This window comes from Coccinella septempunctata, chromosome 3 (genome assembly GCF_907165205.1).
Source record: "Coccinella septempunctata chromosome 3, icCocSept1.1, whole genome shotgun sequence".
Classification (NCBI taxonomy): domain Eukaryota; kingdom Metazoa; phylum Arthropoda; class Insecta; order Coleoptera; family Coccinellidae; genus Coccinella; species Coccinella septempunctata.
In genome coordinates this window covers 34535846-34596051 of record NC_058191.1, presented here as the reverse complement: position 1 = coordinate 34596051, position 60206 = coordinate 34535846, and the positions used below count along the sequence as shown (strand labels likewise).

At 34.4% G+C, this 60206-nt stretch overlaps 1 protein-coding gene across 5 annotated transcripts; it reads right to left on the bottom strand.

The window, feature by feature from the left end:
• Window positions 1–6857: 6857 nt before the first annotated feature.
• On the bottom strand, window positions 6858–46239 carry LOC123309768. 5 transcript variants are annotated; one of them, XM_044893020.1, is made up of 5 exons: window positions 45914–46238; window positions 24245–24295; window positions 15096–15493; window positions 9704–10067; window positions 6858–7680 (listed from the first exon to the last, which is right to left on the bottom strand). In XM_044893020.1, the coding sequence occupies exons 3-5, from the start codon at window positions 15483–15485 to the stop codon at window positions 7481–7483; spliced, it is 954 nt and encodes a 317-aa protein (XP_044748955.1). In that variant the 5' UTR covers window positions 15486–15493; window positions 24245–24295; window positions 45914–46238; the 3' UTR covers window positions 6858–7480. The 5 variants fall into 5 exon arrangements, with proteins under 5 accessions (XP_044748955.1, XP_044748958.1, XP_044748956.1 ...); XM_044893023.1 differs by having other exon boundaries at window positions 15096–15487; XM_044893021.1 differs by lacking the exon at window positions 45914–46238 and adding an exon at window positions 26203–26288.
• Window positions 46240–60206: the final 13967 nt, after the last annotated feature.

The window sequence follows — 60206 nt, the reverse complement described above, 5'->3', positions numbered from 1 at the left end:
CTCCAATTTTTCGATTTTCACAATTTCGGTGGACATCCTCTTTCTTTTAATTGATTGCGTTTACTTTTTTGACCTCAAACTTCACACTGACACTTCTCATGAGTTATTGTTCGTTGCTATGGTAACACAATATTTCTTTTATGCATGAAAATGGTCTAGGCTAACTATATATCAATACATCCTCGTATAATAGGTCTATAAATAGATCAATGTTTATTCACAATACCAATCTGAATTCCGCAACACAACATCTTAAGTAATGGGCTGTTACCAACTTAAATTTGATTTTCTATAGCCACCCGAGATGTCACATATTCCATTTGTCTTTTCCACACTGTATGATTCAGTGACGATGACACTAATGCTGTATTCAGCCAATTCATAACGCTGTTGAAGCCACTTCAAAGACTAGCAATGAGCTTTTCGATAATAGCATCACTGATTCTATTCACATCAGTAACTTTTCATAATCCTCGAAAATATTAATTTCGAAATTTTTCGTTTTCGAAACATCTTCGTCTTACTTTGGAAATGATGAGGGTTCGTCTGTATTCGTAACTATTTTGAATTAATCTATGATTTGTCAGATGAAGTTGACAATTGAAGGATTAGTGAAAATCTTTATATTCAAATTCTGCAGACTAGAGGTCCTCTTCGAGCCAAAGAATACCGACTCAGTCGAGAAGAATGTCCTACTGGTTTTCAACAGAATGACATTTGAGGAAACATTCTCAAATGATAGGTTTTCTTGTAATTAAAAGCAATATTGTTTAATGATGGCTGAGTGTGTGTCAGTGTGTCAAAGTAGTAGTAATGCCGAGCACGCTTCTACATCTAATTTATAATCTAGTTCTATGGTAGGTAAAAAATATAACTAATGATTTCCTCTCTCCTCCACAGGAAGTTACACACTTGGCAGTCTGCGTTTTTATGTTGATCGAATGGTTATCGAATGGTATATGGTCGAGACAACAATGCATCCGAAGTATTTAAGCATTTCCTTAATGGTGATTTCACCGACATATCTATGTCTATTCATGACAGTCTTACCAGGAACGCATTCTATGCTAAAACTCCTTAAGCGAATTTCCCTCAGACCATATCGTACTGACCTCATCTTCTTCTGGGGCATGAGCTTGGATTCGAGTATTTCGATACCAGATGAATCCATTCATTAATTTTCAATTCGTGCATTTAAGTCCGCATGAAAATGAGAGTGGAGTTAGCCGTACCGAATAGGAGTTATGTATGATGCAATGAGAATTCTTATGAGCATACCAATATTATCCCATTCCCTAATAATTCTGCTATTGTAGGTACCTATATAAGTATACAGGGTGTTTTCAAAGGTGAGGCCTTTTTTGACAGAAGGTAGAACTCATCAAAATAAGTCGTTCAACCAAAAATTGTCTTTATAAAATATTCAAGATGGCTGAGATACAACCCCTAGAAATTCGACAAAATTTCATTGAATTTTAAGTACGAGACTTTACGAAGATTGTTGCAAAGTTCGAACAAGAAGATTGTGATGCCCACTGTGAAAACATTCGTGAATAATTTAGACGGATTTTATTGGTGAGATTTTGAAGTAGTATTCTATTTTTTACACTTGTGTCCTAAGTCTCTTCTGTTAGTTGGTATCGAAATGAGCCATTTCATAAAATCGTGTACCTAAGTTCCTAAAAAATAATGAGAACAATTCGGCAATCTTAAGTTTCCATTTTCATTACCATGTAAATATCGAACGAGCCAATATCCTAAAAGATTCAGGAGATAAGTTTTTCCCACTGCTTTGCGATAATTCATATAACAAACGGTCTAGGATCGTATTAGGATGTATTTCAGTAATCATTTTCAATTTTTTTTCTCAACTTTGTCATTTTGAAAGTTTTGTATAGGTGATTTTTGGTGAAACGCTTCATTTTGACCAGTTCTACCTTCTGTTGGAAAAAAGCCTCACCTTCAAAAACACCCTGTATATTCTCAGTTTTTCTGGTCGTTAAATTGGATAAGTTTTTGGATTTCATTAATTCAAGCTGATGTGTTTTGACTCCTAATTCACAGCACTTCATTAAATGCTCCAACTCTATTTTTTGCTGCTGCTCACCCTTCCTTTTGCTCATATGTATTGTTGAAGTCCCAGCAGGGTGTATGAAGTGTCCGATTCTTTTTGCGATCATCAGACCACTCAAATCGGTACGATCAACGCCAAACTGCCTTTCCAACCGGGGACAAGGTACAATTAACTTTTTTTGAGATCAGCGAATATCTGCTTGTTTCAATAATTGAATTGGTGAATGCGGCAGCGGAAACAACCGTCAAAAAGTCCTATAAATTATATTCCGAAAAAACCTAGCGCATTCAATATTACTCTGCGGTCTGCAGATGTCCCAAGTTCGAATCGATGTGGATCGCTAAGTGGACTCTCCGCAAAAAATTTGGATAAAATACTTGGGATGCATCATGAACCACTGAAGAGAGGATGCATTTCGGAGATCCTTCCATTTTGAATTTGAAAATTCCCTACCGAATACGTTCGTGAAATTTCTGTATTTTGTCTGAAACTTGTCTTAAACTAACGTTGAAGAAATAACAGTGAAAACTACAGGGTGAGTGTTTGACTGGTACAAATATTTCAACAGTAAATTCTTGACGTCTAAAGAAACACTTTTTTACCTTACCAATTTTTCCGAATCGACTCAGTTTAAAAGAAACAGGCTGTTGAAAAACAATAAGAAAATCTCATTTTCAGTTTTGTCTCACAAGCGTTTTTATCAAATGGAATGAATTTCTGAATACAGTTTTTAATTTTTTTGATGAATCTGATCCGAAAACTAGATATCACCCATATTATCCAGCTTTCTCATTATGACCATTACGTACCATAAAAATACCAAAAATTCAAACAACCCAACTATTGAAATTAAGTTGGACGCTATCTAATGAATATTTGAACATTTTGTCAAATAAAAGTATTCTTCATATTTTCTCGTATAATGTTCAAAAATAAAAAATATCTTTAATATTCGGAAAATTGGGTACTTTTCCTGAATGCAACTCTGATTAAAAGATCCACAGATGTGTAGTGTCATAGATTTAGCTAGTTATTCTGAAGGAAATTTTGTTTCTCGTTATGAAAACTTAAAATTGCTATGTCTTTTTATCAGGGCCGAATCGGATGAAACGGTATAAGAAAAAAGTGTTTCTTTTGACCTCAAGAATCTACTGTTGAAATATTTGTACTAATCAAAGACTACCCTGTATAATTCAGAGAAGATTTTAGTGTGTTTCAGAAGATAGATTTGTATACTATGTAAGTGAACTGTGTCTGCAGGGTAAAAATTTTCTGCGTCAACCCACAAATTATCCACTTCCTCAAATCGTCACATAAACAACCGAGTGTTATTAAAATCAGTCTGTGATCTTTCGATGGAATCGCAATTGGTCTTGCTAGGACCCCCCTGTGTACGGGGAAGATAATTGACGCAATAAACAATAGTGGACAGAAAACAGTTAAAAGCATGTTATTGAGCTGGTCCTTAATCAGGTTTTGGACCACAGGTGTCGCACCGCACACACAAAACTTGCTCCATGGATTTGCCACCATGATCGAAGTGGTTTTTTTTTTTATTCCAGGGAAAAATTTCTCTTCATTAGTAGCTCAATTTTGAGAGCAGTTCGTATTAAAGTTGATGGAAGGTTGCCGATCCAATGTGTACGTGAGATTCTGCCATCGGTAAAGAAGCAAGATCTTTTTATCAGCAGAACCGTGGGCTGAAAGATAGCCTGAAGTTGATGTAGGTAGAAAAAATTCTGAAACTGATCTCGATATTCGGATATTAAGTAAATAACTTATTTCCAATTCATTCACTTCGAAAATTCATTTTCCTGATTAAATAGGTTTTGCTCTTTCATTTCAGAAAAAACGGATTGCATTCATCAGTAGAGTATAGTTCGATTTGTGCAATGTATTCAAAAATTTCCTTTTAGTTTAAGGATATTGAAGATCACCCTCACGTTTTCGTATCTTGAAAAATGCTTCAATGAAAAAATCAATTTTACCACTATAAGCACTATTTTTCCATTCTCAAAGTCAAACTAAGTCGATCAATCAGTTTGAAAATTATCTAATGCGGGAAATTGTAAAAAGTTATGGCATACCTACAGGCTGGGATAAAATATGTAAACAAGTGAATATATTTGAAACAACGACAGCGGGTTTCATCAAACTTTGATTCTTCGATCAACGATTTGACAGTCACTCGATTTCTAAAACGAAATCACTGAAACCTTTTCATTTCTGAATATATTGAAGAAGTAGCAATTGAGAATAAATGAATGGTCATATGAACATCATAATTTGATGCGAGAATGATATTCTGAATGATCATTACTGAATTATCGATCGAAAACAAATTGACGTCTATTCGTCAATCAAGCGTTGATTCCCCGATCAAGCTTTATGAAACCCGGGGCGAGAGTGTTATTTATGACACTTTGTAGTCAGGTACCAAAAATGACTCATAACTCATCTGAGGCTGCATATTTCTAGACATTTCATTAGGCCTTACTTTATCGAATTCTGGCAAACTAAGTGTACTGAAAATGATGTGTATAAACGAGAAATAGCTTTGCAGTTCTCTAATACAGGTACCTACCTCACCTTTTATAGCATGCTTTAGTACTAAATTTGTAGCAGAAGCTCGAGATTATTCTTCTGAATGAGTGCAATGATTTTTTATAGTAATTTTATTCTTGGGGTTCGAGTTCTTCCAGTTTTTGGCTAATTTTTGACCATGACAGTTGCATTTGAACGTTACCTTAGAAAGTGTTATGAGACTTCTTCCAGGACGTAAATAATCGAAGTCGTTTTCATTTGAATCACTCCTAATCCTACAATTTATTTCTGTCAATTCCTCGTTTATTTCTTACTAAATTACCTATATTGATACAATGAATTATCTGAAAAGGCCAAAAGGCCTTCACTTTTCTTTATCTGTGAAGTAATTTATCTGTCTTTTCCCATTGAATTTAGTGTGCTCGAATTTTAAATAACAAGTTCTATGAAAATCTTCGAAAATATACAGGGTGTTCCACTCATTACCTGCGGTTCCGCATGTGTTGTTCGGAAAAAACTTTGAAATTTGAAAGCTATTCCAATATATTTCCTGAATTAAAGGAATCTTCTTATTTCTGATTCCATTACTGTAGCCTAACGTTCTTGATCTCCAGAGATGGCATGCCGATCGAATGTAAAGCATTGAATGCCGCCTTCTTCAGTTGTTTTTATCTCCATCCAATTTCCTTCGATATCATGAAAGCCAAAAATTGATATTAATCTTCTTCCTATTTAAATTATGATTCTTTTTCTGGTTCCAGTCATATTTGGCACGCTTGGAGCTTTCAGTTTCTCCAGTATTGCTAGTACATGCCTACGTATTTTTTTGCCAAACAACACCGAAATCTACTATTAGGTAAAAATTTTTCATCCCAGTTTAAATTGATGTCGTTCTTTAGGATTCGACCATCACCTATATCGGGATATATTTCAAGAAATAAAAAGAATATACGTTGAAAGTCTACCTTCCTTGAATATTTTATACTGAATGTAATATCTGGATCACGAGAAGCCTCTGAAACATAACATAAGGTCCTATAAGCTCTGAGGCAATGGAAGGTTGTTGCCTACTTCTGAAGAGCAGATACTAAAAAATCTGATTATAATATGGTAAAGTACTCAATTATCAATTATGGATAAAAAAGTAATATTAATTCGGTTCCTTTTTATATTTCCTATTCATATATATCCTATTAAAAAAAATTGGGAGTCTTTTATATTAGGATGTCTGGCTATAGACTACAATTCCATTTTCAACTCCCACCATTACATCGCCATCTTGAAAATATTAAGTATGTAAAGTAAAAAATTCATCCTTCAAAGATGGCGGGCATAGCCACTTATACTTATCTATATAAGAGTTCCACAAAATTCGATAGAGAATAGGGATTTAAGACCTTAATGAAATTTTGAATTAAACTTTTTCATGCCTTTTTAGCAAGTGAATAATGATTTATTACAGTACATTTGATTAGACATTCGGTAAACGTGTTGTTCAGTATTTTTATACGAATACAATGCAATTCCATAAACCATAAAAGGTTCTTGCTATCAAGAAGACGTGCAAATAACCAAGATTTTTCATTATCTCACTCAACTGTTACAGTCAATGTTTTGTTAATGAGCAAATCACTCAAAATAAAAATGAGTCTCATTGAAGAAATTTAATTCAAAGTAAACTGAATCCTCTCCTTAAGCAATCGGCTTGAATAAGAAAAAAATGAAATTATTGAAGATTCTATGAAATGGAATAGGGAATTCAACAACAAAAATCTTACCTTCGCCTACCTGATAGCGAAAACAAGTGTAGTGTTAAAAACTTAGTTCAATTGGATGGATTTGAATCAAGTATAGGCCACATATAGTTTCAACATAAAAATCAAATCAAAATAAACACGTTCAAATCTTTACCAACTGAGTAATTTTTTTTAGGGAGTTTCTGTTAAATTTAAATAGATTCGACGATATTTTCTGCATCAATTTTGTTCGGCATCGATGTTTTAGCATCGATTCTTAATCCCAGGGTTTAAATAAATTGGTTTTCAGTGAACTTTTCACTTTATATTCGAATAGGCCATAGGATTTTTTCTGGAAAACCATACAAAATCAGAATTACCTACATTCGACTATGTTTTCTTTACTAGAGACGTTATTATTTTCCTGAGTGAATAATAACTGAATTTATTTGACTTATAAATTCATAAAAAATTTATTATGGGTAGTGAATAAAACTATGGTATGGAACACTACATATATTTCCATGATGATAAAAGTAATATTTCTATTTACATTAGAATCAGAACATGAAAGTTTAACTTATAATGCTTCGATAATTGATATTGAATTATATCACAGATTAATTTATAATTACATCTTTGCACATGAATAATTGGGAAAGATTTGGGTTTTCAAACTGTTGTGAAAATCTCATCAACCAAAATGCTAAACCAATTAAGAGTCGGAACAACCAGAAATTTGAGAGATTTTCAGTTCTGATCAAGCATTCTGTATGAATAATATAAATATTTCGTTTTAGTTTTCATACAAATTATTCTCACAAGAAAACTGGATGGTCAAATCAATATTCATAAAAAAGCGTAACATATATCTACACTAAAAGTATCTTAAGAGGAAATGATAATACCTTAAGTTATTTCAGTCAATACACTCTCACTTGAAGGTAAAAGAAATTCCATAAAAAATTATGGCATAAAAATAACAGAACAAAACATTTCTACGAATGTGAAATTAATACAAAAATAAAATAGAAATGAGTCCTCTATGTCTGAAATATTATACAGATGAAGAGAGAACTTCAAATTGAATACTTTCGATAATTTCTTCCAGAGAAATGGTCGAAATTCAAATTTCTTCCACTTCATGAATTCTGGAATTGAGTTCTGTAGCATTGGGTAGGTATTCCTTCAGGGAGTAGTATCTTCTTGCATCAACAACGTCCACAGAGGTTATGTGGTTGAAAAAACATGGAGTCGATATGTGTGTTTTTGGCGGTAACGGCTCTGGCTTGTGCTTCTTCTTTTTATCCTTCTTTTTCTTCTTCCCTGGAATATGAATGGAAAATTAACCACATGAACGGATTAATCGAAAGATTAACTATAATTTTCGCTGCTCGAATGGTCTGATATTCTTATAAGTTTATATTATTTAATTTTCGCCCAATCAGTGGCTTATTTCGATAATAAATTAAACAAGAAATTTTATGAATTCGAATGGTATACTTTTTGCTTGTTATTGAAAGCGCATTAAAGTAAATATTGTGGTACTTGGTATAAGCGACCTAAATATCAAATCAATTCCTCAATATTCGATTACTTGTCTGTATTTTTCGCAATATTTCCTCTGCAACGAATGCATAATGGAAAAGCGATGACTCAAGGAAAACAAACTGATAACCTTGAATTTCCTGCACCGATAATATTTCGACGTAGTTGATCGTTCTAGGTAAAATTGTTAGGTTCAGAAATAGAATCTTCTTGTGATATTCGATCATGCAGCTTACATCGGAAGAATGGCAATAAGCTGCATGAATTTGATGGTTCGAAAACGAATATGAATAGCATTAGATATTAGATCAATACGTACATAGGCGTAGCCAGGGTTGAGTTTCGGGGGGGGTTTGAAATGAAATTTTTCTGATTTTGACATATAAAGTGAGACTCTTTGAAACTAATATTATGTACCTATATTATTTCGGGGGGGGGTTTGAACCCCCAAACCCCCCCCCCCTGGCTACACCCGTGAATACGTACAAAGAAAACTATGAGGTCTGAAAATTCGTATTAAGAAGTTCGCCAAATACTTATTCAATCAAAAATACACTGGTTAAAAATTGAAGTAGATAATTTGCGTACATGTAATAATATACATAGAGGGTGAGACTTTGACTCGTACAAATATTTCAACAGTAGATTCTTAAGGTCAAAAGAAACACTTTTTTCCTTTACCATTTTTTTCGAATCATCTCGGTTTGAAAGATACAGGCTGTTGAAAAACCATAAAAAAATGTTATTTTTAGTTCCCACAAACAGTGACGAATAAAATGAATTTCGGAATATAGTTCTTCATTTATTTGATTAATCTTTTTCGAACACAAAGATATCGCCGACGTCACCAGTTTTCTCATTATATACCATAAAATTATCAAAAAATCAAAAACCCAACTCTTGAAACTAAGTCGGAAACTAATTTAAATTAAATATTTGAACGTTTTTTAAAATGAAAGTATTATCCATATTTTCTCGTATAATGCGCCGTTTTCGAGTTATTTGATATTCCAAAATAAAAAATATCTCTGATGTTTGGAAAACTGCATACTTTGGCTGAATGCAACTCTGTTCAAAAGATCCACATTAGTGTAGTGTGACCGATTTAGCTAGTTGTTCTGAAGTTAATTTTGTTTTTCTAAGGAAGGGACAGCTCAACATAAATACTTAAAATACTATAGGAAAAAAGCGTTCCTTCTGACCTCAAGGATCTACTGTAAAAATATTTGTGGAATGTGCCAAATCGCCAAATATACATCAAAGCATTGACGAGATGCCGTATTGTCTGCGGTGGCTCAGGTAAGCGGTGTAATTGCAATGACAGAGCAGACTACACACGTTGAATACAATTTTGATCTGGAGAGGGGCCAATTCATTCGGTTAAAAGGTAGCATACATTTTTATGGTGTCTTTGGGAATTCTGGCCTAATGTAAGCGAGCATTATTGCCGATTGAATCCCAAACCTAGTAAATCGAAGAAAAGTTTTGAAAAACCATGATTTTACTTGTTTTACAATAATTTTGAGGATTCTGTCCCGCTACATATTTCCAAGCTACTCTGTTGAATTGATTAAGTTATAATTCAAAAATAATTGGCTGATGTAGTGACCAATAAACCATACGTCCATTGAGAAGGAAAATGAAAAAAGAAGAAAATGAAAAAAAATGCAAAAATTTAAAAGATTTAAAAAATAGAAAATTATCTTCATTTCTCGTGTTTCAGATGTCTGCAGAGAAAACCCGTAGAAAGTTTCGAGAAACTTCTTTCAGTTAAAACTCTGACATATACACTTCGTCTTACCCGGCATGGACAGGGATATATTTTCCGGACACGCAGTCAGATTCTCGATATGCGTCCATAGGTCGTGGGCGGCAGGGGCCGTATCAAAACTGAATCCAACTTGCATGGAATGATCCTGGGAATAGCACATGGTGTGGAACGACTTGGCCGATACTTTGTAATCGGACAAGTTGTCGATTGTGTCGCTCCAGAGCATGAAACTGGTCCCCCGTTCCGCCAGAGCTATCTGGATTTTCCGCTTGTCCCTGGCTCGCGATTCTCCAATGTCCAAGATCACGACGGGGATGCCCGTGTATTTTAATTGCCAGTCGGCGTCCAGGGGTTTCTTCGTGTACAGGTTGGCGAGAGATTCACTGACGTACACCTAGAAAGAGAAATTATCAGTAATCTCACAATGAAAAAACAACCAACATCATTTTTTTTTTTCGACATTTTTCAACCCAATTAAGCCCAAAAAAAAAGTAACATATTCTAGCGTGTCAGATTTTCATACAGATGGTTAATCCTGGTGTTGTAGACGTCTTGACCCATTAATCTGACACTAATCTGAGGGTTTTTTTAATCAGATAGTTTGAAGATGATAACAATGCATTTTTTCAAATATCCCCCTTTCTGTACATCTAATCGTTTCTGTATTCATTATGAAAGTTGTAGATAATAAAATTCTATACAACTTTTGTCTGAACCTATTTTAGATACTTTTAACCGTTTTCGAGCTAGAGGGTGATGAGTGCGAGAAGCTTATGATACATTCGAAAGGTCAAGGTCAATCTAGAATCCCAATCTAATGTACCTATATTCATCGCCATGTATTTGAAAAACGTTTGGACGTAGAAGAAATTGCTTCGGACGAAATTTGTAGATGATTTTAGGTACTACAACTTCCATAATGAATGCGAAAATGATTTGATGCTCAAGAGAAGAGATAATTCAACAAAAACTCATTTTTGTTCTCCCCTTATTAATCTGACACGATCGAGTAAATCTAGAATTCCCCTTTTGGGCTCCCCAACTAGGTATCATCAACTCAAAAATAGTGTTACGGGTGTAGTTTGCAAAAAGGTTTTAATCTCGAGCGCCAGCTATTCTTTCAATAGGGAGGAATAGCAAACCCACCCAGGTACCTACTAGTCGGAGACAGCGTTCGGGGTTATCTAAGGTGGTAGCGATTACAAGTACTTTAAAACCGAATTTATTACAATAATCTAAATTACAGTGAACCATAAAATGATTTCCAAGTCAAGAAATATATACAGCTGATGACCCAATTCAAAATGAGGAAAACAGAAATGCAATAATAAATATGTCACGGTGATCAGAAATTCAAACTCAACACAGTGAAATTAATGCATTAAACAATATTCAAATTAATTATACTCAGTCAAAATATCAGGTATCAATGAAAGATAACGGGGTAGTTTATCGTGGTCTCTCCGTGGCAACCTTGGGTGTACACGCCAAGCATTACCAGCAGAAAGACTTCGAGACCTCTGCCGATTGGTTTCCGTCACCAGATAGCCAGGCGACAGAAGTCTGCGGTAAACGGGAAATCTAAACGGATCACAACAGGGGTAGGTCGGGATAGTTTACTGTGGTCTTTCCATGGCAACCTTGGATTTACACGCCAAGCATTACCAGCGGAATGACTTCGAGACTTCCGTCGATTGGTCTTGGTTCACCAGAGAACCTGTGTTAAACAGGGGGATTAATAATAAGGATTAACACAGTTAAACAAATAAAAGAATGCAACTTTGAATCACGAAGTATGCGGTATCAAGAAAAGACTAACAGTTGGTTCCGGTACGGTCACACCACCACTTAGAGAAAAGAAAAAGAAACAGATCGTAGGATCTTCGAATTTAGAAAAATTAAAAGTGAAATCAAATGCCGAATAAAGGATGGATGAAATGATGAATAACTGTCGCACAATCGATCATGAATTAAGAATAATGAATCTGAATCGAGAATAAAGAATGAATGACTGTCGAACAGTGAATAAGGAATCAAGAATCACGAATAAAGAAAGAATCACGATCGTCTGGTGGTGCGGCTCTATTTATCACTTTTCCCACATGTGGACGGTCATGTGATCAAAATTGCATCCAAAAATTCTCGAATATTCTCCCCAGAGGAAATATTCTCGGTGGCGGTTATCTCTTTATCGGTAAGGAAACTGTGGTTATCTGCAATCCACGTTGTTTTTGTGGACGGAAAAACAACGCCGAATGCAGAAAGACACTTTTTTTTTGTTTCAGATTCTTACTGAAATCTCCATCAGACGGTGTTGCATTGCTACAACTGGAAAATTCAGGGAAACGGACATTTAAAACGAGGCTTGATTTTTATATAAAACAATCAAGTATCGTTACAATAGTTTATTCTTCCGAGGGAAAACTTTAAACATAGATTGTTTCTTCTTGATACCCAAATGAGCATGCCATGATGTATGTTAAGCAATATCTGAACTAGCGACTGAACTCTGACATCCCTGTGAGAACAATATGAGGAACTAACACGCGGAAAACATCGAAACGTAAAACTGTGAAGGATGTGAATGAGCGATTATCAGCTATCACGGATTCCTCATTTATTTATACATGAAAAGTCATGGGATATTCCAACCATTACTGCCACGTCACAAAGAGCTCTTGCTCTTCGGGAGTTTGTGGAGCGTGCGAATTAGTAAACCGAAATATTTGTGTCGATCTCATTTACCTCTATCTGATTTCTTGGTCAAGTTTCATTATTAACTTAGGCGTGTGATTAATGCGAGCTTCTTTGTTCACTAATGATTAATATTCAAGTAGTTTTCTTTCTTCCACATCGTCATCTAAACAGTGTTCTCTTTCATTTATGTCTGGCATACAAGGGATCTCCTCTGAGTCTTAGCACAGAGTATGAAGAAATAAGTCATTAGGTTCTAGATCTTGACTCTGGAGCGAATGACCCTTTATTCCTTTGTTTCGGGTATTCACACTCAAATAATCAACTCGTTGGAAATGATAGGTGGATTGCTTTAAGTGGTCTAGTTTTTGAACTAATTTTAATCAACAGGATGTTCAAATCACCTTTTGTACATTTCTAAACGTTAAAAGTATCTCTGTTCAACATCAGGTGGTTTTTCACTACATGCTTACACTTAAAAACACATTTGGCATTTGATTTGAAATTTGTTGGATTTTTATTTGGGCCACACTGCATATTTGGACAATTCCTTGATAAAAATCGTATTCGTGTAACATCCATGGTCTTTCCTGTTCACCTCACTCACGATATCCAACAGGGTCATTGCAATCAAATCATGGTTACTCAGTTTGTTTGTCAATATAATCGCTTTATCATTTTTGCGACATATACGATGTGGGTGGCACTCAATATAGCAGCGATAACAATATCCGATATTAGTCACGACAATGATCGAATGCACAATAGGACAAGAAGCAGATTAATGGCCTTATGCACTGTTTCGCAAAGATTAAATTCTTACCATCTTTATTTCATAGGAATTCTCAGCTTAAACGTGTATTAAGAATTTAATCTTCGTTTAATAAAAGGGTACATAAGGCCGTAAACTGCACTGAAATTGTGATATAAAGCTATCCAATGATGTAAAGTGAATACTCAAACACAAAAATTCCACACAGGAGTTAAATTTATCGGAATCTCGGATTTAGTTCCATTTCTGAATTGAATAAATCGATCATGTACAGGCTCACGCCTCCGTGATTACTGTTTATACCTGTATTTCACAGAATAAACTATATTATTATTATTATTATTATTTTTCAGAGGTGTATCTAAAAGCCCTACAACTTTCCTTTTGATTCAATAAGAATTTTCGAAAAAAAATCAAAAATACATACATCTATTGGAAAGTATGATACTCCAGAAAAACGAAGGTTCAGAAGTTTTGTGACCGTTTCAAAAGTTGTCGATTCATGTCCACCAAATGTTTATTTATCAGAAATTCAATGTTTACTTTCTTACATCTAAATGTTTTTTTTTTGCTCCCCGTTTGAATACGTTCTTGTCATTTTCGTTTTCAAGAATTTTGGATCAGTTATGGTCCAATGATATCGAGAAACTTGAAACCTGACCAAAAGACCGAGAAGTGGACGACCAAGATCTACCACTCCTGCACAAGATCGGTTTCTGAGTGTGTCTACCGGTGAGAGGCTTTGAGTACTTGTCGAATCATGCAACAACTAGATTCTCGACAGTTTTTGAGATGGATTCTACTTACTAAAAATCATATGAGACAGTCTCAAAATTTCTGGAGTTCTATTTTGTGGAGGAGTATAATCTCTTGTTAATCCTCATTCAAGAACTGAATCTCTCAATATAAAAACTATGCGTCTATTGAAGATTGGATTCGAGTCGATCCAACAGTTTTTAAGAATTTGATCATGTACTTTGTCCAGTGAAATCTCCACCTGTAATGGATTCTGGAGGTATCGAATTGTAATTTTTCCCCTAAATATTCTTTGTTAGTTATATCGAAAAAAAATTATTCGTTCTTCATATTGATTTGAGTAAAGCTCATTCATACTCAGGGTAAAATATAGTCATTCGAACATTCTCCCTATCGAACGCTATCCTATCGAATAAACTATTTCTATTTATCTAATTCAACAAATATAGCACATAAAACGTTCACAGGTAACAACCAAACGTTGGGAGCAGTGTTAGCTTCACAAACAATATTTATATTGGTTTTCGATATCTTGTATTATTGAACTGGGAGAACCCACATCACACCCTTCGTTATTATGTCTGATAGCGAGTTCGAAGCATGATAAATTACGTGCTATTGAGAACCGTTTTAGAGGCTATATTTAGTTTGTTATCTCATATTCTTCCGACAAGGAAAGGATGAGGATATTGGACAGAGTCCCGATGTGGCTTTCAACCATAAATCGATTATAAATTGGGGTTAATAACGTAGCAAAATTTTCCCAATCAAGATGTAGATGGAGTTCTATAATAACCTGCCAAATACATATAAGTATTCACTGAATATATTACAAAACAACTGAAACTCTTACAGTTTTTGTGTATGAATGAAGAGAATATATTTTCAACAAATTCGTTTCATTAATAAAAAAATCAGCAGGAATTGTGATGATCCCGAATATTATCTGAATCCTGAATTGAGGAAAAATAATTATTTCCTTTTTTTTTTCGCCACCATAAACGTCTTCATTCGGAAACGTGCGTTTGATAAATAGTTGACAACTCGTGAACTTCCGCAAAACGTGCAAGTCATAAAAAAAATAATATAAAAAAATAAAATAATATAAAAAAAATAATATAAAAAAAATAAAATAATATAAAAAAAATAAAATAATATAAAAAAAATGAAATAATATAAAAAATAAATGGAATCTCTCACCTCTGTTTTCAAGCCTTTGAAAAATGCTTCAACCTTCTGTCTTTCCACAAGGGTTATATGGCCTTCCAGAGGCTTCCTTTCTTCTTCCCTCTCGTCAGTTTCTTCACTTTCAGTTCTCCCCTCACTCCCGTCTTCTTTTTCACCGTAACTGCTGCTGCCAGACGTGGTTGTACTAGAATCTCCACTGCCTTCGCCAGTAGAGGATAGTCTTCGCCTTTCTTGGCTATTTTTGTAGATGAATTCTCTGTAAGGGTCATGTGAATACCTGTGGTTTGTGGCGTAGTGTTGACTGTCTATTTCTTTGGAAGATAGGGAGAGGGATGATATCCGTTGGCTGAGGGGGGATATGTTGGTGTAAGTTCCGTATTCCATCTGCATTTTGGTTGGCATGGCTGGAACTAAAAATTACACGTTGAATTTTTGTAAACTCATCTGATATTATGCGTATTGTCTTTGAGTATACAACTCAATGGTATAATAAATCAAAGTAAAGAAGATTCTCAACAACAACAGCTATGAGAAGCTTTGTTTAGGATTCCTATTAGATATAGACTGCGAAATCAATTAGAGATTGATGATGTCCAGGAAACTATGACGTCATTTCATCTCATTTGAAAAGATATTTATTCAACAAACATTTTTATAACGATCTTATTGAGATGGGATAGTTTGAAAAACTATATTTTATTAGAAAGCAATAACAATGAGTTATATCTGATGTTTATAATATTTTTCTTTCAGAATCCATTTCCTCTTCTCCGTATATTTCCTTGTGAATGCTCATTATAATTGCTACTATTCAACTCAACAACCATGCAATTTTTTCTGGAGAAGAGTTGTATATGTTTGAAACACTCTATCTGGACAATGCTGTACCATCTCAACTGCTATTTGATATTTGCGCAAAATCAAGTGACGATTTATTTATTTATTTATTCATACGGCCTTGCCATTTTACAAAATAAATTATACAATATCTGATTTAAAAAAAAAAAAAAAAGAACCAAATACCAGAAAGGTTTACATGAGTTTTTACTCAAATCTTATTATATGCACATTAATAAACTTGATTCCTTTCCAAGTATCTTTTCATCGAAAAAATAGACAGTGAAAACAAATCAACATCTCTAGCATTCGCCTCTCTTAATGCTCTATCTATCGGATTATTAAAACTATAATTGGTTGGACAAAATCGTATTTTGAACAGTTCTCGGTTCCTGAAATTTATAGTGCAACAATTCAATCTTATCCTCTCTAAGAGATATTTACAATCTGTGTAATTATTCAAAATTTTATATATAAACATTAAATCAAAATTTCTCCTTCTGTTTTCTAATGAGTTTAATCCTAGCTCCTGCTGTAAACTTGAATAATTTAAACTACAAAGAGGAATATTTTTCTTGAAAGCTATCCAGCGTATGAATTTTCTTTGTACCATTTCGATGTTTTTGACGTGATCACTAGTTTTTCGTATTTATAAAACGCATTCTCCAGAACGGAAGAGCTTAGAATATCGAGATTACACTATAGGCTACCAATTCAACAAGGAGTGTTAGAGGTGAAGAAGACCTATCTTGAAGGTTTTATTCTTTTAATTATTTCGAATTTCCAGGCCATGAAATCGAACGTTTCCATTCTCCCTCTTTCTCCCTGCTTGATTACTACAATATGCGGTTCCTGCAATTCGAGAATTTGAGCAAATGCATACTTGGTACCATCTTCGCTCAGAGAGTTTGGAGAGTGGATTGAGTTGGAACTCCTTTCCTGCCAGATGGCGCTAGGATGTTTTCCTTCACCATAACGACCACCGATATAAATTCGTTTTCTTGGAGATGGGAGTCTTTCTCTGAATAGGTTGAATGAGACCAAAACTATGGTCGGCACTCGGGTCAGCATCTATTATTTCTCGACAAAATGGAATTTTTGTTGATACTTTGAGCTTTGAGTGATAGTGTTCTTATACGGCCTTCATCTACTTCATGTATCTTCAAGGATCAGTAATCAGGACAGTGTTAACTGGCTCTACTGCCAAAATAAATGTTTGAAATACTCTTTAACTCTACGTTATTTATCGAATAATGAAAATAGCGTGGACAAACAGTCCCAAACAAAAATGATACATCTCAGAAACTGTTCTTCGTCATTGATGACATTCTTCGAACGGAATTTCATGATCACGATACATTTTGCCAGGTTTATCACAAGAATGTGTGAATCAATTTGAGAAAAATTATATGGAAATTATAGTGTGTATTGTAATTGATTTTTTCGCGTATTGTTGATCATTATTCAATAATCGAATGAAAATATTACGTTGTATGGATCACTGCCTATTGCAATTAATTTTGCCTTACCTTGAAAATTCCTTTTATAGTATGCGGTCATCAGTTTTCATTGCCAGGATAATACTCTTACATGGTTATGTGTATCGTTACCACCCAACAATTTTCATTCTAATTATAGAAGTTATAAATGAATGATTCATACCGGCAACATCCGACTGGATTAAAATATATTGAAGTCAATTCAAAACCTCATACTTGATTGTCTGATGAAACCTGAAGAACTTTCTATCTCGGGGTACCATTACACTACAACGAATTTCTGAGGAGAAAGATGAATATGATATCGTATATCATCGTCACGAATTTGAATGTTCTATCGACAAATTCAAAGAGAAATCAAAAGTACCTACTACTCTCCACCCATCAAAATTTCAGGTTTAAGATAGCGGCAAATTTAATTCAAGAGTGAAAGTTACCAGAGATTGTACGGTATTAACTTAATTAAACGAATTTGGGATCGTCATTCAGAAGCGCTTTTTCTGACAGGAACGCGAAGCTGAAATTGAAAATTTTCAATATCGTCCAATTAGGGATTTGGCGAAAATAAATGTATTCTGTATTACCTAATCCCTTCCGTTTAAACTCCGCTTATTTGTTTAATTTTAGTGGAATTCATTTCTAGGCTGACCAGATAAGAGAGTCCTAGATTTGAGAGACAGTTGGGTATTTGTAGAAAACATGAGTTTATGATATTGCAAATATTATGTAATTCAAACTTCGTTTATGGAATAAGAATGCAAGTAGGTGCAATATAGATTGACAAATGTCTAGCCTAATTGCATTAAGCTGCAATTCAAATAGGATTTCACATGTAAGATGGCGTAATTTGAAATATTCATCATTTTGTAACTGAAATTCTACGCGAATTGAAAATATGCGGTCAAGAATTATACATCTCGAAACTATCAATGTTTGAGCTTTCAATCCCATGATATTATGGTAGTAATAAACTACCAAAGCTGGATTGAAAAATTTGTTTTGGGCTAATCATGACAAATATGTGGGTTAGAAAAATTAGGATCCTATGACATGCAATTTGGGGATTGGAAAGCAAACCTTTTCAGAATGAAGCTATCAATGAAATTTGATATTTCCTCCTCTCTATATCAATTCTAGTAGGTACTTCAAGTACGAAACAATATATCTAAGAAATACAATGTTCATTTTAATTGTTCAATGTTTCCTTTCATCTTCGTAATATTCCGCTCTCATCTAATTTGTTTGTAGAAGAATGCCTTCATTTTATTTTCACCTACAATGGGGTATTTCATTCACCTAATGGACACGCTTTTGCAAGAATGTGCTGAAAGCGTATTACGAAATGAATTGCAAATCATAATAAACACACAAGTCCATTTGTCACCACATCTCGTGTCACTAATTTAGTTCGCTGGATTCATCGTAACTGCATAATAATGTTTATTGTTATGATGATGACTCATTTTGAAGATTCCACAGCTAGCACCTTGAATTCTATCAATTGTACGCCTACGTTTGACGAACGCTGTCCATGTTAACGAAAGCAGGATAAGATAATGTGCATCAGCTCCTCGTGTAGTTTAGCGATTTGACTAAAATTTTCATAACTAGTTTCCACTGCATGTATCAAATCAAAATTCTTTTTTCAATACTCAAACTTTTATGAAATATGTCAACAAGGCCTTTCGAATAAATATCTATACTAAAAGTGGTGTACTGAACAACCTTATGTGTATTAAAGGACTATATGAATTGTTACTATGGATGAGACTTGGGTACATTTCTACGATCCAGAAACAAAGCAACAATCGATGGAATGGCGACACTCTGGTTCTCCAAGACCTAAGAAGTTTCGTGTCCAAAAATCTGCTGGAAAAGTTTTTGCTTCAGTTTTTTGGGATTGCCATGGAGTAATCATGATTGATTTTTTGGATAAGGGTAGAAAAATAACCGGAGATTACTATTCGACATTACTGACCACTCTATGGGAAAAAATCAAAGAGAAAAGACGCAGAAAGCTATCCAAAAGTATTTTGTTTTTGCAGAACAACGCCCCTGCACACAAATCTCATGTTGCCATGCAAAAAATCCGTGATTTAGGGTTTGAATTACTAGAACACCCCCCTTATTCACCAGATTTGGCTCCATCTCCTTCCTCAACTAAAAAAAAGTTTAAAAGATCGTAAATTTTCTTCCAAGTATAGGGGGTAATAAGAGCTGTGGAGGTTTGGTTTGCAGAGCAAGAAGAAACACTTTCTTTGAAAGATCTAGAGACGTTGCAGGTTCGCTGTAATAAATATATCCAATTAAGAGGAGATTATGTTGAGTAATAAAATATTTTGACATTTTGTTTGGTTCTAAAGTACGCTAAGAATTTTGCAATATATCCTCGTACAGTAGAGAAACAAAATTATGAAAAGCTGAAAAAATTTAATAATTAAATTCTAGCTGATATTCCTCTTCGAGTTGATTATTCTCGAAGCACGAACATAATAATAACTCAGGCAAGTTTCGTTTGTCAACATCAACACTCCAGCTGATACTGCCGACGTTTCCATTTCGTGAATTCCATAAAGCTATCGCTGCCGTCTTTTGTTTCAGCACATAAAACATTAAACGTGAGACGTTTGAGAAACAATGAAGTGTAACGGTTACGACATGAGTTTGCTCTTCTCGGAGTTGCAACATGGTAGAATTAAAGATGCAATCTCTGCCGTCCTTATCATTTGGTATTTCCAGCTGAAACGTAGGGATCTCTGAATGGGTGATACGGCCAAACTTCTCGGAAAATTCGAACGATGACTCAGTAATGATATCTTTGTTTTATCTCGAGGTTCGTCGAACTGAGAAAATTTTGATGGGAAAAATGGTCGGATGGATCCAAATCTGGTGAATAAGGGGGGTGTTCTAGTAATTCAAAGCCTAAATCACGAAATTTTTGCATGGCAACATGAGATTTGTGTGCAGGGGCGATGTCCTGCAAAAACAAAACAACTTTGGATAGCTCTCCGCGTCTTTTCTCTTTGATTTTTTCCCGTGGAGTGGTCAGTAATGTCGAATAGTAATCTCCAGTTATTGTTCTATCCTTATCCAAAAAATCAATCATGATTACTCCATGGCAATCCCAAAAAACTGAAGCAAGATCTTTTCCAGCAGATTTTTGGACACGAAACTTCTTAGGTCTTGGAGAACCAGATTGTCGCCATTCCATCGACTGTTGCTTTGTTTCTGGATCGTGGAAATATACCCAAGTCTCATGCATAGTAATAATTCGGTTTAAGAAGTCTACATCGTTTTCAAATCGAGCACAGATCGAACGCGATGCTTCTACCCTTGCAAACTTTTGGTCAACACTCAAACATTTGGGCATCCATTTTGCAACAATTTTTCTCATGTCCAAATTGACGTGAACTATAAGATGAATTCGACGGTCTGATAAAATCATGTCAGGAACTGTATCGATATTTTCGGGGACTGACCAGAAACTGTCCTTCCCGATCGGTCATCATCTTCAATGGAAAATTTCCCTCTTTTGAAGCTTGCAGTCCAATTTTTCACGGTCGCATACGAAGAAAATTGATCACCAAAGGTATTAAGCAAATCTTCGTAAATCTGCTCACCTCACCCTTCTAAATACAAGTACTTGATGATGGCTCGATACTCCAATTTTTCGATTTTAACAATTTCGGTGGACATCTTCTTTCTTTTTATTTATTACGTAATTCTGGTATACTTTTTTGACCTCAAACTTCACACTGACACTTCTGATGAGTTATTGTTCGTTGCTATGGTAACACAATATTTTTTATGCATGGAACTGGTCTAGGCTAACTAGATATCAATACATCGTCGTAAAATAAAAATAGAGCGATAACTTATTTCCCGTAAACGTAATCGTGAATATAATCTCCAAATGAACAAGAAAACACAGATTCTTATTCTGACCTCGAGACTTGGAGGCGAAATATACACAGATGTAGTTCCCATGAACATCCTGCCATATGAGCTCATGAGTCTTGTAGCTGTCGTATTCCCAGCAAAACCAAAACGAATTATTAATGGCCTTATGTTTATTTCTTCCCAACGTTGCCATGTGTTCAGGATTTTTTACCCAATTCAAAACTCATTTGGTACAGATTCGTTACTATTGGACAAGATCTTACCTGTTAGAAGTTGCATCAATTATTTTGATAGGTATTTTGAGGGCTTATTCTATCCATATATTTCTTCCGAATTGTACTGTAAAGAAAGGCCCAAATATGTACTAATTATACACAGGTGAGATAATTAGGAAACACAATGATTAGTTCATTGCCTTCTAGTAAAGCCCACCATTCAATTCATACCGTTTAATGAGTTTAAAAATAAGAAACTTTTATGTCAGTTTTCAACTTGAAAATAGTTTGAATGTTCGGGAATTTTCTTGCGAAAGCCTGATCTGCAGAACAACACAGTTGAACATTGATGGCTATGGCAATGTCAACAAGCCCAAAAGTGCCTTATAAGTCATCATGAGGGACTTTAACACACAGCATCAGCGAAATGGACCTGAAAATTCTCGACAAAGTAGTTTGTGTGAGTAAAACCCGATGTTTTTTTCATAAATAACAATCTGGAGTCTACAAACTGCGTTTAATGCTCAGAACTTGCTGTCATTTTGCAACAACCTTTATGCATCTCCAACTGCAAGTAGGTTTCTTCTCATGTTCAGATTTTTCTGCAGAATTTCAGCCGATAGACTTGGCAACCCCGATTCATAAAGTACGTTCTTATTCAACAATCCGCCACGTTCACTTATGGTTTTGTGACCTTCTTGTGCCGTCTGTGAGCATAAAACTTTATACGTTAAATACATATCCCTTCATTCAAAGAGCCCTAAGCGTGTTTTCTATTCATATATATATAAAGCCCCTTAACGACACGTAATATACAAGGAATTTATGAAATGCAACCTGTCTCGTCCCAGCTTTTACCTCTGAAAATGGTCCTCACATTCCAAGAACTTCTGCTACACGCTACACCTTTGAACACAGTGGTTTTGACCCTCGAGAGCGTTAGTTATGGATGAAGAATAATGTCTCTACTCGAAAGTTCGCTTTTGGGGAAAATACCTCGTAATGAATATGGCCTCCAACAATTTTCGGCATCCATTCATAATCTCCTGACCTGATCAAGATAACGGTTGTATTCATTTTCAAGAAATCCGAAAAAATACTAACGTAATTTTTATAATAATCTTGAGGAATGTAAAGAGGTTGTATAATAATTTCAATTTATTTCTGTACACATGTTACATATGGTACAATTTTTCGCCAAATCTGTATAAAAAACCGAATTCAATATATTCTAGAGTGAAAGAATGGAATCAAAATGTTGAAACAATGAATTAATGAAACACTGAATCCAAAACTGGAAACAAATGCTAATCAATCAAGTAAAATGAATAATTTCAATATAAAACAAATTTCCATTATTGAATTTTACTGTGAGATTTATAGGTGGTTTATGTCACATAATTTTTTCGTCTATTCGTTAAGGCAGTGTGTTATCAAATCTCACTTGTTTTTCATCATGAGCTTTATATAAAATTTTCGGTTTTTCTGTAAACGGAATTCCACTTGTAATTCAATGTTGAAGGCAGATTTTTGTGTCGTAATGTTCGGCAAAGTATAAAAACATACTTGACATGATCTAACAAAAGAGAGCACTTTGAAAAAACTAAAGACATTAAATCACACCTAGCGTACAATGAAAAGTGAATACCTTGTCTGATCTTGACCCCTCAACCATTTGAACTAAGTAATTATAGCTCTCCCACTAGGAGTGGTTCCACAATCGATTATTACTTTCATATCTCCTCAAGAATTGTGGTGAATTTGAATCAATAAAACAGGCAGACAAGAATTAAAATCGTAGTGTAGAAAAACTATCAGACATATGCAGGAAACGCCTTTAGTTATAAGATATATTATGTATAGTGCACTGAAAATAATTAAATGGAATGTTATCTATTATTATTGGCTCGGAAAGAATGCAGAAATAATTTCTGCGTCAATTAGGACTCTTGAAAAATTTTCATGGCATTGAAGTAAATGTTCTTTCCCCAAAATGAATAAATTACTTTTTGTTCGAAAGAGTTCTTGAGTTTGATTCAACTGTAATTAAATGCACACAATTTCTCTCAGAATAACGAAGGTTTTAGAATACGAAAAAGATCAGCATAAATGGAGAAAGTATTTTGCAATTTCAGGCCACAAGGGCAGCAAAGAAAATAATTATAATTTTGCAAAATCTTCAAGGAATGTTACTTGTTGACTAAGAGATGGTTTATTGCAAAAGAAATTGTAGAAATATATAGGGTGCATCAACTTTTTCCGACAAATTTCATGGTTATGATGGTTCTAAGTAGAGATCATATTGTGAAAAGTGTTCGAGATAAATATTTTTTTTATCGAATTCCTCTATGTAATTTGCATAGTAATTTGAGATACCTAGTTTCTAACTAAAAATTGCTTGTGTACTCAATTCTGATATGTGTTCGATATACTTCCTTTTTCCACCATTGGAAAACTAATTGAGGAGGAATGCAAACTATCTGAAGGAATACCTAAGCAATTAAAGCAGTCATTTATGATACGCCTACGTTCATCTTTCTCTCATTCAACAGGCTACATCATCTTAATTATTGCGTCTACATAAAAGGAACTACCATTTTATTTCCCTATCTGATATCATAGAGCTCCAATCAAAACTCCATATCACTTGGAAAGCCACATGTTTCCTTTTATCTATTTTATACTGTCATAATCATAAATCGATGCTTACCTCAGCTCTAATCCATGATTTGAAGTCGAACGAAAACGAAATCTGAACGACCTGAAAAAAAGGTATTCATAAGTGAACATCATCTAGGATTTCTCCGAATAAATATGAGTCACACATACGCTTGTAAACAACACATCCACTCTCGACGGATGGAAACTCTCATCATAATATCATTTTATAAAGGATTGTTATAAAATATGGAATCGAGTAAGTATATAAGAAGACGTTGTATATATTCTGCAAATCTTATACTTGCGCTTGCACCGGAAATACTATCGATTTTTGTAATTCAAAAGGTAAGCCTGTATATTCTTGCAGATTTCTTTAAATCGTTCTTAAAAAACAAAAATAAATCGATTTAGAAGTTGACTAAAGATGTGCCAAATTTGTTGTAGAGGTTTTGGTGAGTTTATTTTTTTGCTTTTCATTCAACAGATTTTCTCAAGTTTGTGTTAGCGCACATAATTCTTGCGTAAGTTAATTTGTTTGTATCACTCATTCCTAGTGTTTAATTGTTCTGCTTCTTCGTATTTAATTGAAATCAAAACTTTTGATACAGGGTGACAATTTGAAAACTTGCCAGTCCAATTATGTCACGACAAGGATGATTTCAGGTCAATTTCTATTCCTAGGGGGACATATTTTGAGCAGAATTGTAAGCCAAAATCTCCTCAACCCTAGGTGTAGGAGCTATCACCCCAAAATTCTCAATAGGGAATAAGGGGTGAGCTACACCTCAATTGAAAGATCACTTGTCCCTCTACATGAATGGTTTGCAAATTTTATTGAGTCCTTGAAGTAGTTACAGGGGCTGACAATTTGAAAACTTGCCAGGCCAATTATGTCTCGGCAAGAATGTTTTCAGCGAAAATGCCGGAACAGGTCAATTTTTATTCGGAGGTGGACATGTTTCTAGCAGAATTGTAAGCCAAAATCTCCTGAATCTCAGGTGTAGGGGTTGTCATCCCTAAATTCTTAATAGGGAATAGAGGGTCAGCTAAACCTCAATTGGAAGACAATAGAATTATGTAGAGGGACATATTGTCTTCCAATTTTGCTCAAAATATGTCCCTCTCTTTTCAAAAATTGACCTGTTTCGGCTTTTTCTTTGAAAACATCCTTGTCGATACATAATTGGCCTGGCAAGTTTTCAAATTGTCAGCCCCTGTAACTACTTCAAGGACTCAATGAAAATTTTGCAAACCATAGTATTCATGTAGAGGGTCAAGTGATATTTCAATTGAGGTAAATCTCACCCCCTATTCCCTATTAAGAATTTAGGGCTGATAGCCCCTACATCTAGGGTTGAGGAGATTTCGGCTTACAATTCTTCTCAAAATATGTCCCCTCCGAATAAAAATTGACCCGTTCCGGCATTATCTCTGAAAACATCCTTGTCGCGACATAATTGACCTGGCAAGTCATTAAATTGTCAGCCTGTGTATAAAGATTGCTACCTGCTGCAGCGTTTATTCTGTTCACCTTATTGTATGAAATTTTCAATCAAAAATAGTTCCTAGTTCAAAAATGATCGACATCATTGGATACCTAATTTTTCCATACATTATACTCGATTTTTTGCAGGAATTTTATTCAATTGATGATATCCTGAACCTTTATTGTATAGGCATCTTTTTAACTAGAATTAATGGTAAACCACAAGTTGAAAAATTTTTTCAAATCAATATTGGAATATTCTTCAGATGGAAATATTCTTGGTGAATTATTCCAATTAAAATAATGATTTCGTTGGCAATAATCTCCCTTGAGGGCGTCAGAAATTCAGTGATTGGTTTTCAAAGACAAATGATCATGCAATTAAAAAAAGAACCTTCAAGCAGTGGAATCTTTATCGAGTGGAAATATTGTCTTGATATTTTCCACAAATAAAAAGAGTTTAACTCGCTGCACCAAGTACACAATCATTAGAATGTTTCTTGTCGTTTTCATACACTTACGTCAAAAAAAATATCAACAAAATTCCATTCGATTCAAACACGCGAACATCAATGGTATTCTGAAGGTCAAAATCAAATGACTGTGGTCATGAATAAATTTTCCGCAATTTCAGCGACATGAAACGACCATATCGTCATATGTTTTTCAAATAATGCTTATGTATAAAAGCGGACTAATATATGTTGTCATTATTTATCTTATAGATGAATCATGTTTTGTTTCGAGATTTCAGATCTCGAAATGCTATAAATAATTGAATCGTCATTCCTGTCATGATTCAAAAGTTTCGGTTGGTTAATTTCAATAACGAGCTTTTGAAATTGATGGAATAGTTCATTTTTTCTAGTACGAATACCAATAAGTAAGATGGGTGCAAAGTAAGAATGGTAAATTATTATTTTTAGATTCATACCTTCTATGATATTATGCTCAAAGTCAAGTATTTTTATTGGAAGTGAACAAAAACAATGAATTCAAAAAGGAAGCTAGAAAGATGCTTCGTGCAGTAAATGTGTTAGATATAGGGGCGTAAGTCGGATGTCTAAATAATTAACGTCTCAGTCCCTTTATTGAATTGAGGAAATAAGTCATGGTGCCCATAAACCGCTGGTTCGAAGGCTTATAAACCAAACTGTTGTCTGAAATTGTCAAGAAGACATTGAACTTGACATACGAACTCTCAGCATGAAGTTCCACTTGCATAACCAGTTTGCGAATTCATGAAATTTCAAATCAAAAACTGGAGACGATGCAGACTATAATAATAATTGATGATACAGGTACATCGAAACCAGAACCACCCGACAAAACATCTGGTTTTTCATCGAGTTTATCCATGAATATTTAGCATTAAAAAATATCACCTGGTATGTACCCCCTTTGTTGCAGAAAATAAACGTTCATTAAGGTAAAAAAAGGCTGATATTTTTTAGGAGTTTTCGAATGAATTTCCCAGAAATCTGAGGATTGAAATCAATTTTTAGCCTCTCTAGACAGAGGTCTGAGACTCCTATTTTGTAGGGTGGTGAAATAGGTTCGATTTTGTTTTTTTTTTGAAATTTCGGGAATTCTGGAAACTCTACCACAAAGGCCACAATGGTGAAGGATAACAACCTAATGATATGCTATGCAGTACATATCCAATCGAGTTCTGTGATTCACAAGAAAATAATTCATTTTAACGGGCAAATAGTCTTTCGGCTCAACGAGTTTTCCATTTTCTCACATGAGTGGTTTCTTCTGTTCGTTCCATTTATTCCGAATGCACAAAAGAACTGATGTACCAAGCTCAAATAATTATCAACCTGTCGCCTAATGTAATCAACGCATGATCTCATTTCGTTTCAACACTGTTTTTCCATTTCTTTTCAATGCATTTTTCGCACCAATGCACACAGGAGTGACAAGAAATAAACGAATCTGTTTAGCCCAATTATTGTGTGATGTTTCACTTTCATCTTTCAGATCTAGAACTTTAGTTGTTAGTAAATACATCGAAGGTTCAATTGAATTTGAGTTCTAGATATTTCAATTGTGTAAATTTACAAAGTTAACAATTGTTGCTTCATGGTATCACTTTTTATACTTGGTAAATAGAAAATGACCTTTACAAAGCAGTATCTCCATGTAGCCACTATTAAGTAGAAGGTTATATTGAGCACTTAAGGTTACATTTGTGATAGAAAAGGTTCAGCAATATTATATCAAGTTATTATAATACCCATCCCTGAAATTATTCAATGTTCTTGCCATATTGGGTTCAAACGGAATAATTATTCTTTATTTTTCTTCTAAATATTATTAGATTAGTTATTTTCTCAAAATAATGGAGTTTGGGAATCAGCACAGTCTCCAAAATGATGACAATTTTCATTCCTTATCCAGTTTCCGATAGTTAATTTTACAAATTATATTAGGGGATGCTTTGTATTGAAGGAATACGATGAAAAAAAAATAAAAATCATGTTTATTATTCTCAAAATAATAAAAAAGATTTTCAACTGAATTGCCAATTTTAGGAATGGGACATAAAAAATAACACCCTGAAAAGTTCCCATTTTTAATGATTTTCGAGTAGTTTTTCTTTCAGGAAAATAATCGTAGATAGAAATGTGATACATACTCTGAAAGAACAACTATTCTAGTAATAAATCTCAGAACTTCATCCATTTCGGTACCACCGTTCGGTCTTGACGAATTCTTAAGTGAAATTTGCAATTTTTGAAAAATGCCATTTTCAAGATGAAAATCTAAACGAAGGGGGATAGGCTTTCAAAATTGCTCGCAATAGATTCAGCGTGTTCGAAAACCTATATTTTCATACCAAAATTTCAAATATCTGTTCATGTTCAGGAGAAAATTATTCTTTTTGTTTTTTCACTTTTCATTTTCGAGTTGACTCCGAAGAGCTCTCCGGAAAGCAATTCTCTATTGAATCATCAATTATTTGCTCTTCTGAAATCTTCAAAACAAATTCTATGCACTCCATATCCTAGGACAGTAATAGAACATCCTGATTTTCAGACAGAGTAGCAAATAGGTCATTTTAGGGGGGTCTAACCCCTTGCTCATTTTTGACCCAAAAAATCGAGATTTTCGAAATCGAGTTTTTGTGCTAGGGTGGAAGCCTAGGCAACGCTGATTATATAACCGGAAATCCCAGTTGGATCAGAAGAATATAACAGGAGATATCGCAGATTGAAAATTTCAATTTTTGAAAAATGCCATTTCCAAGATGAAAATCTAAACGAAGTGAGATAGGCTCTCGTAAATGCTCGCAATAGATTCAGCGTGTTCGAAAACCTATATTTCCATACCAAAATTTCAAATATCTGGCCCTGTTCAGGAGAAAAAATTTTTTTTTGTTTTTCCACTTTTCATTTTCGAGTTGACTTCGAAGAGCTGCCTGGAGTATAATTCTCTATTGAAGCATCAACTGTTCGGTTTTCCAGAATATTCAGAACAAATTCCATGCACTCCATATCCTAGGATAGTAATGGTACATCCTGATTGTCAGACAGAGTAGAAAATAGGTCATTTTAGGGGGGTCCAACCCCTTGCTCATTTTTGACCCAAAAAATCCAGATTTTCGAAACCGAGTTTCTGTGCTAGGGTGGAAGCCTAGGCAACGCTGATTATATAACCGGAAATCCCAGTTGGATCAGAAGAATATAACAGGAGATATCGCAGATTGAAAATTTCAATTTTTGAAAAATGCCATTTCCAAGATGAAAATCTAAACGAAGTGAGATAGGCTCTCGTAAATGCTCGCAATAGATTCAGCGTGTTCGAAAACCTATATTTCCATACCAAAATTTCAAATATCTGGCCCTGTTCAGGAGAAAAAAATTTTTTTTGTTTTTCCACTTTTCATTTTCTAGTTGACTTCGAAGAGCTGCCTGGGGTATAATTCTCTATTGAAGCATCAACTGTTCGGTTTTCCAGAATATTCAGAACAAATTCCATGCACTCCATATCCTAGGATAGTAATGGTACATCCTGATTGTCAGACAGAGTAGAAAATAGGTCATTTTAGGGGGGTCTAACCCCTTGCTCATTTTTGACCCAAAAAATCGAGATTTTCGAAATCTAGTTTTTGTGCTAGGGTGGAAGCCTAGGCAACGCTGATTATATAACCGGAAATCCCAGTTGGATCAGACGAATATAACAGGAGATATCGCAGATTGAAAATTGCAATTTTTGAAAAATGCCACTTCCAAGATGAAAATCTAGACGAAAGGAGATAGGCTTTCAAAATTGCTCGCAATTTGCGCAATTGCGCTTTCGAAAACCTATATTTTCATACCAAAATTTCAAATATCTGACCCTGTTCAGAAGAAAATATTTTGTTTTGTTTTTCCACTTTTCATTTTCGAGTTGACTTCGAAGAGCTCTCTGGAGTTCAATCCTCTATTGACAGACAAATTCGTAGAATGTTTTGCTTTTATAGATTGAAAATTTTAAAATGCAACAATATTCAATAATTTTGGAAAAAAAGAAGAATTGGAAATTCAGAATTTTGGCAACTCCAATGCGAGTTTTCCGCAATCATCCAAATTCATCAAGTAGGATAAAATTATAATATAAAAATGTTATAATATTAATAACACATAATATACGAATTTACCATAGGTTCCACTCTTTTTGAAACTCACACTATTATCAAAGATTTATTGAAGTAATTTTTCGAAGAAACTTCTGAAATAATAAACCAATGAAGAATACAATGGCTGCTTTTCCTCTGCAGAAAAGAAACGGACAGAACGTGCAGAATGACACAAATTACACCTGTTGATTCAATCTCGTTTACCAAACTCAAACGACCTCGTGATCTCTGACATACATTCGAAGGAGGAAAATAAATCTCATGCTCTCAATTCTTCCTGAAGGGATTAGGAAGGTTGTGTTCCATTTTCAGTTCATGAAATGGACAACTATACCTTCCTCCTGTTTATTAACCTCCAGAATATTCATTTCTGTGATACAGGAATTAAAACCAATTATACCCAGAGGTTTTCTGAAATTATCAAGAGATGATCTCCATATAGTACTAACTGAAACCCCTTTGAAGTTCCAATTAAAAAAAATATGTTAATGAATGATTTTTGGAGAAGGAATTGATGAAGATTCAATTTGTTATTTGTAGTTGAATTGTACAAAATAAAATATTTTGTGACGAATATTCTTGATAGTGATAATCGAGTACTATCACTGCTTCCAGAGAAAGGTCTTCAGTTTGTTAGTCTATTAGTTTCTTAATTTGTCATCGAATTTACCGTAACATAGGTACTTACTCTTGGGTCTACTGAAGATACCCGAGGTGGCTAAATTAATTTTCCAGGAAACGTACGCACGTAAAGCATTTCAGTGATCGTAAAATCGTATATATTGAGAATTAAATTTATCTGCAGCCATTTACTTCCTCGCAAATTATTGACGGTTTTACGATTGTTACTTGAGTTGATACGTGGTTTGAATTTATAAATCAAACGATTCATTCCAGTTTTTTCTGTTAACGTTTCGTAATAAAATGTTGATTAGTTGAGTTAAACACTACTTGAATCATTCGTCGTATTATGAACCTAGGAAAAAAGCGAAAGGTAATTCAGATTCTTCTTACAGGGAGGGTTTTTGACTTGTAGATACCCTTGAGTGGGTATTCAACTCAAGTAAGTCGAAAAGAGAGGTCAAAAGAGACACTTTTTTCCAAAGATTATAGAATCTTTGCTTTTTCCCTTCTCCATTTTTCTCAATTCGCCACGGTTGAAAAGATACAAGCTGTCAAAAATCCATAAGAAAATGTAATTTTGAGTTATATCTCACAAAGGGTTTCATCGAATGGAATGGTTTTTGACACCCCTTATCTCAGCAAGGGTGCAAATAGGATGGAGTATTTGTCTTCAAGAAATATTAATGTTTTCAGTCAAGACACGACCTTCTACATTCTATCGCATCTTGTGAACACACAGTTTGATAAAAAGCTCATGGTATTCTTGTATATATTTTTCAAGAACCGCTTTCAACATATTCAGAGAGTAAAAGTGTGAAAATAGTCTTGCCAATACTCCCAGCACCTCCGCTTCCAAAGAGAGTTGATTCCATAAGCATAAATTGAGAATAAACCTGGTCGGTAAGTTTTTTTCGACCAACCTGCGGAAACCCATTGCGAACCTGTTATGCACTTGGCCGTCTGCAAAAGTAGATCAAGTACTCGAGAAGCGCATGCTTCAGTTCCTCAAGTGCAACCAAAGAAAGTTTATTTATGCGAAAAGATGCTAACGAGTGAATGAGAAAACGAGAATAGGAAGTTGGATACGCCAATACGAAGATTCCAGCAGGCTGTTGCAATGCAGAAGAGAATAGCTGGCGGCAGGTAAAAATTTGGTTCAATGAAACCTGACCTCATGAAATATTAATCTTTCTCTTTTTCTACAACTACCGGTGACTAAGAAGATTCAAAAAGTGTCGACAACGATGGATTTAGAACATGCGATTCAAGGTAAATCAGTTTATCTTTTTCAAAGCACGTTCGTGATTTGTAAGATCTACCAAACTACAATCGTGCTGTAGTTGTAAAAAGATCGTTTTGACTAGTGTAGTGCCTTGGACGGATGGTGAATAACAAAGCAATTATCTTGTAGGGATTCTTGGAAACTGATGGGAAATGGTACGCCTACAGCACACATTCTTCCTGCTGTGTAACGAATTATAATGCAAAATTTTTTTAGATCTGCTTTTTCACCCTCGTACCCATTATTCCAATCTATGTAGTATGTACATGGTGCTGCAGAGTCGATTGACGAGATTTGATCAGCTGTGGTGGGGTCAGGTGGGTGCGAAAGGGCTCTTTTTGTTCCTTAGGGTATGTAGTTTTTAATCGGCAACATGATTTGTACCGGAATGGATCAGAACTTTGCCTTTTGTACGCTTGACGAAATCAACTGTTCTGTAATCTACTAAATTTTCGAACAAGCAAGCATGAAACTACATTGAGCTTCCCAGGACCTCCTCAAAGAAACACTGACTACGCCCATGTGTACATAAAGTATATTCCCTACTGATTCGAATGAATAAAATGGCTATCTACTCATCGTATATTTCAATATCCCCTGCCAATATTTGAAAAAGGCTCAAATGTATTTATGGGAAAATCGGTCTTCAGTAGGGAATACTCCTTCTGACGAAAATGATGTTTTTTGTATGAAATATCTTTGAAACATCATATTTTGAAATAACCATTTCAACCGTTTCCCAAAAAAAATTATTTTAAGTACTTAAAAATGAAAAATTAAAATGGGTATTTAAAATTTAAAGCATTTCGTTTATATTGTACAAGTTGGCAACATCGACTGAAATATGCCTTGATAATAAAGAACAACAAATACACTATCTTGATGAGATAGACAAAGATGGCTATCTATGAAGTCTGCGACGAAAGAGGAAGGTCGTAAAATTTTATGGGATTTTCATGGACGGTTGCTGTTGAGGCTCGCCTTATGATAGCTGTAAATCAACAGCTGTTATTTTATAAACAAGGCATTGCTCTTTTCATTCTCTAGAAGGCGCTGTTGCCAAATCGCAAACGAAGCAATTTAAATTTTAAGACTTATTTGACATATTTGAAGAATGATTTTGAATAGTTTGTGCGGTGCATTTGAAAAATTCATGAATGAAACTCATAATTTTTCAGTTTGAACTTGCATATGCTGTGATAACCCAAATTGAGGAGAATTCCCCATCCTGAGATACCTATATGATAAAAAGTCCTGAGAACTTTTCTGCATATAATTTCCAATCATCGAATAAAAGGAATAATAATCCTGTGAAATTCTCAGTTAATTCATTCAATATGCGATCTCGTCTCACCATATAACATATGTAGGTATAATGAAACGTGTCATGAGTTATCGAAGGAAGTTGAAGCATTCCCTAAATATTTTCCTTCTGAGCACGTCTATCGAAACAAAGAAAAGTCTGTGAACATAACAGGCAGCACAGATTAAGTCCCGTCATGCTCATAAACTCAGGTAACACCTGTTATTAAAATGCAGTCGCATGTAATGCATGACAAATTTTCAAGAAGCTATGCAGCCAAGCGGCATATAGATTTTTTTCGAATAAACCTGTGGTCAATGAGTGGGTTTAGGAGATCACGTGATCAATATTTATGTCTGACAATGAATAAAAAAGATTTCTATATCGTATATACCGAATAATGTATTGAAACCGAATTTATTATATGATTTAAAAATTCGGGTGCATCAGAACTTTTTTATAATCGATTTCTATCATTCATTTTACGAGGTTTTGAGCTCAAATTCCGCTATTTATCGAAGTGAATATTTTCCATCCGTTCGGACTAGAAGACACACTACATTGATTTTTTCAGCATGAAGCAATGCCCGCCCCAGCCAGTTCCTTATGGTCTATCATGTGGAATAAAGTGTAACATAATTATACTTTATTCGGAAGTTACACAGTATGTACATGATAAATATTCGATTCTAACTGTGCTTGAAGGTCAATGCTTCCAGTGGATCGTGAAGGGTCCTCAAACGATTATTTACTAGGTTATTAATTCAATCATTTGTCTCCATCCATCGGGAAAAATAGCACAAAAAAGAAACATTGTGATATTGCTTGAATTTCATGAACTATGGATGTTAAAAGCTTATAAATATGATGTACTACAAGATATTTCAGATAACTTCAAGAAAATTCTTGAGTTCCTTTAAATAATTTTTCCTTTTAATTCCCAATTATGTTACTAGTTATTTGGTTCACCCAGTATTTTCCCATTCAGTGTATCCATGAAACAGGGGTGGAAATAATTGGAAAGAATCGTATTTTGGAGTTTTTCAAATTGATAAAAATCATAGAGATAACCCACTTTTCCTTGATGGTATTCTGGAGGAAGTTGGTATTTATTTGTTGTCTCTTATTGAACAGAGCGTGACAGTTGGTATCATCCCCTTCTCTATCACGGTGGAACACATCGTGCCGACTAAGGAACATTAAATTTTACGATGTCCTAACATCCTAGTACTGTTACCATGGATATGAAACGAATACTTCTGACATACTTGATGAGGAATTGAAAGTAAGATCCTTGTCAATGAATGAATGAGCCTTAATTATACCATCTACAAACGGATGGTTAATTACGTTCAACCAATTCTTTCAATCATTGTTCGAAGTAGACTTGCAGGCTACAATAAATCTTGTGAGAGTCCGTATTAGACAATGGTCGATTTAGTTATTATATAAAAGATTCACTACATTGAATTGAATTTTTGATTTCTGGATAGTGCACCTTTCAAATAAATTTCTTTCAACAAAATTTTGTGACTCAAGGTACGGTAGAAATTTGTGTCAGCTTTATACAGGATGAGCCTTTGTCTCTTACAAATATGTTAACAGTAGATTCTTGAGGTCAAAAGACACACTAATAACCTATACCATTTTTTCCTATTCGGCCCTGTTAAAAGTATATAGCCATTTTGAGTTTTCAGAATGAGCTGTGCCACCCAAGGAAAAACAAAATTTCCTTCAGAGTATCTATCTAAATTTGTGACACTGCACATTTTACAAAACGTTAAAATATTCATTAGATAGTCCAACTTTGTTTCAAGAGTTGAGTTCTTTGAATATTTGGTATTCTTATTTATTTTATTTCTTTATTTATCAAATAAGGAATACACACAGGTGTAGGTACTTATGGTACGTAATGGTCATAATGAGAAAACTGGAAGACGTGGGTGATATCTTGTATTCGAAAAAGATTCATCAAATAAATGAAAAACTATGTTCCGAAATTTATTTAAAATATTTGTACGAGTCAAAAACTCACCCTGTATAATGTAAATGAATTTTTGCACAAAATAGGGTGTCTTGTCAAAAATAGTATGGGTCCTTCATATATTTTCAAGCAGCCCCTGCTTAGCTACAGCTCCCTAAAGATAGCACCTGAAATTAAATTCTTGATGTTTTCCCAAGAAATCAGAAAACTGACAGAAATAAAATCGAGCAGGCATTCTATGGGAGTGAGACGGCAATAAAGATCGATTAAATTTCTTGAACCCAACATATCCCTGTCGGACATGAACATCATCTCGCAAAAATTTACCCTTATACTCATTGAGGCGTTATGGAAGCTTGAAAACCAATTCTGTCAAATTCAATATCTAAATCACGTTTAATGCCTGGCCTAGCAGCACTTGGATTACTTTTCCATTTGTCGACAGATACCTCCGATAACGAGGAATTCGATATTGTAGCAGATTTCACGTAAAAGGTATTCCTTACTTCATCTGAACATTAAACTGAAAAATTAATTTGTGGATTTATTTACTCTGTGTAATTGGATGGCGGTATACAAAAGTCCGAATTTGTATTCAGTTGTTAACCGATTTGAAATCATGCCTTGAAAATCAAACTGCGAATTGTCATAAGTAGTTGACCAATGTAATAAACTTTGAAAGTTTATGAACTGTCGGACGAATTATGCTTGAAATTAGATGAGGTGAATCACTCAGTACTTCACGCGTATAAATTGGACAAAAATCAGGAGATCTTGGTGGCCATCATAGCAAATCGATTTCATTTTTCGAATTTTCAGTCCTACGTAAATAGAGATACATTTTTAGCCTTTCCAAATGTGATTAAATTGATTATTTATCATTCAGGCAGGTTATCTTTTCAATATTCGTTTCTTTTCAATAGTGATATCCGAAATGATTTCTGGAGAAATTCACACGAAGAATATTTGGAGCCGCTGAATTCAAATTGAAAAAGAACGGTTAGAAGATCAACGACCCGAACTTACAGTTCCTCAGAATGAGATAATTAAAGAGAACAAAGCAGTCTTAACAGTCTTCCTTATTTTCTATTTGTTAATGCGATATTACGACATTTGATGAATTCATATAATTCGATGTCTATTCTCTGAAATTACGAGTTTTATTATGGTACCTATTAAAACTATTATATTATAGTATCATCAAAAAGGTAATCACTATTGGAATTAAACTGAACAAAAGTTAATGAAGATAGACAGAGGAAGATGAGTTTCAGTAAAATATTTATTGTTTTTGTTTCCAATAAACTCGAACACGATATGGAGGACAAATTGGAATCTGAGAATACAACCATCAAGTTCAGATTTATTTCTGAAACATCTGGTTCTTGGTCGATTTGTCTGCAAGTGAATCTTTTCGCTTCAGAAAGCTTCGATCTTTTTTTCGTGTCCAGAATACTTCCAGTTGTCAAGAGAAATTTTTCAAAACACTTTTTTTCTTAATTTTCAGGGCTAATAAATTCATACAGTGTGAAAGACAAATGAATTATTGTTATATCCAGAACCTTCTTCTGGTATGGGGAAGTTGAAACGAACCGTACTTTAAATTTTTTGGAGAATCCCTAACTATAATAATATAATATTTAATATAGGGTGTCCCATAAAACGAGAATTAAAGATTATAGAGTTGAACTATCTCTATAATGTTTGACCACATTTACAGAAATAAATTTCATTTGGTTCTAGAGATACGTTTAATGTACTCTCTGTACCAATGAGTCTAATCTTTGTTCATATAAAAATTTGACATGTTCGATAAGGTACCTCTTGAGCTTTCCTACTCAAACACCTTGAAATCCCAACATCGCTCAAGCTTATTCACAGGAAACCTAACCTTAATGTTATTTCACACATGAATCAGGAAAAATTCTGCGAAAAGTAGTGGCTGAGCAGCTAATTATCATGCTAAACACACTGTTTTATCGCTCACTTCATTCTCCACTCGTTTGCTGCATCGAAAATGATCCAGGTATTTCCTGAGTAACCTCATGGTAGTTATAATATGATAATAGCTTAACTCATGATGAAATTCCGTTTCAGACTTGAAATGTTTGCTTTCCTAGATTATTATGAGAACTCAATTATGATTCCATTTCAGCATATATACTTAACAAATCGTTTTGTAAGAATCAGTGCACACGAGGAAGTCATCTAATTTTTTTTTTACCGAAAAAACATCAGTATTCTGAAATTTCATTCAATGAATAACTGTGATCTTAAGAGAGGACCTACTAATGAATCAGGAGTTCAGGATTCTTTGCTCACCTTATCAGTACCTAACCGTAATCAGGACAGGAATTAAATCTCAACGTAGTTGATTTCGAAGGTATATATTTATTGTTGGGAGAGTAATTAAGATGATGAAATGGTCCATGAATCATTACAGTAAATACAACAGTGACTTAACATGGTTGTGAGATATATTTATAAGTCGTATTAGTTACAACAAAAGGGAATTTTCCGATGAACAAATAAAATGCATAACGAAGTCAACAATCTATAAGCTTAAAACAATCAGTTCAGCTCTCCTTAAAACTTGGTATGTCCATTGGTTCACAATATTTCTCTAGTAAACAAAAACTACACCATTTCATACAGTGACAACTGCTCATAAAGATAGAAGCTTGAAACCATAGATTTTGCCTCGACAATAAATGATAAGAAAATGCCTCATGACATCCCATTTTGAAACTGCCTGAACTATTTTGATAAGTTGACTTCATATCTCAAATTTGGTACACGCTGTATAAAATTTTTTACATAAAAAACGAGCGCAATTTGAAGTTACAACAAAAATTTATCTGTGATTTACTGAATTCATTTACTCAGAGACTCACTGTTAATATGAGGCAGCCTCTTTTGAAGGAAAGAAATTATTGTGTTTTTATAAAACAAAATGAATATTACGAGAAAAAATGTTTTTTTCAGTCAGAAATAAATTCTCATCTACGATGATGCAATAAATATACAAATATCTGCTCCAGTTAAATGATTGATTTAACCAATAGAATTGTCGAATATGAATTGAGCATTAATTGATGGAAATTCACAAATCGAAAAAGCATGCACGAATATACGCTTTATTTAAATGTACTAACGAGGTCAATTTGAAATGGGAAATATCGAGATAATAATCATCAATTTAACAGAGTCTAAATGTCTGATTTTTTATTCACGTATAATAATGTACCTATAAGCGTCCCTCATTTGGAAACTGAAAAGAGAGAAAAATATCGAAAAACAAAGTCTTGCAACAATAGATGAGATCCACAAGAGATAAATAAAGAATATAAACTTGTACACCGGAAAAAATCTCCTTAGAATCGACGGATGCTGGTAATTACTTATTTACTGTTTTTATTTATTGAAATGGAGAAGTGAAGCTTTTGATGTAAGGCTTTCTCTATATATTTTACAATATTTGCGGTTCACGAAATTTTATGATTCTTGAGATCAAAAGAATCTCTCTTTATCTTTACCATTTTATCCGATACAGCATGGATAAAAAGACATAGCCATTTCAAGTTTTCATAGCAAGTTAAGACACTCCACATCTGTAATATACTCTAATTAGGTTGTCACTTCGTTTTATAACTAAAGTACCAAATTTTATGCGTTCTGTTGCTCGAATCTTGGGAACTTTTTGCGACTGTAACTTTGTAGCGTGTAGGTGTAGACGATATTCCTCAAACTTTACCTCGTGAGATCGATGAGTCCGGAAAATACAGCTAGAAACTTATTGTCATGCCCGATTTCAGATATCTATCATTCAAAGAGATGGATCAATATTTACTGTCACGATAAAAATGTCTGCGTGATAATGTATACTTTCACGTTACAGGTGGATGATGTCACTTAACAATATTAATCTGTCCTTTGTATGATAAAGTAACCGATCAGATAAACTCTTCATCGTCTGGGAAACTCCGAGCAATGACATTCCAGCACCCTTTGGAATTTTTTATGACATCGAAAGGATATTGACTTGGTCTGCACGACCGTGTCCAACAGGGACTCATTGGATGAGTGTAGGTATTCAATAAGCTCGAAAATATAAGGTTGCGTAACCTAGAAACGAGATTTTACACATCGCATGACATAAAACCCAAGAGGGACGTGGATACAGTGAATACTGAAGAACCGATGGATGGATGATGGCCGTTTAGTAGAGAGTGCCGTTACGAAGCCAAATTACGAAACCGCGAACTCTTGTTTTCGGTTCTGGGAGGTTGTCAGACACGGGAAAGCCATCACGCAGTTCGTTGGTATCCGAGGAATAGTGAGAAGAATGCGAATACCTTGTGGTTGATCACGCAGAAAGATGAGGTTGTCATTTGAATTTGAATTCAAATTCGAAATATCTGAACGAGACTTATTGAAAAATCGCTTCAAAATCCATTATAACCTTGAATCAGGCTGAGTTTACACATCCTTCATCCATTGCTGAATCGATTAAGATTTGGTATTGATATTTGCCGGATAGACCAAACTTTTTAAATGACCCCATGAAAAATAAGCCATTGGAGTAAGATCAGGAGATAATGCTGGCCATCTTCAAGGATCTCCCCCACCTATCCACCGATTTGGATAGTATGAATCGAGATATGTAGCGGTCCTTTGAAAATGCAAAGAAATCGTTACTTTTACATACTCGAGCGTGTCAGATTTTCATACAAATGGTTAATCTCGGTGTTGCAGACTTGTGATACATTAATATGACACTAATCAGTGTTGGATTTTCCCAATCTGACAGTTTGAAGATGACAACAATGCATTTTTTTTCAAATATCTCCTTTCCTGTAGCTATAGGTAATCGCTTCGTTTTCATTATGAAAGTTGTAAATAATGAAATTCTACACAACTTTTATCTGAATCAATTTTACATACTCTCAACGGTTTTTGAGGTAGAGGGTGATGAGGGCGAGGAGCTTAGCCATACATGCGAAAGGGCAAGGCCAATGTGGAATCCCAGTCTAATGTACATTCAACGCCATATATCTCAAAAACGTTCGAACGTAGAAAAAATTGCTTCGGGCGAAATTTTTAGAAAATGTTATGCTCTACAACTTTTATAATGAATGCGAAAACGATTTGAAGCCCAGGAGAGGAGATAATTCAAAAAATCTAATTTTTTTGATCTTTATGGCCAATTTTTATTGTTTCGGCTTGCTTAAACTGTCATATTATTATATTTTTTCCTCGATTTTTTCCGTTATTCTTGAATCATTAGCTTCATAATAAGAAAAAAAGCCACCGGGTTCGAGAATGTATACGTGGCCATTTTTTGCAAGTTTGGCGCACTCCCACACATTTTCGAGCTTAAATGGCCAGATTAAGAGAATGTATACTTTTCAACATGTAATTAACTACATATATCTTAATCTGACATGCTCGAGAATGTACAATGATTGTTTTCATTCCATTCCGAGTTTCAGTCTTACAGACTGTCCTAGACAATTCTTCATATACAGGTTGTCTTCGACTCACAAATATTTCAGATCCTTGAGGTCAAGAGAAACATTTTTTGTTGCCATTTTTCCCGAATTAGCTCGGTTTTAAAAAAACAAACTGATGAAAAACCATAAAAAATATTATTTTTAGTTTTATCTCAAAAACGATTTTGACGAATGAAATGAATATCGGAATATAGTTTTTCATTTATTTAATAAATTTTTCCGAATACAAGATCACCTACATTTTCCAGTTTTCTCATTATGACCATTAGGTACCATAAAAATACCAAAAATTCAAAGAACCCAACTCTTGAAACTAAGTTGGGCGCTATCTAATGAATATTTGAATGTTTTGTAAAATAAAAGTATTCCTCATACATATTTTTTTGTATAATACGCCGTTTTCGAGTATTTTGTTCGAATGTTCGAAAATTAAAAAGTATTTGTGAAATATGAAAAATTGGGTACTTTGGCCGAATACATCTCTGTTTAAAAGATCCACAGATGTATAGTGTCACAGATTGAGCTAGTTATTCTGAAGGTAATTTTTTCCAGGGGTGACACAGCCCATTATGAAAACTGAAAATGGCTATATCTTCATATCAGGGCCGAATCAGAAGAAATGGTGAGAAAAAAGTTTTTTTTTCTTTTGACCTCAAGAATGTACTGTTAGAATATTTGTACGAGTCTAAGATTCACCCTGTATATAGGTCTAATTTTTGGTAGATATCAATCTGACATGCTCGTGTAAATCTCCAATTTCCCTCTTGGGCCCCCCAACTATAAACGAAATTGTTCCTCAGTTCATAAACTTTGTGTATTGGACGATCAAACATAAAATAGAGCCTTTTTGGCTTAAGTGGGAGCGCCCACCAAACTAGCGTAGCACTGACATGGCACACACATGACAAAGGCGATTCATAATTTTCAGATATCGCACATCTGAGTGAAGTTTCAGTTATTAAACAAATTAATTCAGATGCATAACATCCGCAGATAATTAAATCAACGAATGTTACGATCTAAATCGAACTAACAAACTACCATCGCTCGAAGTAGAAATTTCATTTCGCCGACAAAAAGTAGATGCTGACCATGGTTTCAGTCTAATTTGACCTCGTCAGAGCATCTGCGGATGTTATGCATCTGAATTAATTTGTTTATTATTTACCTGTCTTACTATGAAGGCGTGATCCATTTCTTGTGTCAGTTATTATTTTGCATCGCCTTTGTCATACATGTGCCATGTCAGTGTTACGCTACTTTGGTGGGCGTTCCCACTTAAGCCAAAAGGGCTCTATCTTATGTTTGATCAGATCGTCCAGTGGCCCTAAGGTTCATGTGAAGTATTCTTCCAATTTTTTTACGTTTTTTCCACTTAATTTTGAGAATACAATTGATTTCGTGATTTTATCCACAATGAATGAATTTGATATATGTTTTAATCGATTGATTCTCTTCACGCTTGAAGGAGAACAAAAAAAGGAAATTAAATCCTGACATTTCTATCTTCCCTAGCGAATATGAATCAATTATGTATTATTAAGCGCTCAATTCAGTTGTGAAACAGTTCTGACAGCCCTATTAATCATGTATTAATTATGAAATTTCACATCCGAATCATACTTCATTCCACTTCCCTTAATTCAAGATCGAATTAATGGAAACTCGTTAGCGGTGTGAGATTTTTATCGCCGACATAATCGTACCCAACCAAGCAGTCGGTCGTGATTAATCGAAATAATGTTCGAATTCACCTTAACGACATCAAATCGGTTGAGAAACACCTCGTCGTTGGTTAATTCGTCATAACTGGCAAGCGACTTCCTCCGTTTAGGATCTGACAGAACTCGACTATTTCGCCAGCTTCCTCCGTTTATTCCACAATTTAGCCTCCGTGACCTGAATTATTGTAGTGACGGCATCCCTTGGATTATAGCTTCTGATACGGGGGTTCATACGGACAAGATTTTCCAGTGGAGCAGTGTATTTTGGCAGAATCTGCTGATGTTCGTGATAAATTCGAATTTCATTAGCTGACGCTTACGTTTTATGCGAATGTGGGAAAGCTGGAAATGGCGGGGTTTTACGTGATCAAGTGAGTTTCGCCCGGGGACTTGGGAATACGCCGATTTGGACAGTGGTCGCAGAGGGTTTTCCATTATGGAAACTTCTCTAAACCGCAAAAATCGTTTCGTTGAGGCGCCTGCTTCATCAGGTTAATCCGAACCCCCATTAAGCTAGCAGAACCACTTTCGAATTTTGGATTTTTTTGCGGTAATAATTTGAGGGTGATTTATTACCCCAATTAAAGAGCAAAAAAATTCACACTAGGATAATAAATTAGCCTGAAAGTATGGTGTGATCAAATTCTGGATAAATATTGTATTAGCGGTTTGGTTCTGCCAGCTTGACGGTAAACGAGACGGTAAAGCTAGCAGAACTTTTTTTTAAACTCTTTTAGGGAAATCCGCAGTGGGTTCAAATAAGAGCCTAAAATGAGCCTAAAATTATGATATTGTCAGATGTCTGCTAAATCTTCTATCAGCTTCTGGGTTCTGCTAGCTCAACGTTAAGCTAGCAGAACCCCCCTCGGAACCCCCAGTTTCTCCAAAAATTGCAGAGCAAAAAATTTTTAGTTGGGGTAAAAAATTAGACTAAAATTAGCCTTAAAATATGGCCGCAAAGAAATCCAAAATTCGAAAGTGGTTCTGTTAGCTTAATGGGGGTTTAATCCGAATCGAGTTAATTGTGCTCTTCAATAATTTACCAAAGATCATTATTGAATATGATTAGTCTCATGATCGGAGACCTACATGATATTAAAGGATTAACTATCGTTGAAATAATAATCCAAAAGTTGTCCTCTTCCTACGAATGCGTAGAAGAGCCGAGGATTATATTTTCAATCCCGACTTATAAGTCGGGGTTATAATCTGTATCTTTCGAATTCAACTTGTCGTGTTCGTGGTACAATATTACAGCTGTTATAAAACCCATTTGAATATTACGATTCTTTTGGGAAATTGAAGAAATATAACTCATGAAAACCTATAAAATCAGTCATGTAATTTGAATTAAATTGCAATTGATTTAATGTCGAGAACTATAAAAGTTAGAAGAAAACAGCTCTTTTTCAGAGAAACAAAAAATGGTGAAAACCGAGGTGAAAACCGTAGCCTCCTGCGGCAAAAAATGAGATTCTCACGATTTCGAAAAGTTCTCATAACTTTTTTGTCTTTGAAATTACAGATCTGAAACTTGTACCTTCTACTGGCACTTTTTCACGTAGAATCCACTGACGAGCTCAAAATATTTTTTCATTTCGAATCATTAGTCAAACTTTCAATATTTCAAATGCAAACTTTTATTGTATTGGTTATTTTTCAATTGGAGAAAAATTTTTTGTCAGTCGATTTTAAGTATGTATAAAAGTGCCTAAGAAGGTTCAAGTTCCAGATCTGTAACTTCAAAGACAAGAGAACTTTTCGAAATGGTCAAAATCTCATTTTTAGCTGATAACTCATTCACTATTCTTTGTTCCACTGAAAAATAGCTCGGAAATGTGTCATCCATTTTCTTCTAGGTCTTATAGTTCTCGAGATCCTCTCAGTAGACAACGAATACTATCGAACATTAGTCAAGCGAAAATGTACCGTTTCCAAAAAAAGCCTAACCCAAAATTGCCGATTTTCGAACTATTTTTTTCAATCACAGTCCAATTTGTGGTGAAGGCTCGGATAAAGGCTTGGATAAAGGATAGCGTTTTTCGCCCATATTGAACCTAGATTATTGCATTTTCAGTAATAAAAATTATGAAGAGAAAAAATTGTTTTAATTTACATTTACCTCGATATTTACTGAGGTTTTCGATTAACTACTTAGAATAATTTTAATTAGGGGTGATAATACAGTAATCTAGAATTGATAAGAGCTAAAATCGCTATCCTTCATCAAAAACTGGACCTATGATTGAAAATCACGGCAATTTTAGGTATTTTCATGAAATTCTAATTATTTTGGAAACGGTACATTTTCGCTGAACTTATGGTGGTGTAATTCGATAGTATTTAGTCTACTCTATCGTAGTGTGACGTTTGATTCACTGGTTTTGGGAATCCCTGTGTATAGAGTGTTTCAAATAAACTGTATATTGTTCTCTGAGTTATTCGGAGTAAGAAAAGTCCCTTGGGTCTTGGTGCAAAAATGCTTCATTTCCAAGATAACAAGGCGTTGTATGTATTCTAAATAAATAACAAATTCCTCGATATTTTCGAAACGTCTTGAGATATTCGAACAACAATTGGTGAAAAGGGATACCTCATTAATGTGATTATTTCACGTTGAATCATCTTCAGCAACTACATTGGCGTACGTACTGGCGTTGGCTTTAATATTTTTCACGAATAAAATAGTATACTATGTAGTAAAACGTTGCTTTATTAACTTAAATATTTGAAAAAACTGCCATTTATCAATCTTCAATAAAAAAATTATTTCATCTTATTGTCTATAGATCCTATTGACACTTCAGCTCCTGACAAAATTGAAAGAATTCTCTTAAAACAAAACAGTCGGGAATAATTGCTCAAATAAATTTTATTTCACTTTAAAATTCAGAAAATATTATCAAGAAAACTGAGGGCTCATTAGTGTTAGGGCTGTACATAATCTGTAATGATGAAAAATAAAAATGGTCGTTTAATGCCTACATTCCTCAGACATAATACCGATAACAAAAGAATTAAACTACAACACTAAAAAAACTGAGCCTCTATATGAACTTAATTCTTACAAAATCTCAGTGAGGAATTTTATATAATGTTAATAATCCTTATACAAATTTTCTTTTAGCGAATTATTCTGAAAATTAAAAAAATGCTATGAAAATACTTTTCTTACCTTTCGCAGTGGAAATGCCTCCAACACCTCCGACGAAAATAAGAAAATCCAAACAAAAAAATCCAAAATTTCGGAACACAAAAAAAAAATCACAAAAGTTCCCGAATCACAGCGATGAATCCAAAACGGAACCAGCTTACTGTCACTAGGAAAGCGCCGAACAGGTAAGTAACGCTTGCCGGCAAAGGTGAATGGATTTACCGCGCGGCGATGTCACGAGTATGAATATCAGAACTTGCGTTGTCGACGCAATCCCGTAGAGGAACACTCCGACGACGACGTGCGCTCAACCGCTGAGGATGGTGGCCGACAGGGGAAGTTGGTGTCTACGTCCCCGTGGAACCGGAGGATGTTGAGTTGGGTCTAGAGACTGCGCTTCTGCACCCACGCGTTCAAGAATTCTTTCGCAAGGTGTTGTGGTGGTTGAAGTTGAAGAGCTGGTGCAAGTGCAGCCTAGTCACGTTTCTAATCAGCATTCGATCTGTTTAGTCTTTCGGTTCTTCTCTAGACTGAGAGTAAATGGAAATCATGTCAAGGATTTATGTCTTTTTGGAAGACATTATCGGTATAATTTGTGTCCGAAGAATTTTTCTATGCCGCTGAATGATTCGTCATTATACTGAATACAATAGGGCAGGAATGGTTATTAATAGTCTTTCAAAACTCCTTTTAAATGCTTAGTAATGATTGGAATACTTACTGCCAAAAAAGTACCCAGAATTGGTCATTCAAAAACGCCTAGTTCAGAAATTTAGGGAATCCATTTTTTCGGCCACGAGAGAAAATAGTTTTTGACCTCAGGATGCAAGAAAAAAATATTTTTGGACCTTGAGAAATACATATGTACAATTTTTTTGAGTTGAAATTTTTTTTTACCTGGGTTGAAAAATATTTTTCAAAATCTGAAAATATTTTCTTTTGTGGTCGAGCAGATTTTTTTTTTAATTTGACAAAGGCCCCTCGAGGTTGAGAAAATATTTTTCCTCCAAATTAAATAATATTTTTTCGTGATCAGAAAATATTTTTTCCTTGTTTCGGAAAATATTTTCCACCGAGGTTTTGGAACATATTTTTTTTCAGGGTCGAAAAAACAATGAGGAAAGGCATTTTCCGAATTCGAGAGAAATGATATTATCGAGAGAAAATTTCTTCGTGATTGAGGAATATTTTAAGTGAGTGAGAAGTATTTTTCGTGATTATGAAATATTTTTCCAGCCCGGGAAGAAATATTTTCTGACCCTAGAAAACCGATTTTAAACCCCAAGAAGAAAGAAAGTTTTTCGATCCCGGAAAAAAATGTTGACCTGTGGAAAAAATATTTTTTGATCTCTGATAAAAAAATTTTTTCGACCATAGGAAAAATATTTTCCCATATTTCGAGAAAATATTCGCTCCACGTCGGGAGACAATATTTCGCGATCTCGAAAGCTATTTTTCAAAATGAAAATATTTGGTAGAATTGATCATTCAAAAACGCCTCGTTTAGAAATTTCGGGAATAAATTTTTTCGACGAAGGGAGAAAATAGTTTTTGATCTCAGAATGCAAGGAAGAAATATTTCTGGACCTTAAGAAGTACATATAATTTTTTTTTGGGTTGGAAATTTTTTTTACCTGGGTGGAAAAATATTTCCCAAAATCTGAAAATACTTTCTTCTGTGGTCGAGCAGTTTTTTTTTTATTCGACAGGGGCCTAGGGGCCTTTCGACGTCGAGAATATATTTTCCTCAAATTAAATAATACGTTTCTCGTGATCAGAAAATATTTTTTCCTTGTTTTGAAAAATATTTTCCACCGAGTTTTTGGAACATAATTTATTTTAGGGTCGAAAGAACCATGAGGAAAGGAATTTTCCGAATTCGACAGAAAACTCGTTCGACCTATAGAGAAATTTTTTTTCGTGATTGAGAAATATGTTTCCAACCCGAAAAAAATATTTTCCGACTCTAGAAGAACGATTTTGTAACCCTAGAAAAAAAATTTCTGTACTGAGAAAAAATATTTCCCACCCTAGAAAACAAAGTTTTTCGATCCCAAAACAAAAATTTAACCAGTGAAAAAAATATTTTTTATCTCCGAAAATAAACTTGTTTCGACCATAGTAAAGAATATTTTCCTAATTTCGAGAAAAAATTTGCTCCAGATCGGGGGACAATATTTTGCGATCTTGAAAGATATTTTTCAAAATTAAGAACTTAGATCTTTGAATTGACTTTCAAGAAAATGCCTAACTACAACTGTGTTATATTTGGGCTACATACGTTTACCACAAATATTTTTTATATTTATCTGTTCAAGGGAAGAATTCACTATAAAGTCGTTTATAAATACAAAAACTGGAATAAGATTGAAGGAATCCTAGAAATAATGGATTAGTTCAGTAGCATCCCTTTATTCCCTTTGTACCTTATATGACTACCCGTTTTGTGAATGATGTAGGGCCATCCGGTATATGCAGTTTCATAAAGACAACACGGAAGCAAGCTGTAGGTACAATCACCTGAAAAATAATTCTATTTCTCATGACCTCCATACAACGAGATCACACAGTGTTCAACAGCAAAATATGAGTAGATATTTCACTGACACTAAAGATAATCTACAAAGTCTTATTAATTAAGGTTCCATTGGAAAATTACACGTATCTACCTAGTTCAGTTTCGGGTATTTCGAATTTCAAAATATTAAAATATTATTGATATTTTTTTTTATTAAAAATATCTCATTATATTACGCTATCCTTCAAGTGCAACCGTATTAGGCTCTTTCACAGCCGTCTATAGAGAGCTGTGGCTCTATCAACTCAGATACAAATTATCCGATTATCTATTACTATACAGAGTGCCCGTATAAAGACTGCAACAGTCCTTATATAATACTAATATACCCAGTATCAGTAGAAGATAAAGAGCACCCTCAATATCTACTATTTCATTAAATTATGATATAATATAATCCAAACCGTAAGTCAAAAAGAAAACGAAAAAAAGAATTTAATGTGTATAATTCGTAAATATGACAAAAAGTTATTTTTTCCAACAATAGTCTTCACTCGACTTTTTATTTATTGTTAATTATAAATGTGTATTTCTGTTTTGAGTAAAATTATTATTATTATCAATTGATACATTTGGAAGAGGCTTGCTTTGGAATGCATTTCATTACCTAGTTGCTCTAATTGCAATTTACTTCTTACCGAATAGTGAGAGTTGGTAACATGCTAATGCGCTCAATCTCTGGTACACTGACATTGTAACGTGAACTAGGAAATTATTAATATCTTCAATTGTTCCCAATGTACGCAGTTCTTCTGATTGAGCTATCCTGAACCGTAAGTGCTCTGGTTTCATTTTCTTGAAACTATAATATGATAGAAGAACGGCATGAGTCGAAGCTATCATTTATTCAAGATTGATTGGAATATCCATCTCGTTATCGATCTTTGTATTACGGTTGTTTTGTCATCTGACGGATACCACTGATGGGTTGATGATGATGTTGGGTTATCGTTCGATATGGAACACGTGAATAAAAGATCCTTCATCTACCTACAATAACGGAATGACACATTATCATAGCTTCCATATCGTCTCACGTCCATTCCTACTGAGATTAACATCACTATTTATGGGAGGAATCCCCAATCTAAGAGTACATCCTGGTGTTGTGAATAATTCCTAGTACAATAACAATTATCCACTTGTTATATAAAATGTAACAATCAAGCCGCTGACAATTTTACATATTTTATTATATTAAGCAATGTTGAGTATCGTAGATAAATAGATAGAAATAGACAAAATTGCAAATATGGTTTATTCACCCAACTTAGTCACTCAGAAACCACATTCAAATTCAATTCCTAGCCCATATTTTATAATAACTGCATAGTACAATACATTTCAGTGAAAAAATCACTCAGCATTGAGTTGCAAATTATTCTGACGAGTGAATGACAAGGCATGGAGATTTTATAAGATTAGCAAAACATTTCCATTGTTTTCTGGTTGATTTTACGTGGGCGTTATGATAATGTGTTGTGTAATGAAGCGAAACTGAGAGGTACAAAAATCGATTGGAAAGTAATTACATAATATACCTATATAATTATCATGATGTTCAGGGTTGAAATTGCCGGCACTGAATTTTGGAAATGAAATTACAGACAGCAAATGATAAAACGGCTCAGTCAAATTGATATTCTCTGTACTTCATTGTTTAGCTTTGTTCAATGGTTATCCCTAATTATCATTTAATAGATAGTCATTTCATGGCAGTTTTTTAATTCCAGTGATTTCCATTTATGATGCTACGAGTTAAAAATAGATCGAGAATAATTCAACTGATTTTGAGAACCTTTAGTCACAAAATAGACAAAAGGGCATAGAGATTGAGAGAGACAAGATTGAGAAAAAAATTAAAAATCATTTAGAAAATAATAATAGTGTAGTTTCTCTCGTATTATTGTCATACATTTTGTTCAAATTCATAAAAATATTTTCGTTTACTAAACATTTTTCGATGAATAGGGAGGGTTGTAAAAAAATTTCAACGATTAATACAAATCGCTCAGAGATTTGTTGGTTATACTATTTTTTGCAGATTATAAATGTTATCGATTTTCACATTTCCATATTTCGCCAACCAATCAATTATACTAGACAGACGCATAATAAGATGATATCCATAATTTCACATAAAATAAACAGATTGCAATATCCGCAACTTATATTAATATCCCTTTAGTGATTTCAATACAACATCAATAAATCTTCAACCAACATTCAATGACGAATAATTTTATCAGCATAGTAATGTTCCGTGAATTCAACAATACTTTGGTATCTATAAATCTGGTTCAAATAATGGATTTACTACGAAATATTTCGTTAGAACCGTACGGTATGAATAATTTATACTTCCTGTGTAATCTCTGATTGATAGAAACAATGCCTAATTAGGTTGATTTCTGATTATGCAGGTAGCACAGACAGAACAATGTTACCGTTAAGCCGCTAAAATGATTATATTCATAGGATATAAATATTATGAGACATCTTGAGAAATTGTACTACGAATATATACAGGATGTCTCAACTGAAACAGAATTGCCAATAGTCACTCGATAACAAATTCATTTTAATTTTCAGTAGGTAATGTTGTTTTGTACATTGATCAGAAGTCAGTCACTGTTGACCAGTATTCTTTTTCACTTATACTGCTGCTGCATCTGCCTCTGCTTCCAATTTGGCATAGGAACAGAACTTTTCAGAAACGTAGTCGTTTGTATACTGCAAATTTTGGTATTATTTGGCACAAACTATTGCTAATGAAATTTTCTGCTTCTTTTTATGTTGGGATAAAAAGCTGCTCAGTTTTCTGAAGAACTCAATTGAAATAATATTCATAGGATAGCAATGCATGAATACTTCCTTCCAATACGTCGTCTTCCACCTGCATCAAATGGCATTTCAAATTTCAACAAGCATGTATCGAGTATGTCACTAGCTATCTTGTTCCTCCTTCAGCCTGAATAGAGAGCGGACATCCTGTAAGCTTTAAAGGACAGTAGTTTCACATTTCACACATCGGAAGATCGAAATCAAGCGCGAATCTTTCTTGAAACTACAAGGTTGAATTCCTAGAATGCATTTCCGTAAAAGTACGCAAACAATTTGCCATGTAAAAATGACAATATTTTTTATCAATCCAATTACTCCGTCGAAAATCAGAATTCTCCAGAAATAATGCTTCCATGTGAATAATGTAGTTTAAATCTTTTTTTGAATCAGATCGAACCAATAAACATTTTTCCATATCACCAAAATATCTTTGTGTCTATGAAAATAAAAACCGTTGTTCTCAATCCACCAGTTGCTTTCAAATATGATTAAAACAATTTCAATCAATCCTGGTGGTATTTTCCAATACAGTGTTTCCAAATTCAGATATGATTTCCTTGAACTAGTTACATAAATCTGGATATGACCTACTTATTGTTTCAAGAATACGGGTGGAAATAAAGGAAGCAACTTATTGAACTATCTCTGAATAGAACCAAACAAAAATTCAGGAAAGTCAACATGATTACCATTAGGTATCTGAAGTAATTAAAAAATCATTCAAATATTTTTGACACCATGGTTATGAATCGAATTTAATTTAGAACAGGCATCCCTTCAAAAACTGAAGCCATTCATGAAGGGAAATGTTTTGGGTATCCAAATACATGGATATAACCGCCTTCATGGTTCGGAGTAATAATAATATAAATTCCCAACTCAAACAACGTTCAATGGAACAATTCGCTCGACCAGAGATAAGCATAAAGATGCCATCGTTATTAATCCCATTCAAACAAATGAGACATCAAAAAGTATCCCATGCCCGCAGCGGCATAGTTCATTGAGTTTTTACATTATCTCTACAACCCACAGCTGCAACTGCAGTTATTATGACGTTGATCAAACAATATGTTAACCACTCTACATAAACGATGGGATCAACTACATCATAATATTCCTACTGCTGCAGGAAATAATACACTATAATGTTCGCTTATTTATGCCTAGAGCCTAGTAGTGTGATAGGACAGAAATTATCAGAAAATATTATCCGGTAGGTAATCCAATTTGAAGGTGAAAATTGTTATTAATTTCAGCCATTAAGAGTGAATCGATGACATTTTGAGATTTATTAGTAGAAGAGCTGCTCTTTCGGAATATTTGTAACATTCATATGAGATTTCGAGATTTGTGGCTCTTTTAAAAGTTGAAAATTTCCAAAGTTGTTATATGATGAGAAGCTACTCAATATAAAAATTTTTTTTTGCCTGCTTCCTTTCCCAGGGCTAGGATTCCCGAATGTCTAATCAGCCCTTTTTACTTCCCCTTATTTATTATGTTGAATATTCGGATGCTTATATTGTCTTGCACATAATGAAGGATTGACCAAAAAGTTTCTGAAAAGTAAGGTAATAGGTACCTAACATGTCTACAATTTCCCATACAGATACTACCAATAACAATTGATAAAAAGTAAATTTCTAAATCAAACATTACGCCACTTAAAGGTATCTTCAATTTTATTACATTTACAATAAACTTTGTTAAGTCTAAATGAAATACAAAAAATCAATCTGAACATATCTTCGAATAGAAGTTAAAAATATGATTGAGCAACTAATTTGAATTACTACAATAGGAATGATGCACTTGGAGATATAAATAACGATAAAGGATCCATAATCCGATATTCTACATGTTCCTTTCATAACAAATTTTATTGAAAAGTATATGAAACCGATATCAACATCAATATTTATATTTCCTGATAAAGTTTCAATCTTATCTTATCATTTTAGGGGATCGGTTGATAGATATTCGGTAAGTTCAGTTACATTTATTGAAGATTTATTTTTTCCCATTGTGAATCGGTGCTTCACACGATATTCATATTACAGTGTGATATGTGATATGATTGAAGCTGGACTGTTCCTCCCGTTTTTGTAGCAAGATTTCCTGATCAGCAGTTTTGACGATCTTTCTGGAATATTAAACAAAAATGAGCCCCCATAAAAACGTGATCATTCAACCTTCAGCATTAGTCAGGGCAATCAATATACAGGGCGAACCAATCTACAGTCTTGGTCATGTTTTTACTTTTTAGAAATATCGTTGTACCTACCGTTTAATGGTATTCTTTTTTAGAGCTAGGATTTTGGGGTTCTGCACCAGTCATTTGGTACCTCGAAAGTAAGAAAAGAAGAATTTTTTTCGATGGTTTTATATGTTTTCGGGGATGCTGAATTGGACAATTACATTATCGACTAGATTCAGATATGACTTCACCATGAGAATTGTCAAGAACTATGAAATATTATACTTCTTTTTGGTGTTTTTCATCATAACCCCGGAACCTAGCATGCTGAACAAAATAACTGCTTAAAAACAAAAACTAATGAAATTTTGCAGAAAATGGAGATTGACAAAGCTCTCTACCTTTTCTGCTCTGGCCGTTAGAGTGCGCTGAACACAGGTCATAGTTACAGTGACTGTATTAGAGGTGGGAGTTCTAGTTCACTCAGAGGATATAGTTCACTAGTTCTCGTTCACGATGGTGAACAGTTCACATGAATCGTTCACTAGTTCACAATCGTTCACTTCCATTATGAATCATGGAACGATTGACGGTTATTGGTATGCTATGAATTAGTGATATGCAGTCGTTCTTTCATGTCTGGAACTGGACTAACGTTGAATTGAAACTGGACTCTGATACGGGTTAACGGGTTTCACGAGAAAACAAGTGGAAGTGTACATTATTTCAAGCCTTATGCTTTTTGCTGGGTTCTGGGATTTGTTTCGAGAATAAAAGAAAAAAGATCAATAAAACGAAATATATTGAGGTCAATAGTTATAAAATAACAAATGCAGTGAGATTCGATGAACTTTTTAGGGTGAGGGAGATACGAAAACGTTGCGAACTCATCGATCGTTTCTGTCATTCAGGGAACGAGTGAACTATACTTCGAACTATTCGTGAACTAGTTCCTTTCGTTCCTTACACGGAATAGTTCAATTGAACTAGTTCGTTCACGAACTACACACCTCTAGACTGTATACCACCCGGTATAGTCACTGTAGTCATAGTCATTGAAACTTTCAGAGTTTGATATACCCTGCAATTGCCCCTACATTGCCTTATAGGACACCCTTACCCCCTTACCCTTGAACTAACTAACTCTGCATATAAACATTTTATTCAATTGGATCAAGAAAGAAGAAAGTAATGAGAAATAAAACTACTACAATTGTAAATACAACAACATTGATAAGAAACAAGAAGTGAAGTTTATTACAAACCCTTAAATGGGCGACTGGGGGAAAATATGAATGAACCACTTATCATCCCTCACAGAGGCTTAATTATGTTGTCATTTAATTTTCTCACTTTCATATAGTGATTGAATGGGTGACATTAAACAAGAAATTACACTATCTTGATTGAGATTCCCACGAATATGAAATGAATGAAATTATAGCTAATAATTTCGAACACTAATTAATTTTCAATCGGTCAACCACATTGAGATTCATTTAGAATATTTGGAATGTTTTCCTGTAACAAAAGCATCCTCGATTTTCATCAATAGTTCCTTCATGAAAGTAAGATGGAAACAGCAACGCCTGCATAGGTATCTTTCATTTCATCACACAAACTTGCAATTATCAATTGTTCTCTGCCAACTCTCACACTTTCGTCGCTAAATTCCAATACAAACAGAACGAACGTATGATTTTTATATACGTTGTAATACTTTCCAAAGTGTCGAAGAGAAATTGCTTTTGCTCTTCGACCTCCACCGAAGATGAGCAAACGTTAATGTGTACTGATGGTAAACACTGATGAGGTAGAAACGCGTGTCGGTGTATTGGCAACACTGAATGTTGATTGATGAGCTCGACTCACTTCGAAAGGAAAATGAAAATTATAACTCACAGATATTACTTTTTATGAGAAATTCAAAGTTGAACTGAAAATGAGGGAAGGGTAGACTTTCTTATAAAACCTAACTTAGTAGGCAATGTAGACATCCATCTCCTGACTGATAACAGGTAGCAAAGATTATAGAGTCTATAATCTTTGAACTGACAGTTTTTCAGCCGAAGCAGAGGGGTAGTTATGAACTTTGAGAATATGGGGTTCAAGAGGAGTTCAAAGAGAGAAAATGAATATCTTACGTCAGAAACCACTAACTTATATGGGTTTTTCATTATAATTCAATTCAATCAGTTCGTTACCTCGGAAAGTCAGAAATTTTCTTATTCTTCAAACGGAAAAAAAAAATTTCTTCATTAAAGAACAAATATTCATTCATGTTATCGACTTTCCGAGGTGCAGTTATCTCTTCTATGAATTTCTACATGAAAAAATTTCTCGAAAAGTCTTGCCATTGGCTACAATTCGTATCCTGGTGAAATTGAAAAAATAAATTCGTTAAGTTCTGCCATCTTTTCGACGAAAGTGAAAACTGTTCTAATATTCGTAACTTCTGATAGTCTTTTCCCCTTTAAGCCTTATACGGATGGCCTTCTCCTTCTCCTCATAATATTCAAAAGTTTGACCAGTACGTTTGTTGCCACTCTTTCCTACTTCACTCTGATGTGCCCACATTTAGTGTGAATATTTATTGAAACAAATAAGTGTTCGTTTTCCTTTTATCTCCCAATTATATCCACCCTGATAAAAATTGAAATTCAAGTTTTGTTGAACAATACCCCGAATCGAATGCATTGATTACATTACAGCAAAATGACGACATATGGAGCTATAAATCAACAAGAACGCCAGACAGGAATTGCAATGAATCATTCAATTACATTTGAAACGTTCGTGTTCCCAGTTATCTTTCGAATTACCAGTTCGCAGTTGAAGCTGTTACGTTACAACAGGATACTAATTTCAATTTTTTTTTTACCCTGATAACCGAGCCTATCCCCTATTCCGATTGAATTGTTCGGGGTTGGTAGGTATTGCAACAATGCACCTGTACACATTTAAGTGAAACTCATCAGAGTTTTCAATGTTCACGCCTAATTAACTCGGATCTGTCAGTTGGACTTGCAAACTGGGTTGTTGCAGGGCCCCAAATCATGTTTCAAACTTTATTGTGTGAAAATTATGGTCCCACTCCCAATTTTTGTTATGTGTGAAATAACGTTTCTTGACATGACAAAAAAGAATATTCAGGTACTAAAATCAAACTGTTCCAAATAGATATAGACTGAAGTACTCCGGCCTGAAAATGAAGTATAATTTCAAAAATGAGCCCAAAGCACAACACAAATTAGGGGCTCCTGTATCCTTCAGAGTAGGATCTTATATCCTACTCTGTAGGATATAGGAAATATAGGAATTTCCTACTCTGTAGGATATAGGTTCATACCATAAATGGTTAAGACATTTTTTTTCAACTGCCTAGATGAAATGAGATAAATTTCATTTTATAATACAAACAGTTATGACGATATGAACAGTCAACATAAGATGAATAAGAAACGGAAATAAATGAACATAGATACATATATGAACTACTGAAAATAAAATAAAGAATCAGAATGAATTCAGTACGACAAAAAAATTGATAAACTACTAAACAAATCTGAAAAAAATCTCAAAAACGACAGTAATAAAATGAATAATAAACAGATTAAACTCAATTGAACTCATATTAATACTCAATCATGGAAAGTACTCCATTTGAAACTTGCGAAGTGAAAAGTTGCAGAGTAATTTGGTGGCTGATATATTGAAGTGAATAAATGGGTGCGATTGATTTTATTGATCCAATAGATTCAGTCGTAACAATCTTCCAACTTCCAGCCTCTCATAACCCGGCTTAAAGATATATCACCTGACCTTTTTGACCATTTAACGGTTCATTCAACTAGACACTAGACAATATACCAGGAGTTCGAACCTTACTTCTCAAGCTTCAATGAGATTCTTCCTATATTGTGAAGCTAACTGTTGATACGATCATAAATGAAATTTACGATGATATTTCCACTTAAAATCTCGTCCATCTGATCTACTTATCTTCATGATGTGAAAATGGAAGGAAAATATACATACAAATGAAATATTATTATAATAAGAAGAATACAGGATTGAGAAAATGAGAATTTATGTTTTGTTATCCTAATGAAATGTAAATTAACAAAAATATCAGAAAATGCGATAACATGTTTCTTCAAGCTTCGCGAAAGTTCATTCATCTTAAAAAAAGATAACACAAAATAACGGAAATTGAATGTAAATGCTAATAATCGATCGTTCTGAACTTGGAACCTCTCCATCTTGCGTCGATGATGCAACAACTTTGCAGCTAGTACTTAAATCAGAAATGAAACCAACTGGAACATAAGAAGATCCACATCGTCGGATACTTTCTTCTGGAAGTCACTTCCTAAGCCGGTTTCGAGAGTGTTGGCCCTGAACTTGCAAATTAAAATGGCAGCCAGCATGAGCAACCTCTCCTGAAGACGGGAAGAGGCAGGGTGTACCAACTACCAGCACATTCTTCGGGGTATATTTATGCAGCGTGTACTTATATGGACCACTGGCGAATATCTAACTGTACAAGATTGCAGATGATCGAAATTTGCCGTCGGAAATCAAGATAATGGGTACCTCTCATGTATCAGACATTGGTACCACGGTATCGGTTAGTCAATGATTATTTTTGATGGAGATGAGATAACGTTATATGCAGGAATTGGCATTCTGAATAAGCCAGACCATTTGGTGTTGTTTTTATATGAATATCATTCTATTCAAAAATATGTTTCATAAAAGTACCAAGTATTAGGTCATGTCGCTTTGATTCAAAAAATAACCAATCAATGCATACTTACGAGGAAATATTGAAAAATTCTTAGCCTACTAATATAGAACCAAACAAAATTTCAATGTCAAAATATTTTATTACTCAACATATTCTCCTCTTAATTGGATACATTTATTACAGCGAACCTGCAACGTCTCTAGACCTTTCAAAAAAAATGTTTCTTCTTGCTCTGCAAACCAGACCTCCACAGCTCTTATTACCTCCTCGTTGGGAGAAATTGTACGACCTTTTAAACTTTTTTTCAGTTGAGGAAAGAGATGCTACTCCTGCTCGGATGGAGCCAAATCTGGTGAATAATAACAAAACACCTTTGTAATGCTTTCCGCGTCTTTTCTCTTTAATTTTTTCCCGTAGAGTGGTCAGTAATGTCGAATAGTAATCTTCGGTAATTGTTCTACCCTTATCCAAAAAATCAATGATGATTACTCCATGACAATCCCAAAAAACTGAAGCAAGAACTTTTCCAGGAGATTTTTGGACACGAAAGTTCTTATAAGTCTTGGAGAACCAGAGTGTCGCCATTCCATCGATTTTTGCTTTGTTTCTGGATCGTAGAAATGTACCCAAGTCTCATCCATAGTAACAATTCGGTTTAGGATGTCATCGTTTTCAAATCGAGCACAGATCGAACGCGATGCTTCTACCCTTGCACGCTTTTGGTCAACATTCAAACATTTGGGGATCCATTTTGCAGCAATTTTTCTCATGTCCAAATTGACGTGAACTATATGATGAACGCATTCGTATGAAATATTCAGTGCTTCAGATATCCGTTTCAGCCCAATTCGACGGTCTGATAAAATCATGTCATGAACTGCATCGATATTTTCGGGGACTGACACAGAAACTGGCCTTTCCGATCGATCATCATCTTCAATTGAAAATTTACCTCTTTTGAAGTGCAGTCCAATTTTTCACGGTCGCATACGAAGGACATTGATCACCAAGTTAAGCATATCTGCGTAAATCTGCTTACCTCTTAGCCATTTTCAATATAGGTACTTGATGATGGCTCGATACTCCAATTTTTCGATTTTCACAATTTCGGTGGACATCTTCTTTCTTTTAATTTATTGCGTAACTCTGGTTTACTTTTTTGACCTCAAACTTCACACCGACACTTCTGATGAGTTATTGTTCATTGCTATGGTAACGCAATATTTTATTTTGCATGGAACTGGTTAGGCTAGATATCAATACATCCTCGTACATCCTACTTAAATTTCTATTTCAAGCTCTCCAACGATTTCGATGTGAACTCCCGAAAGTGCATTTTATTTTCGAAGCTCATGAAATAGTCAAATTTCAAGTTTCGAAGTTGATCAATCTTCAAACATCATAAAATCTTACCATACAAAAGAATGAACAAAGGAATATCACAATTGAACTGGGAATTTTCCTTTTTCCTTCATTCTATCGACCGTTCATCATTCCAAGAGTGTTCGTAAACTCTCAAACAAGCTGGAAATAATATCGAAGTTTTCGATTGAAAATTTGTCGAGCAGGACAAGCATAAAGAAGTTTCCCTCGTTTTATGAAACCAGGAGAAACGCTTAGAGATTACTGATGGTTTCAACAGCGATTTGAGTAACATTTTGTTGTATCCAAGATTTTTTTATATTAACAAGATACGAGTAGGTATACAAGTATTTCATTATCTTCCTGAATGAGGAAGCCAGTTAAATATTAATATTGCCCTTTGTGGCAATCGACGACAATTTTATGCTAATGGTCGTCCACAACAGACCTGATTTATCAAAGACTTCATATAGAAATGTATGGCATCAACCAAATGGACCACTACACCAAAATTATATTGAACATTTCTGGTCTGCAATGTCACAGCTTTTACAATGCTCACCTGACCCACTGCAGACATCAT

What these genes read in the sequence shown, in the direction of transcription:
- LOC123309768 (XM_044893025.1), bottom strand. Translation starts at nt 15,485, where the DNA reads ATGCCAACCAAAATGCAGATGGAATACGGAACTTACACCAACATATCC. An exon ending in TCAAAGGCTTGAAAACAGAG is followed by an intron (nt 10,068 to 15,095) that starts GTGAGAGATTCC and finishes TTCTCTTTCTAG; the next exon opens with GTGTACGTCAGTGAATCTCT. An exon ending in TATATCCCTGTCCATGCCGG is followed by an intron (nt 7,681 to 9,703) that starts GTAAGACGAAGT and finishes TTCATATTCCAG; the next exon opens with GGAAGAAGAAAAAGAAGGAT.